At 44.0% G+C, this 72,089-nt stretch overlaps 1 pseudogene; it reads right to left on the bottom strand.

Moving 5' to 3' along the window:
* Positions 1–56,624: 56,624 nt before the first annotated feature.
* Positions 56,625–57,138, bottom strand: LOC118591955 (annotated as a pseudogene).
* Between the last annotated feature and the right edge of the window lie 14,951 nt (positions 57,139–72,089).

The following is a 72,089-nucleotide window of genomic DNA, read 5'->3' as shown; positions in this document are numbered from 1 at the left end:
CAAAACTTTTAATTAGGGGTTGGCTTACAGTTGTAGAGGCTGAGTCCATTATCATGTGGAGAAGCATGGAGGAAGGCATGGCCTGCAAAGAGACAATGGGCCTGGCATGAGATTTTGAAACCTCAAAGGCCACCCCAAGAGATACACTTCCTCCAACAAGGCCACACCTCCTAATCCTTTTGCTCTTTTCAAGTAGGGCCATTTCCTCAAATATGTCATTTTTTATGGGCCATTCTTTCCTCCCCCTCCCCCCAAAGACAGGGTTTCTCTGTGTAAGCCCTAGCAGTCCTGAAATTCCGTTTTGTTCACCAGGGTGACCTTGAACTCAAGAGATCTGCCTGGCTCTGCCTCTCAAGTACTGAGGTAAAGGTGTGCGGCCACCACAGCTGGGCACAGGGGCTATTCTTATTCAAACATTGTACTATTATATAATTTTGGGGTTTTTTTTATTAAATATGTTTATTTATTAAAACTTTTTTCCCATTTTACATATCAACCCCAGTTCCCCCTCCTTTCCCTTCTCCCACCTCCTCACCCCCTCTCACTCTACCCCCATCCACTCCTCAGAGTGGGTAAGGCCTCCCATGGTAGTCAACAAAGTCTGGCATACCAAGTTGAAGGAGAGCCTAGCCCCTTCCCATTGTATCAAGGCTGAGCAAGGTATCCCACCACAGGAATGGGTTCCAAAAAGCCAGTTCATGCACCTGGGATAAGTCCTGGTTCTGCTGCCAGGGACCCCACAAACATCAAGTCACATAGCTGTCACCCACATTCAGCTAGCCTAGTTCGGTCCCATGCAGGTTCCCGAGCTGTCAGTCCAGAGTCAGTGAGCTCCAACTAGTACCAGTCAGCTGTCTCTGTGGGTTTCTTGACCCCTTCTTTTTTTTGGAGGTCTTAAATACAGACTTACAGCATAAAGGGGGAATCCCAGTTGGCAGAAGTTTGCTTCTGATGTTTGGTTTTTTTTTTTTTTTTGAGCTGAGGATCAAACCCCGGACCTAGTGCTCTGCCACTGAGCTAAATGTGCACCCCCACCCACCCCCCCCCCCGATGTTTTACAATCTTGCATCTAAGCAATTAACGCCTAATATGCTGGATTCACAGACAAGGAACTTCCCTTAAGCATTCAGGAGGGTGGAATCTCACAGGGAATTAGTATTGGGAGGATATCAAGGTCAAGGTCAGCAAGCAAGGCAACAGTTACCGAAAACGGGGGCCAGGGCCCTACAGGTCCCCCCCTTTTACTAAAAATGATCTTCTGACTTAGGTTACGTGGGACGCCAGCAGGTCACCTTACCGTCATGGAGACACCTGTCCAGGCTACACTTCTGTCTTAGGTTGGTGAGCACCCCCCAGGCATTACCCATCTCTGAATACTCATTATCATAGAGGCTCAATTGTGTGAGAGCTGCAAAGTTGACTGTTGCCAAAGATCTCTAAGTGGCGCTGGGCTTGTTCAACACAGAAAAGACCAACAGGAGTCTTAATCCACCCATAGCCGGTATGTTAAAGGCAACTGAGCCATTCCCTTCCTTAACGAGTTTTACTGCAAATTGGAGACCTTGTAAGATGGTATGCCGACAGCAAATGGAACTTGAGTTTGTGAATTTATAGCTTTCAAGGCCAATTGGAATGTATATAACTATTGATTTAAATTTGTCATGCCCAATAGAATGAAAGATTAATTAACTGTGGTAACTACTTTTGCTGCCAGGGTCTCCACAGTGCTAGCTGTAGTAACCAGTTATGAAATGGCAATCCCAGAAACAGTAGTAGTGGTGGTCGCCACTGTTATACCAGCAACAATGGCAGCAGCAATGTCAAGTTCTCTTCTGGAGCATGTGGGTATCCTTTGGCATGGACACAACTCCAGGAACCCGAACCGCTAAGGCCCATTATTTTTGATCCCAGCATGACCCAAGCTGGCAACTCTTAATATTGTGATGTTTCATTGAGGGTTGCTCAGTAATTGAGTAAAACCAGATCTTATTATAAGCAACAGTCATCCTAAGGTCCTCCATGTCATATATATATATAGCCTTATGGTTTGTGGGTTACAGTCTGATTGTTCTTTGCTTTCTATCTAGAATCCACTTATGAGTGAGTACATACCATGTTTGTCTTTCTGGGTTTGGGTTACCTCACTCAGGATGTTTTTTTCTAGTTCCATCCATTTTCCTGCAAATTTCATGCTGTCATTGTTTTTCTCTGCTGCGTAGTACTCCATTGTGTATATGTACTACATTTTCTTAATCCATTCTTCAGTTGATGGGCATCTAGGTTGTTCTCAGGTTCTGGCTATTACAAATAATGCTGCTATGAACATAGCTGAGCATGTATCTTTGTGGTATGATTGAGCATTCCTTGGGTATATGCCCAAGAGTGCTACAGCTGGGTCTTGAGGTAGATCGATTCCCAGTTTTCTGAGAAATCGCCATACTAATTTCCACAGTGGTTGTACAAGGTTGCACAGTGGAGGAGTGTTCCCCTTGCTCCACATCCTCTCCAGCATTGACTGTCATTAGTGTTTTTGATCATAGCCATCATATAATTTTGTAAGCATTGAAAAGATAGTAAACTCTGAGATTTGTAACATAATTAAAACAAATTGTAGTATCTTTAGAATGTCTGGTTTTTGGCACAGAATGGGGGCAGGCCTGTTATCCTAGCTGCTCAGGGGCCCAAGGCAGGCGGAACACAAGTTCTAAGGAGATCCTGTCTTGGGGGGTGGGTGGGTGGGAGGTAATCTCCCACTGAAAGTTATTATTTTGTTGCTGCTTCTGTGTTGTTTTTGAAACATTGTCTCATTTATGTAGCCCAGACCAGCCTCCAGTTCTCCATTCTCTTACCTCAGCCTTACATACATACCCCAGGACACCAGCCTGACATTTTTTGTTTGTCTTTTTACATTTTTGTTATTGTTCTTTTGTTTCAAGACAGGGTTTCTCTGTGTAGCTTTGCGCATTTTCTGGAACTCACTGTGTATCCCAGGCTGGCCTCGAACTCACAGAGATCTGCCTGCCTCTTCGTCCAGAGTGCTGGGATGAAAGGCATGCACTACCAGCGCCCGGCTCTTTTTACATATTTTTAAACATTCATTTTATATTATGGGGAGTAGATTTGAGCACACCATAACCATCAGTCCTATGGAGGCCAGAGGACAACTGCAGGAGTCAGGTCTCACTTTCTACCATGTGGGTTCTGGAGAATTAAACTCAGGTTGTCAGGCTTGGCACAAAGTGCCATTTACCTGCTGAGCCATCTTGCCAGCCTCTGACAATTTTGCTTGATTGGTTTGTGTTTGTTTTCTCTTGTATAATATTAGCAGCCTTAATATTATACATCCCAAGGGCTCAGGAGAGAGAACTGTGAACGGCGAGGACTATTTTCGAGAAATAGAATCTCAGCACACAGAGCTCTTAGTCCAGCCATTTATTCTTCCAAATCTCCATCCTCCTGTGCCCTGGGAGTCACGAGATATATATATATATACACTTACAAGCAATATTCCCTTGGCAGTGCAAAGCCAGGCTTCCAGGGTCAAACTGAGAGGTGATAAGAATCACAAAGAGGGGCAGTAATTGTTAATTATCATTTGCAACCCAAAAGGGAAGTGACCAATGGGGAAATGAATTAACTAAATGCTAAATTCGGGTAATATCTAAGAAGAGGGATCTTATGTGCTCCATTATAGTCTTAAACATGATTGGTAGAAAATGTTAAGAATCTATAAGTTGCTAGGGCAATGGGAGAAAATAAAACTGCCTTCTTTTTTCCTGTGGCTCCTATCTGTCCAAGCTATCTGCCGTTTTTTCTGCAGGGTGGGGGAAAGTGTGCTCCTCAACCTGTGTACAGCTAGATGCCTCTGGTGATAGTTAAAGGGAGATCTGGAACTGGAGGGAAGATTTGGGAAAGGAGGAAGTAAAGCTTAATTGGCACATCCGCCAGGCCTTCTCAAACAGGTAGTCTGGACACTTAAGTCTGTTCTTAGTACAGAGGTATCTCTGATAAGGTACTATCCTCTGTCTGCGGATGGACCTGGCCGGATGCTGCCAATGACGATAATTACAGGGAGGCTTGAACTGGGGTTCTGGCTGTGCATAGCTGTCAGCGCACAAGGTTATCTAAATATTCCTTTAATAGAGGGGAAGTGGTGCCCAATCAATGATGGAAAAGCTACAGTAGCACACAAGAAACTCATAGCAGGAAACGGCTGATAATCAAAAGCCCAATATCACCAAGGCTCCTTGAGCCTCCGATTGGCCTCTGGAAGGCCCTAGGCTTCTTCCAGGAATTAGCTTTGTCATAATCAGCTGAAATCCTGCTCTGTATATGTTTGCAGCTTATGGCAATTTTCTGGAGATAGGGTCTCACTCTGTAGCCCTGGCTGACTGGAACTTCTAGGACCAGGTTGTCCTTGAAGTCACAGATCCTCACCTGTCTTTGCCTCATGAATACTGAGATTAAAGGTGTCTGCTGCCATGCCTGGCTTGGTTTGGTTTTGTTTTGAGACAGGATCTCATTCTAGCTCAGGCTGGCCTGAAATTCACTATGTATTCCAAGAGATCAAAGGTGTGAATCACTGTGTTAGTCTCCTCTTCCATTTCCCTAGAGATAGTCTATGTTGTACAGGCTGGTCCAGAACCACTGAGCTCAAATTATCCTGTTTCAGGGAGAGGTGTTTGTTCACAAAGCCCCACTCTTCCCTAAGATCTATATAGGTAGTTAATATTCTCCAGGGAAAAGGGAGACATTTACTACAGTAGTCGAGGCACAAATAAACTGGTATCGCTCCTGTAAACAATACCTCATCTATGCGCCTGGAAGTAACCCTAATTAAACTCATTGGGTACATATAGGTGTACATCCATATACATACACACAAGACCTGTAGGTAGAAGATAAATTAGTGATTTCTTATTCTTTCCTTCCTTCCCTTTTTTGTCTTTTGTTTGGTTTTGAATCAGAGTTTCATGGAGGGTGGCAGTGGCACACACTTTTAATTCCAGCACTAAGGAAGCAGAGCCAGGTGGACCTCTATGAGTTTGAAGCCAGCCTGGTCTACAGAGTGAGATCCAGGACAGGCACCAAAACTACACAGAGAAACCCTGTCTCAGGAAACAAAACAAAACAGAGTCTCATGTAGCCCAGGTTTGCCTTGAATGAGATATGTAGGTGAGGATGACTCTGAGCTTCTGACCCTCCTGCCTCTATCTATTGAGTGATGGGATTGTAGGACTAGGCCACCAGTCTTAATTTTATGTGGTGCTGGGCATGTTAGACAAGTACTGTATCAACTGCCATCCCCCACACTTTATAATAAATGTTTTAAAATAATCAGTAAAGCATTGTAGTTCAGGCTGCTAAAGGAGGTTGAGACAGAGGGATTGTTTGAGTCTAAGAGTTCAGGGTCTGTTTGGGCAAGATAGTGAGATCTTGTCTCTCAAAGATAATTTATATATTGATACAAACACAAAACTATAAGTGTTGTACATGTATTTCTACTCCTGTTTGAAATATTTTGTATATTGATACAAATGTAAAATTGTATTTGTCATACTATATATATGTTTTCTCTGTTTAGAATATTTTGTATATTGATACATATTAAAGATATTGTTGTCATATTGCACTATACATTTCTTTTGTTTGTTTTTTGTTTTTTGTTTTTCGAGACAAGGTTTCTCTTTGTAGCTTTGTGCCTTTCCTGGAACTCACTTGATAGCCCAGGCTGGCCTTGAACTCACAGAGATCCGCCTGCCTCTGCCTCCCAAATGCTGGGATTAAAGTCGAGCACCACCACCGTCCGGCTGCACTATTCATTTCTACCTCTGTTTAAGATATTTTATGTATTGTCACAATTTTGAGGTCATTGTCCCTATACTGCTTACAGACTGTTTACCTTGTTAATGTGAAGCCTTAATCCTTAGGTTATTTAGATAAGACTTAAAGAATTTTAGTCACTTATGCTTGTCATTTCTATAGTTATGTTACTTAGGTTCTCCAGATTTACAGAAACATATGTCAGATTCATAGGTAATCTTCAAACACTTGATAGACCTAGAGAATATGAGATTTAAATGTTTTGATAGCTTAAAATTCTGTTGACATGAGAACTGTTTACTCCTGGAAGCACCAATATGATCCTAAGAGGATGATGGGCATGGAAAAAACTCATTATGGAGTTTGCTTTATTTGTGGCTAAAGTTAGCCACTGGGCAAAAAGGTGCCCTTGCCTCAACTGCTTAACAGGATGCTGTAGAAACTAGACATGCAGGACCCACAGGAAGGTGATCACTGAACTTTGCAAGTCAAGTCCCTCAGGTTCCTGCTTCGTAGAAGAAACCTCCAGACATTCTACAGGACACGGGGAGAAGCAACTGACGAACTTTGCCAGAATGGGTGGAACAGTCCTCAAAATTTCCTGCTTCACTGAAAGCTATGCCAGAGACTCTAAGCCTGTAGGCTGGAGATAGATGCCCCAATGTTATAGAGGAACTTTGGGTGACTGTCCAAGCAGCCAGCTGTCTCTGTCATTTCTAGAATTATGCAAGTTGCTTGGAATGCACTTCCTGTTCATTCAGGTAATATTATATACTGCTGGAGTCTTTGGAGTTGAAGACTATATTTTTTTAAGATCTTTATTGACAGATAATTCACATAGTATACAATTTTCCTGTTTGCACAATTTGATAGACTTTAGTCCAGCATCCTCATAGGCCCATGACTCCATCACCACTTCCTGTTTTAGAACATCGCTGTCTTCAATTTCCTTCTTTCCTTTTTTTTTTTTTTTTTTTTTTTTTTTTTAAATGCCAAATGCTGTTTATTGAAGGAGGGAGGAGGTCTTAAATACAGGCTTACAGCACAATGGGAGAACCCCGGAGGGCAGAAGTTCGCTTCTGATGTTTTACAATCTTGCATCTAAGCTGTTAACACCCAATATGCAGGATAGACAGACAGTCAAGGAGCTTCTTGTAAGCATTCAGGAGTGTGGAATCTCACAGGGAATTAGCATACGGAGGATATCAAGGTCAAGGTCAGCAAGCAAGGTAACAGTTACCCAAAAGTGGGGGCCAGGGCCCTACAGGTCCCCTTTTACTAAAAAATGAGCTTCTGACTTATGTTGTGTGGGATGTCAGCAAGTCACTTTACCTGTCATGGAGACACCTGTCCAGGCCACACAGGCACTCTGGAAGACTACATTTTTTACATAGATTATATGCTTATATGTGTGTATATGGGAGGGAGCTGCTACAGGTGGATCCCTGAAGCTTATTGGCCAGCCAGCCTCCCTGAATCTGCAAGCTCCAGTTCAGAGAGAAACCTTGTCTCAGAAATACAAGTGGAGACATGGGAAGTTGACCTTTGACTTACACATGCATGGACTCCTATGTATATGTACACACTCATACAACCATGTACATATACCACACAGAGAGAGAGAGAGGAAGGAAGATAAAAGGAAAGAAGAATAAGAATTCAAGAACACTTGGGCTACATAAAGAATGAGTTCAAAACCAGCCTGGGCAACTTTGTGAGACTCTGTCTCCAAATAAAAAGTAAAAAGGTAAATTTGGCATAGTATTTGAGAGGCTGAAGCAGGAATATTATTGCAATTGGAAGACCAGCTCCACCTACATAGTGAGTTCAAGACCAACTGGAGCTTATGAGACCCAGTCACAAACAGAACAAAGCAGGAACTGGAGAGATGTCTCAGCAGTTAGCAGTGCTTGTTGCTCTCACAGAAAGCCTGGGTTTGGTTCCCAGTACCCACACAGTGGCTCACAACTGCCTGTAACTCCAGTACCAGGGGATCTAATGCCCACATAGGTCCCTGATAGCACTAGGCATGCACATGGTGCACCTACATACATGCAGGCACTCACACATACACATAAAATAAGAATAAATCAGGGCTGGAGAGATGGCTCAGAGGTTAAGAACACTGACTGGTCTTCCAGAGGTCCTAAGTTCAATTCCCAGCAACCACATGGTGGCTCACAACCTTCTATAATGAGATCTGGCGCCCTCTTCTGGCCTGCAGGGATACATGCAAACAGAACACTGTATACATAATAAATCTTTAAAAAAAAAAAAGAATCAATCTTTAAAAACAACCCCTCCCCCCAAAAAGAAAGAGAGTTCAAGGGCAGAGGAAGAAAGAGGAGAGGAGAATGGGGGAAGGAATAACCAGAGCAATAAAGTCACTACTAGATAAGGAGGACCATGATGAGGATCGAACCCAGGGCCTTGCGCTTGCTAGGCAAGTGCTCTACCACTGAGCTAAATCCCCAACCTCGGTTTTGGGGTTTTGAAGATAGGGTTTCTCTGTATAGCCCTGGCTCTCCTGGAACTTGCTCTACAGATCAGGCTGGCCTTAAACTCACAGAGATCCATGTGCCTCTGCCTCCCGAGTGCTGACATTAAAGGCGTGTGCCACCACTGCCTGACTACATCCAAGGTATTTAGAAGTTAGTTGAACAGCTATGAGCTCCTGAAATGGGCAGGGCATCTACTGGGTACCAGGAGAATTGATTTGTTTTAAGACAAGATCTGTATGTAGCTCTGGCTATCCTGAAACCAGATCGGCCTCAAACTCAAGAGATTTACTGGCCTGTGCCTCCTGAGGGTTGGACTTAAAGGCATGCATCACCACACCCAGTATTTTTGCTTTAGCCTCCCAAGTAATCTGACCTATCTATCTTTTTATTTTTTATTTCCAGACAGGGTTTCACAAAGTTGCCCAGGCTGTTTTTTTTTTTTTTCTTTTTTCTTTTTTTCCGAGACAGGGTTTCTCTGTAGCCTGTCCTGGACTAGCTCTGTAGCCCAGGCTGGCCTCGGACTCACAGAGATCCGCCTGCCTCTCTCTCCCAAGTGCTGGGATTACAGGCGTGTGCCACCACCACCACCCGGCGTAGTTTGGGGTTTTTCAAGACAGGGTTTCTCTATGTAGCTCTGGCTGCCCCGGAATTTTCTTTGTATGTACACCAGGCTGGCCTCAAACTGGCAGAGATCCACCTACCTCTGTCTCCTGAGTGCTGGGATTAAAGGTGTGCACCATTACCTGGAGTTGTGGGGGGGGGGGGGGCGCTAACCACCAGGCTCCAGGGCCTGTATCCGCCACCCAGTGTTGGGTTACAGATGTGCACTGTTATACCTGCTTTTCTGTGGGTTCTTGGACCAACAGAACCATCACTCCAGCCTCTCTCCCCCTCCCCCTCCTCCCCACCACCAGCACTTGGGATAAATCTAGGGCTTTACATATGCTAGGAAAGCCCTATGCCATTGAGCTACATTCCCAGGGACTCCCACTTCCCCTTTGAAAAGTATGGTTGCCATTGGGTAGCTGCCTGTGTCAGGCAGGTCACGTCATCTGTCCTCATATTGGCAAGATGTCAGCTTTTTTTGTTTGTTTGTTTTTCGAGACAGGGTTTCTCTGTGTAGTTTTGTGCCTTTTCTGGAACTCGCTCTGTAGCCCAGGCTGGCCTCGAACTCACAAAGATCCGCCTGCCTCTGCCTCCCTAGTGCTGGGATTAAAGTCGAGCACCACCACTGCCTGGCTGATGTCAGCTTTTATTATAATTTATTTCTGTTTTGTTTGTTTGGGGCACGGGTTCTTACTCTGTGGTACTGACTGACCTAGTATCCCAGTATAGTCCAGGCTGGCTTTGAACTCTTGATGATCCTCTGGCCTCAGATTCTCAAGTGTTGATTATTATAAGGATGAGCCGCCATACCTAGGTGTGTTTGCTTCTCTAAGATAGTATCTTACTATATTACTGGCCTGGAACTCCTGCATGAGCTTTGGAGTTCTGGTATTATAGGATTATAGATGTTCCCATGACAATTGACAGAAAGCCTCTTTGAAATGATTCTCAAATAAATATAGTTAGCCTAGGCTACGGAGTGAATTCCAGGCCAGCCTGTGCTACAGAGTGAGACCCTGTCTCAAACAAAACAAAATAAAAGCCAAGCTCAAATCCCTGCAATTGCTCAATGGAGCTGTAATTTTATTCTATAGATTGGAGCCTGCCCAATCAGTAAGTCAAACTTTCAAGAAATCATGAAGCCATAAGATCTTTAACAAAATTGCTAAAATGTTGTCCTTTGATGATCCAAGTGGCAGTGAAGGATCTGAATAAGACCACTGATGACTTCTTCTACACCCTGAGCCATGCCGGGGCCATGCTGCTGAGTTCTGTTGTCTCTTGTCCTCACAGAGTGCCAAGTAAGTTTCTGTGGGGCCAGATTGCTCTTTTTGCTTCAAACCCTTCTTTTTTTTTTTTTGGCTCTCAAAGCAGAACTGGGTTATGCCCTACGAAAACACTCCAGTTTCGAGTGAGATGCTGAGGCTTCCTTCGTGCTGTGAGGGCTCTGGGTGGCTGACAAGTCACAGGCAAGAATAAAAGGGACTGCGGAAATAGGAACGAGTCTTGTTGGCAGAGTCTGGTGTCTGCAGCGGGGCAGACAGTAAAGAAGCTGGCAGTGACTGGCATTGCTGCAGAGGCAGAAGACCCTCTCTGTTGGATCTTGGCCAAAAGGCTGAGAAGTCATTCTTCCTTGCCCCTTTCACCTCCCCACATCTCCCTATCTTTCCCCAGGCTCTCTGTATCCATCTTCTGCCCCCTTTTCCTTCTGTCTTCTTACATGCTTAGGTCAGGGGGAATTATGGAAGGTGGTCAAGAATATCTCAGAACCAGAGCTACAATTTGACTGGTGGGCACAGTTTGGGCGTTTAAGAGCTGTTAGTCCTGCCACCACAAAAACCAAGACTGTTTCCCAGTACAATGCCCTGTCCGTTGTCCTGCCAGGAGCCCCAGAACTGTAAGGTTAACCTTTGACTATCTCGGATGTCCAACTGGGCTCTAGGCTGAACCCTCCCTACCTCAGTGGTAACTTTGATTTTTTTTATTGCCCTCTTCCCCTTCCTCCCTCTCCCCTCTCTTTTCCTCTCCTCTCTTCTTTGCTTTTGGAGAGGTTGTTTTGTTTTAAGGGTTTATTTTCATGTACATGTATATGTGCATGCCTGCATGTATGGCTGCGCACCACTTGCATGCCTGATGCCTTCAGAGGCCAAGAGCAAGACTACCGTTGAAGCCGGCACCCCAGCATGATGAGGCAGCTGCAGAGCCGCTCAAGGCTGATGCAACAGCAGAGCTGCCTTACAGCAGGGCAGCAGGGAACCGACTCAAACATGAAAAACCAGCTCTGGCCACCACCAGCTGACAACATGGCAGTCAACTACAGACTGTTGTTTGCTTCATTATAATAGTGTTCCACCTTTTATTAACATAACAGTTGTGAATGTGCCCATCGTGTATCTGACTCTATGAAACATCTGAAAACCCCCATATGAAGACCAAAAGGGGAATAGTCCATATCATGGAAATATACCACTTTTTCGCCACCATAACTGATGAATCCTCTCCACCATTAAGTGGACCTATGGTGAATGCTGCCCCAAGCCAAGTATGGTGGCACATGCCTGCAATTCCAGCACTGCTTGGGAGGCAGAAGGAACAATGTAAGTTTGAGGCTAACCTGGTCTACATAACAATTTCTTGGTCTGCCAAAGCTACAAAGTGAGATATCATTTAAAAAAAAAAAAAAGGCTTGGTGTGGTGGCACAGGTCTTTAATGCCAGCACTTGTGAGACAGAGGTGGGTGGATCTCTCTGGTCTACATAATGAGTTCCAGGCCAGCCAGAGCTATACAGTAAGACCAAAAGGCAAAAACAAACAAAATTTCCTCCAACTCTGTTGAGTGTGACTTACACAGAATGCCTACACTCACCTCTTGAGTATGCATCTTTGCTTTGTGATAAATTTTCCCAATTCCTTATTTTGGATTGTATCTGAATTCTTTCTCTGACAAATTACAAAAACCTGGAAGTACTGGTTGGAGGTCTCTCCATTATCCCCTCACACTTTGCTACCCATCATCACCAGGAGAGGATAAGTTGGACACAGAATGGGACAGTGCTGGCCAGCCTCAAGAAAATGTCTGAAAACAAAAACAAAAATGTCAGGCATTGGTGGTGCACACCTTTAATCCCTCTGTGAGTTTGAGGCCAGCCCTGTCTGCAGAGCAAGTTCTTTTCTTTCTTTCTTTCTTTTTTCTTTTCTTTCTTTTTTTTTTAAATTTTTTGACATGGTTTCTCTATATAGTTTTGGTGCCTGTCCTGGATCTTGTTCTGTTGACTAGGCTGGCCTCGAACTCACAGAGATCTGCCTGGCTCTGCCTCCTGAGTGCTGGGACTAAAGGCGTGTACCACCACCAACCTGCGAGCACTGTCTGCTCTTACAGAAGACCTGAGTTCAATACCTAGTGCCCATACAAAGGCTCACAGCTGTAACTCCCGTTCCATGAGCTCCGATGCCCTCTTCTGGCCTCTGTAGGTACCACTTGGAGCACAGAGACATACATGCAGGCAAAACACCCAAACGCATAAAAGAAGTGCATTTAAGGGCCAGGAATGCATGCAGCTCAGTTGGTAGGGTGAGTGCTCACCTAGCATGCAGGAAACCCTGAGTTTGAACCTAGCACCATGTAAACCCAACATAGTGATATAAGTTTGTAATCCTAGCACTCTGGAGGTAGAAGGAGTAGGATCAGAAGTTCAAGATTAAGAGTACTTTAAAAAAAAGGGGGGGAGGGGTTGGGGATTTAGCTCAGTGGTTGAGCTCTTGCTTAGCAATCGCAAGGCCCTGGGTTCGGTCCTCAGCTCCAGTTAAAAAAAAGAGTACTTACTGTTCTTCCAGAGGACTTGAATTCAGTGCCTAGCACACACTTTGGTCAATTAACAACTACCTCTAACTCCAGCCCCAGATGATCCAACTTCTTCTGGTCCTGGAAGGCACCCTCACATGTATCACACATGCACGCATAACATTCGCAAGCATGTTAGGCCCTCTGGTCATGCAGATTTTTCAGAGATTTCCATGCTATGTGCAGGCATTGAAAATACTTTGTGTGCCCTATTCCTTAATGGATTCCATCCACCTTGAACTCAGTAATAATCCTGTTAAGAAACAGAAGCCGGGCGGTGGTGGCGCAAGCCTTTAATCCCAGCACTCTAGAGGCAGAGCCAGGTGGATCTCTGTAAATTCGAGGCCAGCCTGGGATACCAAGCGAGTTCCAGGAAAAGGCGCAAAGCTACACAAAGAAACCCTGTCTCGAAAAACCAAAAAAAAAAAAAGAAAAAAAAGAAACAGAAGCCGCCTTGTAGTGGTGGCGCACACCTTTAGTCCCAGCACTCAGGAAACAGGCAGATCTCTGAGTTCAAGGCCAGCCTGGTCTACAAAGCGAGTTCCAGGACAGCCAGGGCTACACAGAGAAACCCTGTCTTTTTTTTTTTTTTTTTTTTTTTTTTTTTTGGTTTTGTTTTGTTTTGTTTTTGTTTTTTCGAGACAGGGTTTCTCTGTAGCTTTGGAGGCTGTCCTGGAACTCATTTTGTAAACCAGGCTGGCCTTGAACTCACAGAGACCCACCTGCCTCTACCTCCCGAGTGCTGGGATTACAGGCGTATGCCACCACCACCCGACTGAGAAACCCTGTCTTGAAAAAAAAATTTAAAAAAAGAAAAGGGGCTGGAGACATGGCTCAGCAGTTAATCTCAGCGGCTAAGAGCACTGGCTGCTCTTCCTGAGGTCCTGAGTTCAATTCCCAGCAACCACATGGTGGCTCACAACCATCTGTAATGAGATCTGGTGCTCTCTTCTGGCCTGCAGACAGAACACTGTATACATAATAAATAAATCTTAAAAAAAAAAAAGAAGAGAGAGAGAGAGAGAGAGAGAGAGAGAGAGAGAGAGAGAAAGAAAGAAAGAAAGAAAGAAAGAAAGAAAAAGAAACAAGCCAAACTGGAAAGTCACATATCTAACTAAATTGGTCTCCAAAATATGGCTTCACAGCTGGTTTCTTTGAATGGGCTTTTGAATTTTCTCTGAAGCCCATCCGTTTTTACTTCCTTTGTAAATTTGTAGTGAAGTTGATTTCTGTTGTCTCTGTATCCGTTTTGAATTCTCTCTTGCGGCTAGACTGACTGACACACAAACTGACCTTTCTTCCTCCTGGAAACTCTCCTAGAGTATATCTGTATAGCTATCCTGATAGGAACAGTCAGACACAGGCTACCCAACAAAGGCATCCACCAGTATAAACTCACGTCCTGTGAGAGGGCACTGGTTATGGGATTAGACATTAGGTTGGCCACATAATGGTCATACATGACCACCAGGATGAAGAAGTGTTCTTCAAAAGACCTCTATAAACATGTACCAGACTGTTGGATTCACTTCAAGGCAGGGCTCCAGTTCAAAGCCCCTCCTCAGAGAGAAACCTCAAAGAAATCAGGAAAAATCCCCTGATCCAGTTAGAGTGGAAATGGATATTTTGTCCACCCAATGACCTTTAGGCAACTTAGGCCTAAGAGTTAGTGCCAAAGCCTATGTAAAACTGACCTCTGGTAGCTGGCAAGGTGCCCTATGTGCTTTGTTAGAAACGATGAATTCTCTCTCTGTGCCTCTGAATTGTAGATGCTCCTCTACCTCAGAGTCATCCATTTAAGTACAAATTTAGACATGCCTTGCTAAGAATTCCTTAGGGAAATGAATGGGTGATTGGAAGGTTGATACTCTGAAAGGTGAAGAAAAACTACTTGGAAAGCAGTAAATGAAAAAAAAATCTTTAATTAATTAATTTATTTTTCTGTTATCAGCTTGATATAGTATAAATTCTTATCCTAATAGTGAAATGTTTCATTGAGGCTTGCCCAGTAATTAAGTAAAACCAAAACTTACTATAAGCCACAGTCATCCTAGGGTCCCTCCTGCTGTGTAGCCTCCCTGGATCTGTGGGTTGCAGTCTGATTGTTCTTTGCTTTATATCTAGTATCCACTTATGAGTGAGTACATACCATATTTGTCCTTCTAGGTTTGGGTTACCTCACTCAGGATGATTTTTTTCTAGTTTCATCCATTTGCCTGCAAATTTTATGCTGTCATTGTTTTTCTCTGCTGAGTAGTACTCCATTGTGTATATGTAACACATTTTCTTAATCCATTCTTCAGTTGACAGGCATCTAGGTTGTTTCCAGGTTCTGGCTATTACAAATAGTGCTACTATGAACATAGTTGAGCATGTATCTTTGTGGTAAGATTGAGCATTCCTTGGGTATATGCCCAAGAGTGATATGGCTGGGTCTTGAGGTAGATCGATTCCCAATATTCTGAGAAACAGCCATACTGACTTCCACAGTGGTTGTACAAGTTTACATTCCCACCAACAGTGGAGGAGTGTTCCCCTTGCTCCACATCCTCTCCAACATTGACTGTTATTAGTGTTTTTGATCATAGCCATTCTGACAGGTGTAAGGTGGTATCTCAGAGTTGTTTTGATTTGCATTTTTCTGATGATTAAGGATGTTGAGCATTTCTTTAAATGTCTTTCAGCCATTTGTGATTATTTTGAGAATTCTCTGTTTACCTCTTTAGCCCATTTTTAAATTGGTTGTTCAGTATTTTGATGACTAGTTTCTTGAGTTCTTTATATAATTTGGAGATCAGTCCTCTGTCAGATGTGGGGCTGGTGAAGATCTTTTCCCATTCTGTAGGCTGTCTTTTTGTCTTATTGAAAGCAGTAATGAAAAAATCTTAATGACTGCTGTAAGAGCTGTTGGTTTTGATATGCCTATATATTTATTACATAGATGGTATTTTTCTACCTTAATGATGAAAAACTTACAAAAAAACTATTTTATTGGATCTAAATGAAATTTAAGCAGGTTCAGTAAGTAGCTCACCGGAGGCCCTGGGTTTGATGGGTAATGACAAAGAAAACATCAGTGTAAAGAAGAAACAAGGGATGGAGATCCATGTCCATGATCCAGCACTGAGGAAGTAGTCTAGGCTACTACTTTGTAATAAGAAGTACTTCCACTCCCACTACAAAACAATTAAATGGGGGCAATAAAGGTAAAGAAAAACAGTGATGTAATTATCCCAGAAAAGTAGAAATGGACTGAATTATATTTTACTTCCTGTGACTTGCGTAAAACTTTGGTAAATAAACTATAACCACATGTCACTTATTAATGAGGAAAGCTTCTGAAAATACATTGATAAATGTTTATTCAAACATTGTATATTTGCACAAACTCAGATGATATAGGTCGGTTATTTGACACAGACTTTTCTTTTTTTATTGTGTGTAATACGGGCATGTATGTGCATGGGACATGTGGAAGCCAGAGGACAACTTTTGGGAGTAAGTTCTTCCCTTCCAGGTTGTAGATTCCATGGATTAAACTCAGGTCTTCAGGCTTGGCAGCGAGTACTTTACCTGCTAAGCCAAGTCCACAGCGCTGATGTGGCCTCTTGATTTAGTTATGACTCTTGGTAAATGTGAGGTCTATGAGATTGCAGCCAGTGTGACATGATGTACACTGCAAACTTTTGTTCACCAGGAGGTGAGTGTAGATATGGGGGCACACTCCTATAATCCTGGCACTTTGAGGTGGAGTCCAAGAGCAGCCTAGGCAAAATGAGACTATAATCAAAAAAAAAAAAAAGAAAGTAAAATAAAATGGAATAAGTTAGAATACACTCTAAGATAATGATAAAAAGTATAGTTTAATAAGTAAATAAAAACCATAGCATAGTAAATATGTAAACCAAATAACAAGTATTATACTGAACATAATTGTGTGTTCAAAAATGTGCCGTGACTTAGTGCAGTAACTTTATAGGAGCATCACTGCAAATGTAAGAATGTGTTAGGCTGCAGGGTTACGTGTGATGGCTTTGCTGTCACCGGGTGATAGAACATTTTCAGCTTCACTGTTAACCTTCTTTGTCTTTTTGTTAGATTTTATTTATTTTTAGTTTATGTGTATGAGTGTTTTGTGTGCATGAATATCTTACACCATATATGTGCAGAGTCCAAAGAGGCCAGAAGTGGGTTTTGGACCCTCTGGAACTGGAGTAACAGATGTTGTGAGCTGCTATGTGGGTGCTAGGGGCTGAACCCAAGTCCTCTGGAAGAGCAACAAGTGCTCTTAACTGCTGAGCCATCTCCCAGCAACCCCGTTTTGGTTGTTGTTGTTGTTGTTTGTTTGTTTTTGTGACAAGATTTCTCTAAGTAGCCCTGGCTGTCCTGGCACTCACTATGTTAGCTTAAAAGTCCCAGAGATCCTCCTGCCTCTGCCTCTGAGTATTGGGTCTAAAGGTGTGCTCCAATGTCCAGCTCTGTTGTTTGCTTTTTATTTTAAGACAAGGTCTCACTAAGTTGAAATCATTTTGAATTTTAAAGGTTCTTGCCTCAGCTTCCCTACTAGTTGTGATTACAAGAGTGTTCCATTGGGCTCAGCTTTCTAAGTTAAATAACTGTAAGGAAACTAAATAAGTTTGGTGTAGTGGGCTTTTGTACTCTTTAGGGACCTGTCACCCAGCTCCCAAATAAAAACACAGAGACTTATTTTTATTTATGAATACCTGGCCTTAGCTTAGCTTGTTTCTAGCCAGCTTTTCTAACTTAAATTATCCCATTTCTCACCAGGCAGTGGTGGTGCTCGCCTTTAATCCCAGCACTCGGGAGGCAGAGGCAGGTGTCTCTCTGTGAGTTCAAGGCCAGCCTGGGCTACAGAGTGAGTTCTAGGACAGGCTCCAAAGCTACACAGAGAAACCCTGTCTCGAAAAACAAAAAACAAAACAAAAAAATTATCCCATTTCTCTTTGCTAAGACCACCTTATCTTACCATTTGCTGCTGTCCTTTCCCTGAGAGAGAGCTACTTCCTGTGTCCTGTCTTTTTAATGGCCTTTCTGTTCTGCCTTCTCATTGGTTCTAAACCCAACCACATGACCTCCTCATCACTGCCTGTCTATATAGATCTCCAGGTCTCTATGGTTGATACTGGGATTAAAGGCATGTGTCTCCATGCTAGCTGTGTCCTTAAACACACAGAGACTCTGCCTGCCATGTGATTGGATTAAGGGTGTGTGCTGCCACTACCAGACTTCTGCTTAATGGCTTGCTCTTAGCTCTGATCCCCAGGCAACTTTATTAACATACAAATAAAGTCACATTTCAGCACAAATAAAATATCACCATACCTTGGGCTTTTTTATCTTTCTTTATTCTATATATCTTTTATTCCTTCTTACTCCATGGCTGGCTGTGTGGCTGGGTAGCTGGTGGACCCTGGCACCCTCCTCTTCTCTTTTTCTTGCTCCTCCATCTCTTCCCTAGATTTCTCCTATTTATTCTCTGTCTGGCCCTGCCTATTTCTCTCTCCAGCCTAGCTATTGGCCAGTCAGAGACAAAGCAACACAGCTTTACAGAGTTAAACAATGCAATATAAAAGATGCAACACATCTTTGCATCATTAAATACTCCACAGCATAAACACATGTAACACATCCTAAAAAAATATTCCCCATTTGGGTCTATTAGTGAACATGGATAGAATAGAATTGTTCTACAAGGAAATATGTGTGTCTAGAAATCATGAATGTGTTGAGCAAGGGCAGGCAGATCTCATGAGTTCTAGACCAACTAGGTCTACACAGTGAGACCTTGTCTCAAAACAAACACAAAACAAAAAGCCAAACCAACCAAAGAAACAAAAGCAAACAAAACACCAGTCACTTTATAGACAACTATAACATGAAAATATTGTGTATTTAAGGCAATTCTTAGGAACAACTCTGAAAAACGCAGGTTTCTGATACTTTTAAGATCATCATGAGCCAGGCAGGGGTGGTGCACGCCTTTAATCCCAGCACTCGGGAGGCAGAGCCAGGTGAATCTCTGAGTTTGAGGCCAACCTGGGCTACCAAGTGAGTTCCAGGAAAGGTGCAAAGCTACACAGGGAAACCCTGTCTGCAAAAACCAAAAAGAAGAAGATCATCATGAAAGCCAGGCAGTGGTGGCACACGCCTTTAATCCCAGCACTTGGGAGGCAAAGATGGATCTCTGAATTCCAGGCCAGCCTGGTCTACAAAGTGAGTTCCAGGACAGCCAGGATTGTTGCACAGAGAAACCCTGTTTCAAAAGACAAGCAAGCAAACAAACAAATGCCCATTATGGTGGCTAATGTCTATAATCCCGGGGATTGCTGGGCCACAGTAGGTCCCAGACTTCTGAAGCTGAGTTTGTGAGCTGAGTAGTACTGAGACACCCAAAGCCACATCCGAGGAACGAAGGCCAGATGAGACTGCCCTGCTGCTCATCTCCCGGGCAGCATTCCTCTGCTCCTAGGTGCTGGGCAGAGGGGAGGAACGGACAGGGCAAGGAGAGAGGAGGGATGGATAAAAGGCTCAGCGGCGTACCTGAGAGAGCAGCAATGTTGTCCCTGACAGTGGTGGGTATTGATTGGGTCTAGGTCCTGTGCCTCTAATTCCCTGCATAGGTGTGCTGTGGATATCGCGCTGTATAAATAAAATGCTGTTTGGCCAGTGGCCAGGCAGGAAGTATAGGTGGGACAAGAGAGAAGAGAATTCTGGGAGGTGGAAGGCTGGGGCAGCGAGACACCGCCATGACAAGAAAGAGATAAGGTACTGGTAAGCCACAAGCCACGTGGCAAAGTATAGATTAATAGAAATGGGCTAAATATAAGAGTAAGAGCTAGATAATGATAGGCCTGAACTAATGGCCAAGCAGTTTAAATAATATGAATGTCTGTGTGTTTATTTTATAAGTGGGTTGTTGGACTATCAGGGCTTGGTGGGGTGGGGTGGGGTGGAGGGGTGGGGGGGATGGAGAGAAGCTCTCCAACTACATAGGTGGGAATTGTAAGAGTGGAAGCATACCTCTAAACCGATCATTCAGGAGGCTGAGGCAGGAGGTTTGCGAGTTCATGATCACCCCGGGTAAGCAAGGTGCTATCCTATAATAAATAAAATAAAATTTAAAACAAATAGAAATAAAAGTAAACAAAAGATCCAGGCTTGGCTGTGCATAAGTGTATTCCCAGAATTTGGGAGGTGGAGGCAGGAGAATCAGGAGTTTACAGTCATCTCCAGCTACATAGTGATTTCCTGTCCAGCCTGAGCTACATGAGACCCATCTCAGAAATCAAACCTCTGGGCATGGTGTCTCACACCTTTAATCCCAATACTCAGGAGGCAGAGGCAGAAACAGGTGGATCTCTGTGAGTTTGAGGCCCGTCTCATCTTTAGAGAAAATTCTAGGTCAGCCAGGGCTATACAGAGAGAACCTGGAGTGGGGGGGTGGAGGTGGAGTGGGGAGGAGGAGAGGCAGAAAGAGGAGGGGAGAGAGAGAGAGAGAGATGAAGGAAGGAAGAAAAGAAAGAAAAAGAAAACAAATTGGTAAACTGACAAGCCTTAAGACCCAAATTCAATCTTGGGCCCCACGTGGAGGAAGGAGAGAACAGACTTCTGGAAATTAGCAATTGATGCTGCAGAAGGAGAGTCACTCTTTGTGGGAACACGGCCCAGTGGGCAGCCTCATGCTCATGCACATACAGGCAACACTAATTAGATTGGGGGGGGGTGTATTAATACCACACTAAAAAAGAGACATTTGGGGCCTTTAGAGGAAGTTAAAGGGAAGCAGTGGGTGGATATGGTCAAAATACATTGTGTAAATGTGAAGGCTGGAGGGATGGTTCAGCTGTTAAAAGCACTTGTTGCTTTTGCAGAGGACCTGGGTTCAATTCCCCGCACCCATGTGGTGGTTCACAACCATATGTAACTGCAGTTCCCTGGGATCCAGTGTCCTTCTCTGGACTCCAAGGGCACTAGGCACACACGTAGTGCACACAGGCAAAACACATAAAATGAATAAATCTAATAAAATGATACATTGTATAATACAATGTACATACTTTCAATGTATATATATATGTATATATATATATATATGTTTTCAAAGAAATAATAAAATATGTTTCTAAAAAAAAATAACCAAGCACACACACACATAGAGTAAACGATAACCTAACTAAAATCTTCTTTGCTTACACTTTCCCCTTCTTTTTGGTTTTCTTATTTTGTGTGTGTGCGTGGGGGCGGGGGTGTGCATGGTACAGCACATGTGTGTGTGCTTGGTTATTTTTTTTTTTTAGAAATATATTTTATTTATTCTTTGAAAACATATATATATATATACATATATACATATATATATATATACATTGAAAGTATGTACATTGTATTATGCAATGTATCATTTTATTAGATTTATTCATTTTATGTGTTTTGCCTGTGTGCACTAGTGTGTGCCTAGTGCCCTTGGAGTCCAGAGAAGGACACTGGATCCCGGGGAACTGCAGTTACATATGGTTGTGAACCACCACATGGGTGCGGGGAATTGAACCCAGGTCCTTTGCAAAAGCAACAAGCGCTTTTAACAGCTGAACCATCCCTCCAGCCTTCACATTTACACAATGTATTTTGACCATATCCATCCACTGCTTCCCTTTAACTTCCTCTAAAGGCCCCAAATGTCTCTTTTTTGGTGTGGTATTAATACCCCCCCCCAACCTAATTAGTGTTGCCTACATATGCATGAGCATGAGGCTGCCCACTGGGCCATGTTCCCACAAAGAGTGACTCTCCTGCAGCATCAATTGCCAATCGCTCTCCTTCCAAGAGTGGGCCTCTCAGCCCCTCCCTCATTCACGATGGAATGTTGACCACTTGATATTGTGTAGATGACCCTGGCTTCTGAGTTGATGTATGCACTAGCCATGAAGTCAGCATCTCACACAGCTCTCCTCCCTATCTGCCAGCTCTTACATTCTTTCTGCTCCCACCTCCTCCTCAATGGTCTCTGGGCCTTAAATGGGAACTGCTTAAAGTTTTAATAAATGTTGAATTTAGCTGGGCATGATGGCACATACCTGCAATCCTAGCACTTGGGAGGTAGAGGCAGGAGAATCAGGAGTTTAGAGCTATCCTTGGCTACACAGGGACTTATTTTACTTATTTATTTATTTTGGTTTGGTTTTTCAAGACAGTGTTTCTCTGTGTAACAGATTCCTGGCTGTCCTGCAACTTACTCTGTAGACCAAGCTACCCCGAACTCAAAGAGATCCACCTGCCTCTGCCTCCCAAACGTTGGGAACAAAGGCATCGGTCGCCAGGCCTGGCTACACAGTGACCAGCCTGGGTTACACAAGACCCTGTTTCAAAAGAAAGCAAATAAATAAATACATAAATAAGCAAATAAGTATATAATTAAAAGATATATGCCCGGTGGTGGTGGTGGTGGTGGTGGTGGCGAGGCGGCGGCGGCAGCGGTGGCGGCGCACACCTTCAATCCCAGCACTCAGGAGGCAGAGCCAGGCGGATCTCTGTGAATTCAAGGCCAGCCTGGTCTCCAAAGAGAGTTCTAAGAAAGATGCAAAACTACACAGAGAAATCCTGTCTCAAAAAACAAAAACAAACAAACAAACAAAAAGGGCTGGAGAGATGGCTCAGAGGTTAAGAGCACTGACTGCTCTTCCAGAGGTCCTGAGTTCAATTCCCAACAACCACATGGTAGCTCACAACCATCTGTAATGAGTTCTGTTGCCTTCTGGATTGTGGGTGCACATGCCAGGCAGAACATTGTATACATAATAAGTAAATAATAGATATATGCCAAAAAATTAATTTTTAAACTTTTTCATGAAATATTGCAAGTAAATGTTTAATTTGGATACTTATTTTATATAGCTAGATACTTGGGTCATTTAAAAATTTCTTAAGCAAACCAGGTGTGGTGGCACAAACCTTTAATCTTAGTATTCAGGAGGCAGAGGCAGGAGGATCTCTGGGAGTTCAAGGCTATCTGGTCTACCTAGCAAGTTCTGGGACAGTCAGGGCTACCTCAAGAGACCCTGTCTCAAAATTAATTAATTTCTTGGATGAAAAGATGTCACAAGTGGGAAAAGTTTAAGAAGTCCTACCCCACACCTTCAAATCACTGTGTAGCCCAGGCTAGCGTCGAACTGTGATCTTCCTTATGCCTCCTGAATGCTAAGGTTACACATGTGTGCTACCACCCCTGGTTTGCATGCCTGGGCTACACTCCAAGGCCCTGTCTCAAAAATGGGGGCATTAGTTCATATGTCATTGGTATAAACAGGTGTCACAGAATGACTGTGCTGTGGATATCACTCTGTGTAAATAAAGTTCTGATTGGCCAGTGGCCAGGCAGGAAGTATAGGCGGGACAAGAGAGAAGAGAATTCTGGGAAGTAGAAGGCTGGAGAAAGAGACTGCCGGCCGCTGCCATGACAAGCAACATGTAAAGACACCGGTAAGCCACAAGCCACGTGGCAAAGTATAGACTAATAGAAATGGGTTTATTTAAGATAGAAGAAGTAGATAACAAGAAACCTGCCATGGCCATACAGTTTGTAAGCAATATAAGTTTCTGTGTGTTTACTTGGTTGGTTCTGAGCATCTATGGGCCTGGTGGGTGAGAGAGATTTGTTCTGACTGTGGGCCAGGCAGGAAAACTCCAACAATATGACTGATTTCTAAAGAGAAAAAGGCGCTGGGTATGATGGCCTATGCTTGTAATCAGGAAGAGGATCAAAATGAGTTAAGGGCTGGCCTAGACTACATAGAGATGCCCTGTTTCAAAAAACGGAAACAAAGGAGAAAGAGAAGAAAAGTGTATTTGGCCCAGGGTTCTGAAGCCTAGTTAAAACTTGGAAGCTACATCTGGTGGTTGCTTCTTTCTGGTGGAACCTCTCTTCAGAGGCCAAAAGCTGTACAAGGCATCACGTGGTGATCCACAGTGTCCTGTATCAGGTCTTGTAAAGGCCTTACTTAACTTTAATTGCTTCTCAGAGGTTTCCCAAGTAGCGAGTGCTTAGGACTCCACCCCCTTTTTGTTTTTTTCTGCATGGTTCTGTGTGTGTGTGTGTGTGTGTGTGTGTGTGTGTGTGTGTTGAACATGTTTGTATGCCTGTTCTCATCTTGGGGTGCACTGTGGGAGTGCACATACATATTTGTGTGGTTAACACTAGGTGCCTTCCTTCCCCGTGCTCCTCTTTATTTACTGAGCCAGGGTCTCTCAATAAACCTGAAAAGTCTCTGATTCGGCTAGTGTAGGGTTAGTTTGCCTCAGTACCTCCCAAGCACTGGGGTTGTAGGTGGTTCTACCTCCTGACTTTTATATGGGTGCTGGAGATCTGATTTCTAGGGTGAACATTCAAACCATAGCAAACAGGTATTATCTTCATGTTTTGGTTTACTCAGATTTAGTCTGTTTGCTTCGTGGAGACCCTGGTTACAGAGACTTCAAATTCTCGGTATTTGATGGGTGTGGTGGTACACAACTGTAGTCCTGGCTACTCTGAAGTCTGAGAAAGAGGATCACTTAGCTTGAGGCCAGTCTCTAGAAACAAAATACAGTGCAAACCAGCAAGGTGGTTCAGGCCTGTAATCTAGCAGCTAGGGAGGTAGAGGCAGGAAGATCTGGTTTGAAAATAGCCTAGAGCTACACAGGGAGACCCTATCTCAAAAACCAGCTGGGAATGTTGGTGCATGCCTGTTATTCCAATGCTTGGAGAGGTGGAGACAGAAAAGTTGTTCAAGGTCAGCCTCAGCAACTTCAAGTTTAGAGGTCAGCCTAGGCTGTTCAAGAGTCTCAAAACTAACAAAACAAAACGAGCAACTTCTGGTTAGTCTATTGTTTAGTGGAAGCTCTCCTTTTATTTTGTAGGATGAATTCTGCCTCAGTTCCTAAAACTATCAAAACAGCCATTAGTCTGAACAAAAAATTGTTGTGATTTTGTCTTTTGACGAAGATAGACTGTTCTTACCAGGATGCCCAGGAAGATACTGAGCACGTTTAAAGGGATGAATTAAGGTAACAGGAGATAAGAGCTGTTACAATGGAAGTGAACGGAGACGAAATACAACCAAATAAATAAAAACACAAAACGTTTAAGATGCCCAGAGCAAAACTGTATTGATTCTGTTTATTTGAAGTTGCTTTTTAATTTGAAATATAACTAATTAAATCTATGCTGTGTACTTTCACAAATATGAATAGGAATCACCCTTCTATCTCTAGTTATATGGAACCACAGCTTCTACCTGATGATTCATTTCTTCAGCCCTGTTATTTTGAAACAGGGTTTCACTGTGTAGCCTATGCTGGAACTCACTATGTGGACCAGACTATTGAACACAGCTTTGGTTTATTCAGTTTTAGTCTGTTTGGTTCATGGAGACCCTAGTTATCCTTATATCTCTAGTTATATAGAACTTTTAATAATATGTAACAAACACCATCAAACTAAAATAAAAGTGAGACTTCAATTGTGTCTTTTCAGATATCTCTAAAGTCGTGGCTTAGATTTTAAAAACATGGGAGCTGGAGATACAGCTCAGTTGTCAGGGTACTTGCCTGGCATCTGTGGGCTCCAGATCTGTGGGTATCCCTGGTACCACTAAAGCAAATCTAAACAAATAGGGAACCTGGGAGATTGATCATTGCAGAGGTAACATGTCAGACCTTTATATAAAATGCTATGATGTTTGTATACACTCTCTGCACATTACGTAAAAGCGTGTAACATTTACATCCATGCATGTTCTCTTGTATACTGTATTGTTGCTGTAGTTTACTTTGTGTGTGTGTGAGTGCGGACATGCCTGCGCTACAGCATGATACTGACGGAAGAGAACAACTCTGCTGGAGTTAGTTCTCCCTTTCCACCTTGTTTTGCAGCAGTCTGTGACTCCAGAGGACCCAATGCTCTCTTCTAGCCTCCTTGGGTACTGCATGCACAGGGTGTATAGCCATACATGCAGGCAATACATCCATCCACATAAAATAAAAATAAATAAATGTAAAAAAAATTAGACGTGTTATTCATCTACAATCCCATCACTCACTCCTACACAAGGTGGGAGATGGAGACAGAACCATAGTGAAATTCTTCGAGTAGATATCCTGGAATATAGTTATAAACTGTTGTGGGCCACCATGTGGGTGCTGGGAATTGAACTCAGGCCTCTAGAAGAGCTGCTGCTGCTGCTGCTATGGCTGTTTTTCTCTTTTGGTTTTTGAAGACAGAGTGTCTCTGTGCCTCACCCTCCCCAGGGTAGGGACTGCAGGCCTGGGGCAACATGGCATCCTTTTTCTTCTCTTCCTTTTCCTCTTCCTTCAGTACAGCCTCCTGGAGCTCAGGTGGGCCTTGAACTCAATACGTTCCTGCAATTGGCCTTGAACTGAGTATTTCAATCTACATTGTTGAACATGAGTACAAAAGGCTGCAGGTATAGAGAGCTGACTACATATTAAAATATAGCCTTGTAGTGTACCTGTGTTTTGCTGGTGACTGATAAAGACAAAGAGAAGGAGTCTGAATCATTTAGGCTTCCTATGACTACATTCCTTTTTGGTTTTGTTTGTTTGAATATTGTTTGACTTATTATTTGTGCATGCTACAGAACCCCTGTGGAGGTCGGAGGCTAACTTTTGGGAGTCAATTCTATCTTTCTACCATTAGGTGGATCCAGGGGTCCAATTCAGATCACCAGGCTTGCATGGCCTTACCCTCTGAGCCGTCTCGGATCTCTATTTGTTTGAAGTTTTAGGCATGTAGCATAGAACAACCTTGAATTTCTGATCCTTCCGATTTTACAGCTTAAATTCTAGGATTAATGGTAATTAGTGGGATGGGCCACAATGCCAGGTGTACATACTGCTGGGGATCCAGCTCAAATGTATTTTTGTTGCTTTTTGAGACAAAGGCTCATCACTACTAGTGTTAGCTGGCATAGAACTGGCTATGCAGACCAGGCTGCACCAAACACTCCTCGGGAGTGCTGGGATTACAAGCATGTGTCTCTGTGCCTGGCGTGATCAAGTTTTTCATAATTAATTTTCTTTTTGCCATAGTTGGCACAGCCGTAGCTGATGGGAACAGCAGAAGTCATAAATCAAGCACAGGTGCTTGACAAGGACCCAGCAAAGCTGAGCCACATGATGGCCGCCATGTCACCTTTGGTTTTCATCTCTACCTGTTGCATACTTGGGAGACTTTTAATATTTGTACAATTTGGGGATATTGGATTGATGGAAAATTCTTTTCTTTTCTTTTTGTTTTTCGAGACAGGGTTTCTCTGTGGAGTTTTGGTGCCTGTCCTGGAACTCACTCTGTAGTCCAGGCTGGCCTCGAACTCACGGAGATCTGCCTGCCTCTGCCTCTGGAGTGCTGGGATTAAAGGTGTGTGCCACCACCGCCCGGCTGAAAATTTCTTATGCATTCTTCCAGGAGTATTGCTTCTAAGACTCCCAAAGAAAGTCTTCACACATTACCCCTCCCACTTTTATGGGAATACCCTTATCTACTTGAAGGTCTTCCGCACGCCCTGGAGGTTGTGACACACACAAAGAAATCAGAGGTCTCTTTATGAGGCTGTGAGAAGTTCTTGAAATATCTGTCCCCGTACTTACTCAGGAACAAGATAATCAAAAAGGTACACTCAAAAAGGTCAACAAGAGTCGGTGTGCTAGAGGAGCTGGCCACAGTTCAGACTGCAAGCCTCTCCCCACTGTACACTCCGACAATTATGTGGCACATACAGAACAAAGTTGGATTAGCTGAAGTTACCATGTCAGAATTTGAATAATAACTGCAGCAGCTTTGGCCTCGTGATTTTTCTTGGGCACTCTGATCTTTAAAAGTTAATAATACACTGCTTGGGACATGGCAATATATGTGGGCTGGCTTGAAGATTTTGTCCTTGAAGCAACCAAAGCAACCAGCCTGAGAACAGTCTGTCGTATGCCTCTAGATTCTTAAAAATTGGGTTATGGGTTAATGAGTAAAAATGATAACTCTGTTTATCAATGATGTCAAAACTTAAGGGAAAATGATTGAAAATGATGTCTGTTCTGTCATAATTTACCAATGATGACTAAAAAATGAACAAGAAAAAGTGAAACACATGTCCAAAACCAAAAATGATAGGATCTATGTTTTGGAATAACATGAATCTATCCCTACTTACTAAATTTTGTATAAATAAAAAAGAACCCTTGGCTGCTAGTCCATCAGGCTGCAAGATTCTCCCGACCATCATGCCTGGCTACCTCCCACCCCAACTCCATACATCCGCTCCTGGGACCTGTCCTCATCAAGGGATGGTTCCCAGAGCATAGTTATTTAAAGACTATGTAATTGTACCCAATAGTGTTTTATCTGTGTGCACCTTCCATAAAATGGAAAGCAGAGTAAGACATGGTGCTTTACCTCTGTAACTCCAGCATTGAGGGGGCTTACAGGATTGTGGATTTGAGGGGGTTAGTCTCAAAAACATTTTTGAAGTCTGACTGTAACAGTGTGGATGTGGTGTGTCCTCCAACCATCGTATGTAAAGACTTAGTTCTTAATGAGACCTTCAAGAGGTGGCATCCAGTTCTTCAGCACTGCTCAGAGGATTGAGTAGTTCTTGTGGTATCCTCAGCTAGTGTTTTTTGTTTTTTTTGTTTTTTTGTTTTTGTTAGAACTTTCAGTAAAGTTCAGAAAAAGATTAGAGAATAGTAGGTCATGCCTGTAACCTCAGCACTTGAGAGGTAGATCAGAAGTTCAAGGTCATACTCAGCTGCATATTAAGTTCAAGGCTAGCCTCGGCTATTTTGAGATCTTATCTCAAAACCTAAAACAAGGGCAGGGGAGATGAATCCGTAAGCAAGAATGCTCTCTGTAAAAGTGTGAAGACCTCAGTTCCAATTCTCAGCACCACGTAAAAATGGACCAGGCCTCGAGTGTCTGTAACTGCAGTGTTGGGATGAGGGCTGGAGGAGAGCACATCCCATACTCCCAAAAGAGTTATAAAACTCTTAGTATAATTTAATATTTAAAAAAAATCATATCCGTATAAAAATTAAAGGAAATTTTCATTTAAAAAATTCTGCCGGGTGGTGGTGGCGGCGCGCAGGCCTGTAATCCCAGCACTCGGGAGGCAGAGCCAGGCGGATCTCTGTGATTTCGAGACCAGCCTGGGCTACCAAGTGAGTTCCAGGAAAGGCGCAAAGCTACACAGAGAAACCCTGTCTCTAAAAACCAAAAAAAAAAAAAAAATTAAAATTCTATCTCCCTCAAGCCAAAGACATTTTGCCATTATACCATTTCTTTTTCTCAACAATGCTAGTTGCCACGAGGAATTCTTTGGAGCTGTATTTTGGTTTCTTTTCTTTGTTTTTCTTGAGCTTGAGGACAGTTTTACTAACAGTTTGGGAGAAAGCAACAGGGAAGATGAGCTGTGAATCTTGACAGTCCAGGTCAGCAAGCAGAGGCTGGCGGAAAGAGAATTTCAGAGGAAGCCCAGAGTGACCGTGAAAGCATGCCGAACGTTGGCCAGCACTGGAAAGAAAACGGGAAAGAGAAAATGCAGGCTTAGCTGAGAAACAGCATATTAGTGAGAGGAGCTTTGAATTAAGACTCCTCAACAACGGAACTTTTAGCCAGGCCTGTTGGTGCCAAATGGAACTGGCAGCTACTGAGAATCTGAGACATAAGGATCATAAGTTCAAGCCCTGGCTGAGCTACAAAATGAGTTCAAAGCCAGCTTGGGCAACTCAGTGAAACTCTGTCTCAACATGAACAGTGGAAAGAGGAAACCAGACCTGGTGTGGCACATGCCTACAATCCCAGAACCTGGGAGGTAGAGGCAGGAAGATCGGAGTTCAAGTTCAGCCTTGGATACATGGTAAGTTGGAGGCCAGTCTGGGCTAAATGAGACGGTGTCTCAAAAACTTGGTCACACTTGGAGTGAGGTAACCCAGACTCAGAAGGACAAACAGGGTATGTATTCACTCATAGGAGGATACTAGATGTAAAACAAAGATGACTAGACTGCTACACAACTCCAGGGAGGCTACCTAGAAAACGGGACCCTAGGAAAGACATAGGGATCACCCAATGACAGAGAAATGGATGAGATCTACATGAACAACCTGGACGACAGTGGGAGTAATGAAGGGCAAGGTTTGAGGGAAAGAAAGCTTAGGGGAGCAGGAGATCCCAGCTGGACCAAGAACAGGAAGGGAGAACAAGGAATAACAGACCATGATAAATGAAGACCACATGAGAACAGGCATAGGCAGAGTGCTGGAGAGGTCCCCTGAAATCCACAATGATACATCCTCTGTAGACTGCTGGCAATGGTCGAGAGAAAGCCTGATCTGACCTAGTCTGGTGATCAGATGGCCAAACACCCTACCAGTCGAGCTGGAACTCTCATCCAATAACTGGTGGAAGTGGACGCAGAGATCCTCAGCCAGGCCCCAGGTGGAGCTCCAGGAGTCCAATTGTCGAGAAAGAGGAGGGACTGTAAGAGTGTGAATTGTTGAATCCAAGATTGGAAAAGCACAGGGACAAATAGCCAAATGAATGGAAGCACATGAATTATGACCCAAAGGCTGTGGAGCCCCCAGCTGGATCAGGCCCTCTGGATAAGTGAGACAATTGAATAGCTTGAACTGTTTGGGAGGCATCCAGGCTGTGGGACCGGGACCTGTCCTTAGTGCATGAGCTGACTGTTTGGAACCTTGGGCTTACACAGGGACACTGCTCAGCCTGGAAGGAGGGGACTGGACCTGCCTGTACTGAATCCACCAGGTTTAAATGAGTCCCCAGGGGTGTCTTGGCCCTGGAGGAGATGGGAATGGAGGGGAGGGGATGGGGGGGGGAAGGTGGGGGGATGACAGGGAGGGGGAGGACAGGGGAACCCATGGCTGATGTGTAAAATTAAAATACAAATATAATAATAATAATAATTTAAAAAAAACAAGCAAAACTTGGTCACACTAACAAGGAGCGTACCTTGTGCCTACTTTCCAGGTGCCTTTCTGTTGCAGCTTTTTATCAGTACTAGCATGCATCTGGCATCTAACGACAACATTTAAAATGTAAGTTGAAATAAATAATTTTACATGACTAAAAACAATAGGAAAAAAACCAAAAACCAAAAAGGATCCCAGTGATGTAGCTCAGTAAAAGTTTTTGGCTTGCCTGGAAGGCACAAGGCCCTAGATTGAACCCCCATACAATAAGAAGCTAACAAAGGCAGGGGGGAATTAAAGGCAGGGGAATTACAGCCAGGCTCTCTAGCTCGATTTGTATCTACAGGCCCAGGAAACCCGAGTTCCTTCATTTGTGTTTGTTCAGACAGATTCAGTCCTTAGATTCAGTAGGGGTTGTTTCCCTCTTTTTTTCTTATTTTTTTGGGGGGTAGTGGGGGAGCTGAGGACCGAACCCAGGGCCTTGTGCTTGCTAGGCAAGCGCTCTACCACTGAGCTAAATCCCCAGCCCTGTTTCCCTCTTATTTGTAATTTAATTATTTAGATAAGGGTGCAACGTGTTGCCTTAGTGGGCCGCAAACTCCTAATCTCAAGGTTCTGGTTCTTTTTTCCTTTCAGATCCTGAGTAGCTGGGACTGCTGTGAGGAACCCCACGCCCAACCTGAGCTAACTGAGGTAGATTCTGATTTTTTTCTTTCTCTTTTTTTTTTTTTTTGATAAGTCATGCATCCCTCTTTCTCTCCTTCCTTCCTTTTTTTTTTTTTTTTAAGATTATTTTGTTTACTTAAGGTTTGTTTATTTTTATGTGTATAAGTGTTTGGTCCCCATGTGCACCACTTTTGTATCTGGTGCCCGCGGAAGCCGGAAGAGCACTCCCTGGAACAGAGTCAGAGTCAGTTGTGAGTCACACTCACTGACGGGAGACACTGACAGGAGACCAGAACTCTGATCTTCCTTGGCAAGAGCAGGAAGTGTTCCTAACCACCAAGCCATCTCTCTAGCCTCCTGTGGTTTTGCTGTTCTGTTCTGTTTTCGTTTTTGAAGAGTTTATTTTGACTTGTGAAGTTTCTGAACAGTACTTTTTTTTTTTTAAGTTTTTCTAATTTATTCTTTCTTTTCTTTTCTTTATTTGTTTTTTGTTTTTTCGAGACAGTGTTTCTCTGTAGCTTTGGAGCCTGTCCTGGACTAGCTCTGTAGACCAGGCTGGCCTCGAACTCACAGAGAACCACCTACCTCTGCCTCCCGAGTGTTGGGATTACAGACGTGCGCCACCACTGCCCGGCTCTTTTTTTTTTTTTTTTTTTTTTTTTATTTACATGCATTGGTGTTTTGCCGAGATAAAAGAGGCAGAGGACAACTTTGTGGTGTTTGTTCTCGCCACTGTCCTGTGGGTTGTGGGGATCAAACTCACATCTCTCTGCTTTCACAGCAAGCACCTTTACCCGTGGAGCCATCTCTCTGGCCTTTATGGTTCGTTTTCTGAGGGGGGGCCTCCTGTAGCTCAGACTGGACTCCAGCTCACAACGGTGTTTTGTCTTCACCGGGAAGTCCCACGTGAGCACTGGTGTCACAGGTACAACCCCGCTTTTGCAGGAGGGTTATAGAACATTAAATCTCTGTCTCTGGGCTGTTGGTGGTGCACGCCTTTAATCTCAATACTCCAGAGGCACAGGCAGGGCCGATCTGTGTGAGTTTGAGCCAGCCTGGTCTACAAATCAAGTTCCAGGATAGCCAGGACTGTAACATAGAGAAACCCTGTCTGGAAAACCAAAAACCAAACCAACAAACAAATCACTGTCTCAGGAAACAGAGCAAAACAAAACAAAAAATCCAATGCTACAAAAGCAGTTGAAATATATAGTATGCTAGCGGAGGTTAGACAACATCGGGAAACATTTTAATAAAGTAATCATTTACAAACATTTATGTATTCATTGATTTGAGACAGGGCCAGCCTGGAATCTGCTGTGAGGCTTGGGCAGCCTCCAACCCCCAGTGATTTTCCTGCCTTAAGTTCCCAAATGCTAGTGATAGGGCATGTGCCACCATGTCCAGGCACACAAAACATATCCGTGCTACAGAGAAGTATTTTATATTCTTCTTGTGAACTAAGATTTTAAAATTTTTATGTATTATTAGTAGTAGAATGGGCATACTTCACAGCACACATGTGGAGGGCAGAGGATGGCTCTGCGGAGTTGGTTCTGTCCTTCCGCCTTTCCATGGTTCCAAAATGGAACTCCAGTCATTGTGGCTTGTGGTCAAGCCCTCTTTACTTGCTGAGTCACCTTGCCAACTAAGAATTGTTATGAGTACTATTCTCTGTTAGTTAAAGTCAGCCAAATATCATTAAAATAATTACTGGCAGGTTTTAAGTACCTGAACTTTACATTTCCAGTTTACCTGGAGGCTTTGCCTTTTTTCCCCCCATGTTCTGGAACTAGCCCTGTGGGTCAGGCTGACCTCGAACTCAGAGATCCGCCCGCCTCTGCCTCTTAGTCCTGGCATTAAAGGCGTGTGCCGCTGCCGCCGCCCACCACCACCCAGCATGACCTAGCCATTTTAGAAGTGGTAGTCAACACCATACGGTTTATCCAAGGATTATTCCAGAGTTTTGCACAGGCTTTGCTTCCTGGGCATTTTCAGGTAATCCCAGAAACGAAGTAGTTTTTGAAATATGGGCTGCCTAGAAAACCATGGTTTTGAAAAGACTTCTGAGTTCATTTGTTGCGGATTTGTCTAGAGGCTAAAGAATCAAACAGAGCAGGAAAGCTAACAAGGACTATTGGGTCTTCCAGGAGTAGGTAGGGTTTATAACGCTCTTCTTCCCCCTTTTTATTCTGATGTCTTGGGTGCACTGCTCTGTAAATATTACTTAGAGCATGTTGGCTGATGATATGGTTGGATTTTTGTTTGTTTGTTTAAGACAGGATTTCCTTCTCTGTGTAGCCCTGGTTGTCCAGGAACTTGCTCTGTAGCCCAGGCTGGCTTCGAACTCACAGAGTCCGCCTGGCTCTGCCTCCCAGTGCTGGGATTAAAGGCGTGCGCCACCGCCGCCGCCACTTTTGGGAGCCTGTTCTCATTCCATAGCACGGGTCCCAGAGACAGAACTCAGGGGTGGGTCAGCCTAACAGTAATCCCTTTAGAATACATAAACTCTCTCTCTCTCTCTCTCTCTCTCTCTCTCTCTCTCTCTCTCTCTCTCTCTCTCTCTGTCTCTCTCTCTGTCTCTCTCTCTCTCTCTCTCTCTCTCTCTCTCTCTCTCTCTCTCTGTCTCGTATCCCCTCTGGCCTTGAATTCATTATATAGTGGAGGATGGTCTTGAACTTCTGATCTACATACCTCTACCTCTCATGTGCTAGATTTTATGCTATACTGGAGATCAGACCCAGGGCATCATCATCATCATTATTATTATTTTGTTTTTGTTTTTTGAAACAGGGTTTCTGTGTGTTAACAATCCTGGAACTCACTTTGTAGACCAGGATGGCCACAAACTCACAGAGATTCACCTGTCTCTGCCTCCCAAATGTTGGGATTAAAAGTGTGTGCCACCGCAGCCCAGCCTTAGACCCAGGGCTTTATGCATACTAGTCAAGCATTAGCACTCTGCTAGCTGAGCTACATCCCAGCTCTTGCTGTTGTTTCTGGTAAAAAGGTTTTGTTATGTAGCTATGGCTACCCTGGAACTATGTTGATCTGGCTACTTCCAGTTTAGGCCAGTCCTGCATCTACCCCAGCAGCCAGGAGATTACAGATGTGTGTGTGCACACCACCAGGCCCAAGAATGACAGATACACTGAGCACACGACTTTGATCCCAGAACTCAGGAGGCAGAACCAGGCAGCCTGGTCTGGAGTTCTAGGACACCCAGAGGTATATATAGAGACAGCCTGTCTCAAAAAAGAAAGAAAAGGAAAAAATGACAGACAAGCTGGGTGTGGTTGATCAGGCCTGTCATTCCAGTAAGAGGAAGTCACAGACAGAAGGACTCCTGCAAGTTCATGGACTCCTGCAAGTTCATGGTGACCCTAGTCTTCACCGGGTATTTTCAGGCCTGCCTGAAAAAAACAACAAGAACAAATAAATAAACAAAAATAAGATAAAAATAAATAGGGCCTGAGGAAATAGTTCATCAGTTAAGAGCACCGGCTGCTCTTCCAAAGGACCCATGTTCAGTTCCCAGCACCCACATGAGAATTCACAGCTGTCTGTAACTCCAGTTCCAGGGATCCGACATCTCATACAGACATACTTACAGGCAAACACCAATGCACATAAAATAAAAATAAGTAAGTTATAAAAAAATAAAAATAAGGGGCAGTTAAGAGAACTTACTGGCTGCTCTTCAGAGGACCCAAGTTCAATTCCCAGCACTCTCATGGCAGCTCATAACTGTCTATACCTCCTGTTTCAGAGAATTGGACACCCTCACACAGACATACATGCAAGCAAAACACCAATGCATATAAAATTTAAAAAGTAAATAAATTATTTAAAAAATAAAAGTAAGTAAAACGTGACAGCTAGGTGTCCTAGATCATGTCTATGGTGGTAAGAGGACTGTAAATTTGAAGCCATCCTGGATTACATAGTGAAATCAAGGCTAGCCTGAGCTAAATAACAAAACCCCTCTTTAAAAAAGTAGCCTTGGGGTTGGGGATTTAGCTTAGCGCAAGGCCCTGGGTTTGATCCTCAGCTCCAAAAAAAAAAGTAGCCAGGTGGTGGTGGCGGCCTTTAATCCCAATGCTTTGGGAGGCAGAGGCAGATGGATCTCTGAGTCTGAGGCCAGCCTGGTCTACAGAGCAAGTCCCAGGACAGTCAGGGCTACACAGAGTCTATGGGGTTGGGGGAGGGGTGGGCACAAGGGGACAGGGACAGATGGACAAATAAAAAGTGTCAGACAGTGGGCTGAGGATGTAGCTCTGTGGCAGACCATTTACTCAGCATCTTTGAGGTCCTGAGTTAAATCCCAACACCACTAAAAAGAAACCAAAGAAAACTGCTAGACAAAAATCTGTGCCTAGGGCGGGGCGGTGGTGGCCCACGCCTTTAATCCCAGCACTCGGGAGGCAGAGCCAGGCAGATATCTGTGAGTTTGAGGCCAGCCTGGTATCCAAAACGAGTTTCAGGACAGGCGCAAAGCTACACGCAAAGAGAAACCCTTTCTTGAAAAACAAAACAAAACAAAACAAAACAAAATCTATGTCTAATAAGATAAAGCCCTAACATACTTAGACACAGTGCTGCACCCACTGTGTGTTTAGTGTATGTTGACCCACTGAGAGTATTAACACCATCATTGCTGTTGGTTCATTTTGTAAGGAACAAAGGAAAAGTAACTAGTGTGAGTAAGCTACTGAGACAAACAGGCAGACAGCAAAAGAGGAGATAGTGATAGACAGACAGACACCCTGGTGCCTCCGAGACACCCCGCCACCACCACCAGGGTAAAATTACAGCTCAACAAGGAACTGAGAAAGAACTGAAAGACTATCTGGAAGGCAGTCTGGTTCCTCTCCTACAGCTTGCTTTTTCAAGAGACCTCCAGAAAGTCTGTTCTTCCTTCAAGAAAACAGGGACAAGACGGCCCCTGGCACATCAGGGCTTTGGGTTTCTTGATTCTGCCGAATCTTCTTTGCTGGTGAGAGATCTCCCCATCCCTAGTGGAACTGCCCACACCCCCCAAACACAGCCACCCTCCTGGTTTTGGCTTTGAATGAACCCTGTGTTGCCTGAGGAAACGATATACGTGACCAGAAGCAACAGTCAGGCAAGATCTCAAGGCCCACCTCGACCACCACTCTTTGTTTCTAGAGCTGTAGGCCAGATTCAAGTCCCCGCAGGCCCCTAAAGTGAGGTACCGAGTGAGGCCCATGAGGAGGTGTCCTGGGCTTGGACGGAAGCATTTGAATAAACACGTTCATGTGAGTGGAGATCCAGGGAACACGTGAGAGATAGTAAAGGTGTTGGGTGATGGTGAGAAGCCACAAAACTGAATCTGGCTGGTTCGTCGATGCAGACCCATTAAGAGAGTCTACATTTAATGTAGTCACCACGGGAGTCCCCAAAGCCCCTGCCGATGGGCACAGTCTTCGGGAGAATTCTCCGTGGCAGGGAAAACCTAAGAATTCTAGGCCAGCCTGGGTCCTGCGAATTTGCTATGTCAGAAACGTAGATGGACTTGTTTGTGTCTTTCCACAACGTCAGAGTTCATTAACAATAAATTTACAAGACGCAGTGGTTTTGTTGGCTGAAAACTGCCAGTTGTCCCAATTTTCCTGATGATTGTGACAAACACAAGTGCTTCCATCCCAATCTATATTTATTTTTAATTCTGTGTGTGGTATTGCATGTGTCTGTGGTACACACACATGTGCACGTGTGTGGAGGTCTGAAGTTGGTTGTTTTTCTGTATCACTCTCCACCTTTTTTTTGAGCTGAAGATCTGAACCCAGGGCCTTGCGTTTGCTAGGCAAGCGCTCTACCACTGAGCTAAACCCTCAACCCTCACTCTCCACCTTTTAAAAACAAATTCATTGGGGGCTGGAGAGATGGCTCAGTGATTAAGAGCACTCCTAGTTCTTACAGAAGACCTGGGTTCACGTGGTGACTCACAACCATCTGTAACTCCAATTTCAGGGGGTCCAATGGGTCCCCTGGCACCAGACACACACACACTGCACAGACATGAGTGCAAGCCAAACATTTTATTATTTTTCCTTTTTTTTTTTTTTTTTTAGTGGCACATGCTTTTAATGCCAGCACTAAGAGGAAGAGGAAGGCAGATGTCCATGTGTTTGAGGCCAGCCTGGGTTACAGAGCTAGTTCTAGGACAGCCAGGGCTACACAAAGAAATCCTGTTTCAAAAAGTTCTCTTGCCTGGCGGTGGTGGCGCACACCTGTAATCCCAGCATTTGGGAGGCAGAGGCAGGTGGATCTCTGTGAGTTCGAGGCCAGCCTGGTCTACAGAACGAGATCCAGCACAGACAGAACTACACAGAGAAACCCTGCCTCGATAAAACAAACAAACAAACACCTCAAGAACAAAAAACAAACAAACAACACACCCCCAAAACCCAAAACAAACAAACAAAAACTAGCCAACAAATGGTCTCTTTAAATCTGAAGCTTATTCATTCAACTAGGTGGGCTGGCCCGTGTGGTTCAGGGATTTGTCTCCACACTGTGGGGTTGAAGTTACAGAGACACTGTCACACCTGGCTTTTTGTGTGTGTTCTGGAGGTCCAAGCTCAGGTCCTTGTGCTATGTGGCAGGCACTTTCCCACTGAGCCATTTCCCTATCCCTTTTATTTCAATCTTAACTACTAATGTTAACTCTCATATCACACAGTAATTATATTTGTGTGTGTGTGTGTGTGTGTGTGTGTGTATACATGTATATATGTTGGTTACAGAATGGCTATAAAAGAATTAAGGACAGACAGATGTGGTGGTGCATGCCTTTATTCTCAGCAGATCTCTGTGAGTTTGAGGCCAGCCTGGTCTACAAAGGGAGTTCCAGGACAGCCAGGGCTGTTACACAGAGAAACACAAAAACAAGCAAGCAAACAAATAAGGCTACAGTAAAGTTCAAGTTCACAGAGGCAAAGTCAGTGGGCTGACAGATACAGAGAGCATCTCAGGAATAGGAGGCTGTTAGATAACAAAGTCTGTTGGCCAGCTGCTGAAGGATTCTCCACGGAGTCAAGCCAGAGTCACAGGGTGGATCCAAGACTCCATTTTGAGCTGGGCAGGGTGATGTACTCTAATCCTAGCACTTAGGAGGCAGAGGCAGGTGGATCTCTGAGCGCCATACCAGCCTGGTCTACAGAGTAAGTTCCAGGCCAACCAAGGCAGCATTATGAGACCCTGTCTCAAAACAAACAAAGAAACAAACAAGACTCATTGTTGAGTGCATCTGCTCCTCTGAGGTTCAGGACAAACAGGCAGATAGATGCATGGCAGTTTGAACAGGCCATATCAGCAGTGGAGACCAAGCTGAGCTGAAGATTCTGGAGTCAGATCTTGCCGGTCAGTCCTCTGCCTGTTGGTCCTATGACGGGACACATATGATCAGATGACAGCTAAATAGGGGCAGTCACCATCACGGTGTTAGGTGTCTTCCCTTGTGTGTGTATGTCTGTGTTCAGGCATGTGTGTGTGTGTCCAAGCAGAGCCGGAAACTGACGTCAGATGTTTCCCTCAGTTGTTCTCATTATTATTATTGTTGTTGTCGTTATCATCTTGAAGCAGGGTCTCACTGAGCCTGGAGCTGCCAGTTCAGCTAGCTGGCCGCAAAGCTCCTGTCTCGGCTTCTCCAGCACTGGGCTTACAGGTGTGACCCACCATGCCCGGATTTTTTATATGGGTGCTAGGAAATGAGATCATGCTTGCATGGCAAACATTTTACCTGCTAAGCCATCTCCCCTGCTCTCTGGTGCCTCCTTTGTATGGAGTTTAGGTGGCCGTTCTGTGTCTTTTTTCTCTGGCCTGGTCGTCCTGATATTTTAATATGCCCCTAGGATTATATAGGCTCAATGTATTTTGATGACATTATGGTATTGGTACCGGTTCAGAAGGGTGAGGTGGTGCACGCCTTTAATTTCAGCACTCAGGAGAAAAAGGCAGGTGGCTGGATCTCTGTGAGTTCAAGGCCAGCCTGGTCTACAATTTCTCTCTTTCTCTCTCTTTCTATATTCATTTTGAGACAGGGTCTCACTATGAAGCTCTGGTTGTCCTGGATCTCACTATGTAGACGAGTATTTAATTTTATTTAGGTGAGTGTTTTGTCTGCATGTATGTATGGGTAACACATGTGTACCTGGTACCCAGGGAGGCTAGAAGAGAGTGTCATATCCTCCGTAACTGGAGTTACAGACAGTTAACTCCAGTAACATTGTTCCTTTTTACTAGGAGAGCCAAGAAGATGGGCTGAAAGAGCCAAACTTCATAAGGCTGTGAGTTCAAAACTGCCCCCCATGCCCAGCCTTTAAGCTGCTTTTTCTTTGAGTCTTAGCTGAGTGGAAAAGCACTGTGTTCACCCTGAGACATGTCTGCTAGCCAGATAAGGGACAAAGGAGGGAAATCCTGCCACCCTGCAGGCAGCTTCTTGGAAGCAGCCCAGCGACTGCACTGTGGACAACTTCTGGGAAGCAGATACTAACTTTGTCAACCTTAGACAGACTCTAGCCTCTAGCAACGGAGGGCCAATATCCTTAATGCCTTGGCCCCTCTCTGTCTAGGAGAGTGAACACATGTCTTTGCTTATGATATCTTGGTGCAAATCTTTGTTCCATGTGATCTCAGCCTAAGTTTCCACCAAATCATACTTTTTTTGAGAACTTAAATTCTTGGAAAATTACGTTTGTGTGGGAGGAGCCCTAGCATCTCTGAAGAGCTCTGTGATTACTCTTCTTGCAGGGAACTGCAATTACACAATTTAATTAGAAAAACAAAATGCAATGGGAGTGACTGGATGCCAGGGTGGCAGTGGCCAAGCAGTGGCACTGGATCACCAAAGGGGAGGTAGGTTGAGCCACTATATATAAATAGCAGAGCCAAATCAACAATCAAAATAGTCTGTTGCCAGCAAGAATGGCTATTATGAAAAAGACAGAAGACATAAAACACTGGTGAGGATGTGGATGTATGTGTAAAAGCATCATTGGTGGGAATGGAAACTAAATAAGTACAGCCATATGGAAAACAGTATGGGAGTTCTTCAGAAAATTAAAAATAGAACTCCCATTTAATCCAACAATCCCACTACTGGATGTCTATCCAAAGGAAATGAAATCACTGTGCAGTGTTCAATGCAGCACTACTCAGGATAGCTGAGATCTGCAAACAACAGACGTGCTCACCAGCTAGCTGATGAATGAGAGAGAAAAACGCAGTACACAGAATAGATTGCTGTGTACCTGTAGAAAGGATACAGTCCGGTTATTTGCAACAACTTAGGTATACGGTGCTTCATCTTTTTAATATGTATGTATTTTTATTTCATGTGTATGCATGCTTGCCTGTATGTGTACCATGTGCTTGCCTGTTGCCTGAGAAGGTCAGAAGAGGGTACCAGATTCCCTGGAACTGGAGTTACAGACAGTTGTAAACTGCCCTGTGAAAGCTGGCAATTGAACCCTGGTCTTCTGGAAGAGTAGCCAGTGCTCTTAACCACTGAGCTATCTCTCTGGGCCCCATTTTATTTATTTATTTATTTATAATGTATAAGGATTTTGAAATTTTTCATTTATTTTGTTTCTTGAGTCAGGGTCTCCTTGTATAACTCGGGCTACTCCCAAGCTCTGATCCTCCTGCCTCAGCCTCCCAAGGGCTGGAATTCTTGGCATGTACCACCACTACTGTTAATTTCATGTTTTTACTAGAAATAAATGACAACTGGGTCCATTTACTAAGTGATTTAAACAGCTATAAACTTGGAACAACCCGTCCCCCGCCCCCCACACACCCATATCCACACTAAAGACCCTGCTTCGGGCCCCTATTTAGCATGACCCTTATGATGGGCAACATTACAAAGCCCTTAGACATTTGGGGATTTAGCTGTGGAGAAGTGGAATTTCAGATACATTTATTTGGGATTCAATGGAGTTTACATTCATTTTTCTGCTTCCTTATGACATTATAATCCCAGCATGGGAGTGGCTTCCAGGAACTATACCACGGCAACTCACTAATGAATGTTAATAGGACAGCGCTAGCTTAGTCTACACAGGACCTTGGGTTTGGTTTCTGCAGATACAAAATAAAGCAACACATAGTATTTGAGCTTTATTACTACCCAAGATATTTTGAAACATACACATTTTCCTGTAGGTATTATTATTATTATTTATCTTGAGACAGGGTCTCTTGTAGCCCTGCCTGTCCTGGAACTCTATGTAGACCAGGCTAGCCTTGAACTCACAGAGATCCACCTGCCTCTACCTCCTAAAGGCTGGGATTGAAGGTGTGTACCACTATGCCTGGCTGGCTCCCCCACCCCCCCAGGGTCTCTCTGTGTAGCTTTGTGCCTTTCCTGGAACTCACTTGGTAGCCCAGGCTAGCCTTGAACTCACAGAGATCTGCCTGCCTCTGCCTCCTGAGTGCTGGGATTAAAGGCATGCACCACCATCGCCCGGCTTTTTTTTTATTTTAAAAGATATTTTATCTTATTATTTGTTTGTGTGTGTGTGTGTGTGTGTGTGTGTGTGTGTGTACAGATACCCACAGTGGCCCACAGATATCAGAATCGGGCATCAGATCACTTGGAGCTGGAGTTACTGGCATTTATGAGCTGCCCAGTGTGGGTGTGTGGATCCACACTCTGGCCCTCTGATAAAGCTCAGTAAATGCTTGTAACTGCTGAGCCTCCTCTCTAGTCCCTGTATAGGGCTTCTTTTTCTCAGTGTAACATTTTCACATTTGTGCTGTCGTCAAGGCTGAGCATTGAAAATTGCGTCTTATCCGCGAAGAAGGAAACTTGATTTGGGGTGGGGGGTGGTTCCCAACCTTGTCAACTATCAAAAAGTTTATCTGATGTTACTAAAACAAATTGAAGTGTCATTTAACGTGGACCAGGGGACACCAGCTCAGCTCAGGGTAATAAAAGGAATGCCGCAGAGCACCGATGGATAGGAAACTTTTATCTGGGGGTAATTAGGAATAAGTTTCAATCTATGACTGGTGAAATAAGGAAACACACAAGCTTTCTGGTGTTAACTTTCTCTTTTACTTCAGCTTAAAGATGGTCTCTGACTCTGTCTATCTCCACACAGCTACATATCTCCACACTGCTGCACACAGCTACACATCTTTCTTTACATATTTATGGCATGGGCTGGAGAGATGGCTCAGAGGTTAGGAGCACTGACTGCTCTTCCAGAGGTCCATGAGTTCAATTCCCAGCAACCACATGGTGGCTCACAACCACCTGTAATGAGATCTGGCGCCCTCTTCTATGTATATATTTATGGCCACACATCTCTATACAGTTACATCTGTTTTCACATGGCTACATATCCATCTTTTACATACATGTCTCTTCTACATCTCTTTCCTACACAGCTTCATCTTCCTTGCTTCCACACAGTTACAAATCTCCACACGGCCACAGCTAAACATCTCATTGACACAGCTCTCTCACCGTACACTTTACACAGTTCCTAGTCACGGCTCCTCTACACAGCAGGAGCTCTCTCTCACACTCTCTCACACACACATCTTTCTTTTGCATTATTCACTCACTCTTTCACCCACTCCCTCCTTCACACTTCTCTCATGCCTCTTCATCTCTCATTCAACACACACACACGCGCGCACACACACACACACACACACACACACACACACACACACACACTTCCCTCACATTCTGCAGCAGCTCTCACAGAGCTCTACACAGACATCTCTCTCCGTACGGCTGCTGCTGCTCACAGCCAAACTCTGGACAATTATAGGTTACATTTCCAGGGCCCTACCCATTCTCCAAACACAGGATAAGTCACATAGTTTCGCTTAGGCTAGTCATGTCACAGTGACCCATTCACGGAGCTCTAAGTTGGTGAGGGGTCCCAGACATTAAACAACTGGCTGAACCTTGAGCAGCCAGGGTACGTGCAGAAAGGGAGCTGCTGCAAGGAGCCAATCTTAATGTAAACAACCTGGCCTTGATTTAGCAATAAACAACACCTGGGAATTAGTCTGGGTGTATATTCTGTAGGGGCAGCTTAGTCTGTTTTGGATTATTTCTAAGGTCTTTGCAAAATGTGTAAAAGTCTGTCTTTGAGACTGAGAATGCTGTTACTTTCCTGTCTCAGGAAAGAATATTCTGGAAATATTTCTGTTCATCAGAATTATACAGCTTAAACAGAAATCCAGAGCTAAATGTGTGCCCAGAAATGTAGAATACACTACCAAGGGGCTGTGGAAAGCACCCCACAGCTGTCCTTATTAGGGAGGCGTAACAGTGACACCCGAGGAAGTCACAGACAGAAACCACCGGTTTCCACAGCCAGTGACCCCCACGGCTTGGTCTGGTGGGCCGACTTCTCAAACACTGGCTGTCACCTGCTGTATACTCCCATGGCCCTCGGCAGTCGTTATAAATTTTGAGAAGCTAGCAATAAGGGGAGAAAACTCACCAAAAACATAAAGATTAAAGACTGGGTTGTCCTTAGTATATCCAAGAGAAATATTATTGTGAAATCGTTGTCATCTAAAAGGGTGGTTAAAGATCACCAGATTTTTGAAAAAATGTAGAAATATACAGTGGCCCATTTCAATTATTCATTTATTCCACAGATATGTGTATTACTTGCCGACTATACTTGGAACTGAGGGTGGCTAACAGGACAGTAAATAGGTGTAAGTAATCTGTGACAACATGGTGTTCTCAAAACAAGATGGAGTAGGCCCCTAACACACACTATCTGTACTAACAGCTACTTTTCCTAATGCGGTTACAGAATATCTGCCAAAAGCAATTTAAATAAGAAAGTGGGGCTGGAGAGATAGATCAGGGTTTAAGAACACCGACCAGACGTGGTGGCGCGCGCCTTTAATCCCAGCGTTTGGGAGGCGGAGGCAGGCAGATCTCTGTGAACTCAAGTCTAGCCTGGTCTACAAAGTGAGTTCCAGGACAGCTAGGGCTGTTTCACAGAGAAACCCTGTCTCGGGGGTGGAAAAAGGGCACCTACTGCTCTCCCAGAGGACTTGAGTTCAGTTCCCAGCATCCATGTCAGGTGGCTCACAATCACCTGGAACTCCAAATCCAGGAGGATCTGACACCACTGGCCTCTGTGAGCATCCGCACTCACATATTCATACTACACAATACGCATAATTTTAAAAGATGATAATTACAAAAAGGAATGATGAAAAGAAGAAGTCGGAGGAGGAAAAGGAAGAGGAGGAGAAGACGTTTCATTTGGCTCATGGGCCAAAGATACAATCCACCATGCTGGAGAGAACGCAGTGATGGGAGCGTGAGGCAGCAGGTCACATTTCCTCTAGAGTCCGGAATCAGAGATGAATACTGACGCTCAGCTCGCTTTCACCTTATTTTAAATCATCATTCAGTACAGGACCCTGGCCTGTGGACTGGTACTGCCCACATGCAAAGTGGGTCTTCCTCAGTTAAACCTCTCTAGAAATGTGCTCACGGACACACCAAGAGCTGCATCTCCTAGGTGACTCTAAATAGTATCAAGCTGGTAATTAAGACTAAGCATCATCTAGTCAATAATGACTGACATATAAGTAGGATCATTATGTCAAAGCTTTGGTTAAAGATGTGCTCGGAGCTAGCCAACATACGGGTCCAGAGAAGCTGTCCTTGAAAAGAGGGCGTCTCCCCTGGAGGAGTTGGCCAGGCTCAGAGGGAACAGAAGAGCTGGACTAAAGCTCTGAAGTGGAAGGTAGCCAAGGTCGAATTCTCCGCCCTCCCCACCAAGTACATTCTCACTATGTAGCCCTTAGCTGGCCTGGAAGTTGTCATGGAGACCAGGCTGGCTTTATACTCACAGAGATCCTGCCTGCCTCTGCCTCGGGAGTGTTGGAATTAAAGGCATATGCTATTTACTTATTATCTGTTTATTTATTTATAGGGTGGGGTCTTCCCACACTGCTCAGCCCTAGCCTTCAACTCCTAAGGCTCAAACAAAAATGGCCATGGGCTCCAGGTACTTAATACCGACTGTCACCTTGAATGGACTGAGAGATGCTTAGGATCAAGAAAGCACACTTCCGGGTGTGCCTGTGAAGAGAGACTCACTCCCCAGTCTTTGAATCTAGCTGGCAGTACCAAGCCAGGGGCCTGGCTGGAACACAAGTGGAGGAAGAGGAAGCCAGCCAGAGTATAATGAAAGCTCCGTCTCCCTAAGCCAGTGCATCTACTGCCATTGCTGCTGTCTGCGACTTCTTCCATCTTTCAGTGGGCCTTGAGCTAGTGACTATCAGGAAACTTCCAGGCCTCCAGCATCAGCAGTACTTCCTCCTTGTCTTGAGGTTTTCAGCTTCTCAGATTGAGCAGATACCATAGAAACCCTGTTTCAAACAAAACAGAAAACAAAATAAAACACACATATAGCGGTTGGAGAGATGGTTCCTTCATCAGTTAAGAGCACTTGGAGTTCAGTCTAAAAAAAACAAAAGCATCTACAGGCAGGCATCCCAGGGCTGGCAAAGGAGGGACTGTTTCATAGATTCTGCCTTCTTGCCACTTACCATGCTTTCTCCTCATGAGCCAAGATGGTTTCTTGGCCTCCATCATCCATACCCCCTTTCCATCCAACAGAAAGGACAAAAATGAAGATTTAGCGGCCCAGGATGTAGCTTAGTTGGTAGAATGTTTACCTATCACACGTAAAATCCTGGGGTGGATTCTAGCACCATTATCAACCAAGCATGACGGCATAAACCTATAATCCCAGCACTCAGGAGGTGGAGGCAGGAGGAGCAGTTCAAGGTCACTGTCTTCTACACAACCACTCTAAGACCAGCTTGTACTACGTAAGACCCCCGTCTCATTAAAAAAAAAAAAAAAGGCAAATAAACAAAGCAAGACTTACAAGATGGACATAGAAGAAAGCATTATGAAGTAGGTTCTGACATGATTTTGTGAGGTTGTTGGCCAAGGAATGGGACACAGGAGGCAGCCTAGGTTTGTAAGTCTTATCAGAAGTATACGTTTGATAATATTAAGTTTTGAGATGTCCAAGTGTGTGGCCTTGGAGTGGAGGTGTTGAGATTGAAGTTAGAGACAAAGATCTGGAAAGGAGAAGATCAATCTTGTGCATAGAGATAACATTTGACATCTGGAGCTGTGCAAGTGGATGCAATTACCTGGTAGGAGTACAAAGCTGGGCATGTTAGCATACGCCTGCAATCCAAGCTTGGCACTTGGGAGGCAGAAACAAGAGAGTCAGGAGCTAAAGACCATCTTCAGTTCTATAGCAAGTACAAGGCCAACCTGGGATGTGTGGGACCCTGTCACAACCGCCTGAAATAAATAAACTGTTGTCGAGTTCATAGCCAACCACTCTAGGACTGGTTTGATGGTTTCTTTTCTTAAAATCCAAGCACTTAGCCGGGCATGGTGGCACACACCTCCCAATCAACACTTGGGAGGCAGAAACAGGCAGATCCCTAAGTTGGAGGCCAGCCTAGTCTACAAAGTGAGTTCCAGGAAAGGTGGGCCTACGAAGAGAAATCCTGTCTCAAACAAACAAACAAACAAAACAAACAAAATCCAAGCATTTACAAGGTTGCAGTCATCCTTGGCTCCATAGAGAATTTGAAGCTAGTATGGGCACAGGAGACTGTCAAAAACAAAACAAAACAAAACAAGACAAAAAACAAATGGGATAAAGAAAATTTATGTTTACATACTAGCTAGATATAAATGTTTATAATTATTTTATTTGAAATAGTTCTAATCTGGAAACCATCAAAGATATGCCTAATAGGTGACATGGAAGATCAAGGAAACTCCCTATTAAAAAGAGCTCTTAGTCGGGCGGTGGTGGCACACGCCTTTAATCCCAGAACTCGGGAGGCAGAGGCAGGCAGATCTCTGTGAGTTCGAGTCCAGCCTGGTCTACAAAGTGAGATCAAGGATAGGCACCAAAACTACACAGAGAAACCCTGTCTCAAAAAAAACAAACAAACAAAGGGCTGGAGAGATGGCTCAGAGGTTAAGGGCACTGGTTATTTTTCTAGAGGTCCTGAGTTCAATTCCCAGCAATCACCTGGTGGCTCACAACCATCTGTGATAAGATCTGGTGTCCCCTTCTGGCCTGCAGGCATACATACAAGCAGAACACTATACATAATAAACCTTTTAAAAACAAACAAACAAAAAAGAACTCATTTTTTTTCCCAAGGCTAAGGTAGGCTGTGAACTAACTGTGTAACCTAGGCTAGCCTCACACTCACAGCAATCTTCCTGCTCCTGGATACAACTATTATTACTTACTATTAGTAGTATATATAGTGTATATTAAGGTATGTATGTGTGTAGACACATATGCCACAGTGCATACGTGGCTGTAGGAAGACAACTCTGTGGAGTGGGTTCTCCACCTTTATGTAACTTTCAGGGTTCGAGCTCAGGTTGCCAGGCTTGCTCCACAAGTGCATTTGATCTGCAGAGCTTTTTACCTGCCCTGGAACAATTAAAGATACATTAAGGGGGGGGGGGGTCTCAAGACATTGTGTGGCATGAAAGCCAAGTTCAAAAGATATCCACTGAGTTCTTTGATTTATAAAACCTTCTCAAAAACGACAGGTTTTTAATTATATTTTATTTATTTTGTGTGCTGAGGGAATGTGTGTGGGTCAGAGAGCAGCATACAGAATTGTCTCTCTCCTTTCACAGTGTGGGTCTTGGGGATTGACCCCTTTCACTCAGGATTGTTGGCAAGCACTTTTATCTGCTGAGTCACCTCTATGTCTTCTCAAATGACAAACTTTAGAGATGGAAAATGGATCTATTATTTAATGTCTATTATATTTACATTAAGTTGAATGAAATGAGCTTGTTTTTAATTCCAGATAACTAAATATTCAAACTAAATATTTACCAGTTAAATCTACTGGTAAAGCTGAAATCCATTTGAGGATGGGGTAGAATGTAGGCAGAGTTTTCCGCCTAGACCACAGATCAGCTTTGTCCCTCCAGCCACTCTCCAAATAACCACACAGAGACTTAATATTAATTATAAATGTTTGGCTGATAGCTCAGGCTTTGTTTTTAGCTAGTTCTTATATCCTTTAACCCATTTCTATTGATCTATGTGCTGCCCTGAGGCCTTTACCTCATCTTTGTACTTCCCATCCTGCTGGTTCTGTGTCCCATTGTCTCCCCAGATTTGACCCTTCTTCTCCCCAGCATTCTCTCTGCTCCCAAATCCTGCCTAGCCATCGGCCAATCAGCTTTTTATTAACAATGAGAGCAGCACATCTTCACAGTGTCCAGAGACTATTCCACAGCAGTAGTGGTTCCTTTTCCCTTTGCTGTGCTCTAATACCTGACCAAAAGCAACTTTAGGGAGACAGGATTTGTTGCGACTCACACTTTAAGAGGGAATAACTGTCACAAATAAAGAATAATGAATAAATGTTGTAAATAAATAAATGAATGAATAGATGTCATGTCTACCTTGACAGGAAGGCATGGTGGCAGGAACATGAGGTGGCTGCTCACATTGTGTTCACAAACGAAAACAGAAATGAATGCTGGTACTCAGTTTGCTTGCTTTTCGTATACTCAGTGTAGAGCCTCAGCCCATGAGATGGAGCCATCCACACGGAAAAAGACACACATCAATGTTTAGAATAGTGACTACCCCAAAAGAGAGAGAAGGTAATTAGATTTCTAGTAGATTCACAACTGGAAACATGTATAGACAAATTAAGATTTATGAGAAAGACTACATCTTATTTGCACACTGAGGAGGAGATCTAATAAAGAAAAGATGAGGCCAGGTATAGAAGATCTAATAAAGAGAAGGTAAGGCTTAGAGAAGTAGGAAAATCATTAAAAGAGATAGGAATTAGTCCAAAGGCAAGGAATCATCCAGTGTGAATAACTGCACAAGCTAACGTAAAAAAGCTCACAGTCACAGCCCAATAAATAGTAAAGCACTGAATATGCAAATAGCATTGGCCACACCAAGTACAACAGTAGAACACAATATAACGATAGAACGCTGAATTACCTCTGCAGGACCTCTAGTCTTCCCCTCTTTCCATTCAAATTCAAGTTAAGACCAAACTAAATAAGCACTCTATGCCAACCCTGTAAGATGTCTCACTTCTAGTCACCCCAGCTCCAGCTTCCTCATGGTCTCTGAATCTGGTGTTTAATCCCATTAAACCTGATGCCTTCTCTGCTCTCACTAGATAACTTCCTGCTCACCTTCCAGCCTCTGCCAAAAGCAAGTGGGGACAGCCAACTCTTGGCAGGCACTGTGTGCAGTAAATGGCTTCTGTTCTCATTCAAACAAGCTTCGTTTACTTTCATATGAGAATGGTTGAATCCTTGGTTTTGAAGGTAGACCCAGGGATGACCCTCTGAGGAGATGCAGAGGTGGAATGAGGGCTGTCTGTTTGAAGATGGACAGGTCAAGAACCTGGAATCAGAAGTGGTGGGGTAGGGAGTAAATAGAATCAGAAGATTATAAAGAAAAGTTTTTTTTTTTTTTTTTTTTTTTGAGACAGGGTTTCTCTGTGTCGTTTTGGTGCCTGTCCTGGATCTCACTCTGTAGACAGGCTGGCCTAGAACTCACAGAGATCCGCCTGGCTCTGGCTCCTGAGTGCTGGCATTAAAGGCGTGCACCACCACTGCCAGGCCAAAGGAAAGTATCTTAAAAAAGATTTTTGGGTAGTAATTTTGACAAGAGACTGTTGTGGGATATTTGTACATTGTGTGAAAGTGTATTGCTGTGATTGGTGTAATATAAAGCTGAATGGCTAATAGCTAGGCAGGAGTGATAGGCAGATTTCCAGGGAAAGAAAGGAGGAGGAATCTAGGCTTGAAGGAAACACGGAAAGGAAACAGGAGGTGCAAGATAGGAGGGAGGTAGATTTACATGATAGAATGTAGATTAATAGAAATGGGTTAATTTAAGTGTCAAAAGCTAGTTAGGGACAAGCCTAAGCTATAGGCCAAGCTTTCATAATGAATAAGAAGTCTCTGTGTCATTATTTGGGAGCTGGCTGGCTGGACAGAAAAAGACTCATTACAAGAGACTCTCCTAAAATCCCAGCGTGTATAAAGGTTGGCCACTCCAACCTTACACAGAAGGTACACTTCTACAGGGTCATCCACCTAGCAACTGTTTGTTCCACCTGGGACTACTACCACTCCCAAGAATCATTGTGAAGCTGAGTTTTTGTGGCACACACCTGTAATCCCAGCGCTCAGGAGGCTGAAGGGAAGGATCCCAAATGTGAAGACAGCCTGGAATACATAATGAGTTCCAGGTCAGCATGGATATATATGGGCCCCGTTTAAAAACAAAAATAAGGGGGTGAAGAGATGGTTTAGCAGTTAAGCACACACATTTATTTTTGCAGAAGACCCTGGTTTGGCTCACAAGAGCCCCAAAACTCCCGTTCCAGAGGATCCCACACCCTCTTCTGACCTCAGTGGCATGCAGATGGTGCACATAGAAAACATCCATACACATAAAATAAAAATAATAAAATAAATATTAAAAAACCAAATAAGGCAGCTGGAGAGATGGCTCAGTGTTTAAGAGCACTGAGTACTCTTCCAGAGGACCTGGGTTCAATTCCCAGCACCCATATGGGCAGCCCACAACTGTCTGTAATTCCAGTTCCAGGGGACCTGACACCCATGGCAAAACAATGTACATTAAAAAAAAAGCCCAAAAAACCACCACCAACAACAAAAAAACAAATAAGATGACCTCACTCAAATGAGGATTACATCAGGTATTTAAAAAAAATAATAGTTGGCTATTATAATTATTTGATTTATAATTTTTTTTCTTAGAGCTGAGGATCAAACCCAGGGCCTTGCGCTTGCTAGGCAAGTGCTCTACCACTGAGCTAAATCCCCAACCCTGGATTTATAATTTGTTTTTCATATACTTTATTTATTTCTGAGACAGGAGAGCTCAGGCAAGGATGAACTTGACTTTTTGGTCCTTCTACGTCTACCTCTCATGTGCAGGCAGGGTCTCCTACATCTGGTTTTATATGATGCTGGGGACGGAGCCCAAGGCTCCGTGTATGTTAGGCAAGCACTTTCCCAACTGAACCACATCACCAGCCCTTATTTATTTCTTTTAGACTGTATGACATTTAGCCCACTCCGGCCTCAAACTTCAACTTCTGATCCTCCTTTCTTTACCTCTTAAATGCTGGGATTACAGGTATGCACCACCATACCTGATTTATGTGGTTCTGGAGATGAAACCCAGGGCTTTGTACATGTCTGGCCACCATTTTATTGATTAAGTTAGATCAACAGCTTCCTTAAAAACATTTTTTTTTTTTTGGTAGCTTCTTCTTTTTTTTTTTTTTTTTTGGTTTTTCGAGACAGGGTTTCTCTGTGTAGCTTTGTTCCTTTCCTGGAACTCGCTTTGTAGACCAGGCTGGCCTTGAACTCACAGAGATCCACCTGGCTCTGCCTCCCGAGTGCTGGGATTACAGGTGTGTGCCACCACCGCCCAGCTTAGCTTCTTTATATATAGCCCTTTCTGGTCTATGATTTCCTAAGCACTACCAGGATGGCCTCACATTTCTGGTGATCCTCTTGCCTCTGCCTCTTAAATGTTGGGACAGTAGGTATGTGCCACCATGCTTGACTTTCCTACCCAATTTTGCCTTTAAAATCTTCCCCTTGGTGGGTGAGAAGGCTCACCAAGTAAAGGCACTCACTGCCAATTCCAACGATCTGAGTCTGATTCCCCAGGACTCACATGGTGGAAGGAGAAAACTGATTTCTAAAAGGCGTCCTCTGACCTCAGCACATGTACAAGTTAACCAACCAAATAAATGCAAGCTGGACATTGTGGCACACACCTTTAATCCCAGCACTAGGCAGAGGCAGGTGGATCTCTGCGAGTTTGAGGCCAGTCTGGCTTATATAGTGAGTTCCAGGACAGCCAGGGCTACATAGTGAATCTCTGTCTCAAAACAAGCAAACAAAACCAAAAATCAGTGTAAACAGATTAGAACAACTACAACAAAAAATGGCCCCTGCCTTGATCAATATGAAAATGCCTACAGTTGACTGTGATCCGCATAGCCATAGACTTTGAAATGCGCTCTCTACTGTACTTTATCTTTGGACACCCTTTCTTTTCTTTCTCTCTTGGTTGACAGTTCTTTTTTTTTTTTTCAAGATTATTTATTTATTGTGTATACAGAAGAAGGTGCCAGATCTCATTATGGTTGTGAGCCACCATGTGGGTGCTGGGAATTGAACTCAGGACCTCTGAAAGAACAGTCAGTGTTCTTAACCTTTAAGCCATCTCTCCAGCCCCAAATAAGTTTTGTTGTTGTTTTTTTTTTGTTTTTTGAGACAGGGTTTCCCTGTGTAGCTTTGCGCCTTTCCTGGAACTCACTTGGTAGCCCAGGCTGGCCTCAAACTTACAAGTCCGCCTGCCTCTGCCTCTCGAGTGCTGGGATTACAGGCATGCGCCACCACTGCTGGGCAACAGTTCTTTTAGTTATTTTACTTTATGTGTGGGGGTGTTTTGCCTCCATGTATGTATGTGTACTACATTATGCAGTGCCCTCAGTTCTAAAACTGGAGTAACAGAAGGTTGTGAGCCACCATGGAGATGCTGGGAATGCAACCCAGGTGCTCTTAACCCTAAGCTGTCTCTCCAGCCCCTGGCTGACTTTGCTGTATGGGGAAGACAGGGAGTGTATAGAAGCCCTGCAGGAGGAAACTGAGCAAGATCCTGAGGAACTAGGTGGTAGTGTCCTGAGGCAGTAATACCCACCTCGTGTCCTGTGTGATGAATAGGAAGAAAGTTTCCCACTGTTTTAAATTGACTTCTGTACCCAAGATCATACTGGCTTGTGTCTGTTGGAGAGACAGGGGAGGAGGGGTTGGGATGCATTTATTTTGGTTCATGGTCTGGCAGCTGCAAGACTGAAGGTGTGCATCTGGTGATGGTCTTCTTGCTGGCCTAGGACGTTGCACGACCAGAGACAGGAAGTAAACATGTCTGTGTGTTATGAGCATACATCTAGTGCTGGGGTGTAACTCGGTGGTAGAATGTGTGCCCATGATGCAGGAAGTCTGGGTTTAATTCTCAACACCAATGTTTTTACTATAGTTTTATAATAGGTCTCTCTTGTTAAAGTCCTTTCTCCTCCTCCTCCTCCTCCTTCCTCCTCCTCCTCCTCCTCCTCCTCCTCCTCCTCCTCCTCCTCTCCCTTCCCCTCCCCGCCTCTCTGAAAGACATGGTCTCACTATGTAGTCTAGCTGGCCTGGACCTCACAGAAATCCAATTGCCTTTGTTTCATGCGTGTAATATCAGCACTTAGGAGACTGAGTTAGGAATTTGAGGTCAACCTGGGCTACATAGTGAGTTCCAGGTCAGCCTGGGCTACAGAGAGACCTTGTCTCAATGTACTTTCTCCAAAATAGTGTTAGTCAAAAGGGGCGAATAGGGGAACCACAGATAATTTTGCTTAGCAGAATTAGAGAAGGGGTTTACTTTGAAAGAAAAGTCAACTGGGCCGGGCGGCAGTGGCTTTTAATCCCAGCACTCCTGAGGCAGAGGCAGGCGGATCTCTGTGAGTTCGAGGCCAACCTGGTCTACAGAGTGAGTTCCAGGACAGGCACCAAAACTACACAGAGAAACCCTGTGGGGGGGGGGAGGGGAGAAAAGGTCAACTGAGTAGGAAACAGATTTATTCTTAGGGCTTACTAATAGCTAACAGAGAAAAATGGCCGGTTGTGGTGGTACACCGGTGGGATTTGCTGAATGAGGCAGAGGTGGAGGATCACGATTTCGAGGCCAGCCTGGGCCACACACTTTAAAAAGGGGTTGGGGATTTAGCTCAGTGGCAGAGTGCAAGGCCCAGGGTTCGAGCCTCAGCTCCAAAAAAAAAAGGGTAGAAAAAAGGTGGGGGAGGGGCTGAGGACATGGCAGAGGCTTACCTAGCATCAGCAATAATGAAAACAATAATGCAGACCCAAGGAGGCATAGAAAGGGGGATCTGTGAGGGACAAGGCAGGGAAAGGAAGGAGAAGGAAGAGGCAGAGTATGAGTGACTAAGAGGGTGCCACCCTGGAGAACTCCCCCCTTTCCTTAAAGTGGTTCCCTACTGAGGCCGGTGAGAACGGGAGCTGTTTGTGTTTCCAACAGCTGTAGCCAAGAAAAGAAAATTCGGGGCTGGAGAGATGGCCCAGAGGTTAAGAGCGCTGACTGCTCTTCCAGAGGACCTGGGTTCAATTCCCAGCAACCACATGGTGGCTCCCAACCATCTGTAATGAGATCTGGTGCCCTCTTCTGGTATGGAGGCAGAACACTGTATACATAATAAATAAAAATTTTAAAAAATTTAAAAAAAAAAGAAAATTTGATGTAGGAGTCTAGGACTATAGATTGGTTCATAGAGCCCTTGACTAGCCTACACAAAGCTTGGGTTCGACTCCCAACATAGCATAAACCAGGTGAGGTGATGCCCCCTGGAACCTCAGCATTCAGGAGGTGCAGGCAGCGGGAGCAGAAGTTCAGGGCTGTTCTCGACAGAGAAAATCTGAGGCTAGCCTGGGCTACAAGAGACTCTGTCTCTGTTTGTTTGTTGTTTTTGAGACAGCATTTCTCTGTGTAGTTGCCCTGGCTACTCTAGAACTCCCTCTGTAGACCAGTCTGTCTGTCTCAGTATTAAAAAAAAATATATATATATGTACATATATGTATATATACACATATACATACACACACACACACACACACACACACACACACACACACACACACACACATATAGGGATGGGACCACATACCTTCAATTCCAGCACTTGGAGGCAAAGGCAGGCAACTCTGTGAGTTTGAGGCCTGTCTGGTCTACAGAGTGAGTGAGTTCCAGGACAGCCAGGGCTACATAGTGAGACCCTGTCACTACAATTAATAAAAAAAAAAAAAAAAAAAAAAAAAAGGAAGGAAAGAAATGTTGGTACCTATGTTTGCCTTCTGTTTGGTCTGCCTTGTTTGGGATGGGGTAAGATAGACCCAAAGTTGACCAGTTATGGAAACATCTGACAGCCCTGTTGCATCAGAATTAAAGTTCTGATGATTTACGGCATTTAGAGCCTCTGGGGCGCGGGGTTGCGAACAGTTACCCGCTGAGTTCCTCCCTCTTAGCTTGCGGACCTTACAGAAGCCTTCAGGATGTCACGCTTGTAGCTGCTGGGAACAGCAAGGCTGTCTCTGATGGGCTGATGTGCTGGTGCTGCCTCAGTGACAGGGGAATGTTTGTTTACCCTACCCTACTCTTATCTTTGAGGGCAGGGTGCCTGTAGGCCAGAAGTTGCTCTTCTGGTGGACTAGCCAAAGATGGCAGGAGCTAAGATGGCTGCCAGAGTATCTCCAAGACAATCTCGAGCTTCTCAATTCCCCCTAAATGACACATTAAATTCCAGCTAAATGACACACCTTCTAGTGCTAGTCCAGTTGCCATGGTTACCACCAGACTCATAAAGACAGTGGAAGGATACAAAGTCCAAATTCCTTGAGAAATCTTCGTGCATTCCTGGAGCAGGCATAACTATTCCTTCCAGTTATTGGCATATTCCTCCAAAAATATTTTACTCTGCATTTCTTACCATGAAGCACTAAGAGCTGGATTTTTTTTTTCCTGTCCACCTCTCACCTCCCCACCCCACCTCGCAGTTAAGAGCGTGTTGTGTTGTTTTAAAGGACGAGAGAGTTCAGATCTGAGCACCCACTTCAGGAGGCTCACATCCGCCTGTGAGCTCCAGCTCTGGGAGATGCTACATCCTCTGCTGGCTCTGGTAATCACCTGCACACACGTGCAAACACATACATAGATCAAAGTAAAGTGAACGTTTTGTTGTTTAATAAGAAAGGGACATCAACTCTACTTTAAAGAAAAACCACCAGAAAGTAACTGCAAGAACAATGGGCAAACCAGCTCCCGAACAGAGCAAGGTGGCCACCCTGGCAGGAGGCTGGAGAAGGAGAACATGACATCTAGCTGGAGGGACCCTTGGGTCATTTCTGACCATCAGAATAGAATGCACGTGAGCTTCCTTCTCTCTGAGTGCTCTGGACATCCAAGAGGCAGTCTCCACTTCTCACACAGGACCACCCTCCATCTCAGCCCACTCTCAGTGGAGGGGTGATTAGGACAACACCATTTCCTCGGACGAAGAGCATGGGGATGTTCCGCTTTGTTGATTTATGTCTCTCTTCTTAGGTCTCTTCACAATCTCTATCGTCGTCGTCACAGTTTCTTCTACATCTCCCAGGATCATATATATATATATTTTAAAGATTTATTTATTTATTATGTATACAGTGTTCTGTCTGCAGGCCAGAAGAGGGCACCAGATCTCATTACAGATGGTTGTGAGCCACCATGTGGTTGCTGGGAATTGAACTCAGGACCTCAGGAAGAACAGCCAGTGCTCTTAACCTCTGAGCCATCTCTCCAGCCCCCCCCCCCCCCCAGGATCATATTTAAACGCTGATCATAAGCATATAACCTGCCTCAACGCTCTCGGTCGTTTCTCATCTTCACATAAATTCGCTCATCCAAACTGAGCCTGATGAGATCCAGGGGCTCCTGTACGGTATTGGTAGTCTGTTGCTGATCTACGTCGTCCGCCATGTTTCTAAAGTAAATGTTTTAAAAACTATCTCACAGAAGTGGAGAGAATGGAGTGACTATTGACCTGCCAATTCCTCTTCTAAGAATTTGTCCTAAATAAATGCATACACTAAATCCCACATGTATTCAAATAATTAAGCAAGAGAGAGGAAGCTGGGCATGGTAACCCTAGCACTTAGAAAGTAGAGACATGGGGTTGGGGATTTAGCTCAGTGGTAGAGCGCTTGCTCACCAAGTGCAAAGCCCTGGGTTCCAGCCTCAGCTCAAAAAAAAAAAAAAAAAAAAAAAAAAAAAAGAAAGAAAGAAAGAAAAAAGGACGTAGAGACATGGCCGGGCGGTGGTGGCGCACGCCTGTAATCCCAGCACTTGGGAGGCAGAGGCAGGTGGATCTCTGTGAGTTTGAGGCCAGCCTGGGCTACAGAGCTAGTCCAGGACAGGCTCCAAAGCTACAGAGAAACCATCTCAAAAAACAAAACAAGAAAGAAAGTAGAGACAGGAGGATCAGGAGTTCAAAGGCATCCTCTGGTACACAATGAGTTCTAGGACAACCTGGGCTACATGAGACCCTGATTTTATAATTAATTACTATATAACATATTTTTAATTTATTTTATGTGCATTGATGTTTTGTGTGAGGGTGTTGGATCCTCTAGAACAGGCGTTACAGACAGTTGTGAGCTGCCATGTGGGTGCTGGGAATTGAACCCTGGTCCTCTGGAAAAGCAGCCAGTGCCCTTAACCACTGAGCCATCTCTCCAGCCCCATATATAGGTTTTTCGAGACAGAGTTTTTCTTGTAGCCTCACTTGGTAGCCCAGGCTGGCCTCGAACTCACAGAGATCCGCCTGCCTCTGCCTCCCGAGTGCTGGGATTAAAGGCGTGTGCCACCACCGCCAGGCTAGGGCTTTACAGAGTCTTTTTGTTTGTTTGTTTGTTCTTTTTCAAGACAGGATTTCTCTGTGTAGTTTTGGTACCTGTTCTGGATCTCGCTCTGTAGCCCAGGCTGGTCTTGAACTCACAGAGATCTACCTACCTCTGCCTCCCAAGCATTGGGATTAAAGGCGTGCGCCACCACGGCCCGGATATTTTTATCTGTGGATTTTTTTTCTGAATTTGGAAAATGGGCTACCTCCTTGAATTTCAGGATTATGGAAGAATACCAGCAGCTTTCTCGCCGTGTTTGCATTGTCTCCCCTGTCTTCCCGTGCCTGAACTCCATTTTCTCACCGCGCTGTACGCCTTCACACAGGCCCACCTCTTGGAGGTCCCTGTCCCGTTCAGATCTTTCCCGCTGGTTGAAAATCTTGTATTACATGTATGTATCTTATTTGGTGTGTGAGCATGGAGGCCAGAGCAGGTAGGAGTTGGAGCCTGCAGGAGGAGCTCTCTCGTTTTAGCCTCCTGAGCTGGCTGACCCTCTCTGGTTGGCTGGACTCCTGTGCAGCGTTCATGGCTACCCCACTTCCTGTCCTGGTTTGATGGCTTACGCCTTCCTTTTGCTCTCTCACTTTACTTCAGCATCGTCCCGAAAGGAGGGCAAAGAAGTGAAACCTTAGGCTACCATGCATGTCATATTCTAAGTTAAAATTATTACTAATTCTGCAGGTGATGAGCAACGAACCATTGTCTTCTGTCATGGAGAAGTTTAATTTATCCAAACTCACAAGCAGGCTTAGCCTCCCTTCCCTCCTTAAAGAGCTGCTGCCCCTCTCCTTTTACCCAGTGCTTAGAAAGTTTGAACTGAGTGATGCCAGGAAGGCAGAATCAGGACTGCCAAGAGTTCAAGACCAGCTTGGGCACATAGTGAGTTTTAGGTCAGCCTGGCCTGTAGAATGAGATCCGGCTTAAAAAAAAAACAAACCAACAACAAAAGTAACACTAACCCCTCCCACTCTCCAAATAAAACTTTAAGATAATATCTTTTTTCCCCTAAGACAAATTTGTCCCTGAAATAGGGTTTCATGTAGCCCAGGCTGGCCTCTACTTCTTTGTGTCCCCAAAGGGTTTCATGTAGCCCAGGCTGGCCTCTACTTCTTTGTGTCCCCAAAGGGTTTCATGTAGCCCAGGCTGGCCCCACTTCTTTGTGTCCCTGAGCATGACTCAAGTACTGCTGATCTTCCTGCCTTGCCTCCACTTCCTGAGTGCTGACATAGTGTGTGCCTCCACACCCAATTTATGTGGTGGGGGGAACTCTACTCAGTGCTTAGTGAAGGCTAGACCTGCACTCTACCAATTGAGGTAGGAGCCCAGCCCATTTCCTCCTTTCTTCCTTCTTCATTAGCTCTCTCCTCATCCCTCCACCCTCCTTTTCTTTTCCTCCTTACAGGATGTGAGTCCTCTGGTGTAAAATCACACTAACTTACTTTTCAAATTTTTCCTCTGCTCCCTGGATTATCTTCCTGATCTTCCTCCTCCAGCTTGTTTGTCTTGGTGTCCATCTTTATTGTTGGAAGCTTTCCTCTAAGCCTTCCAGGTCTGTTGATCCATGGATGTTTGTTTTGGCTTTCAGTGGACTTGTGGCAAATCTAATTGGAAGCTGGGTGTGAGGAGGCAGGTCGTGTTGCTGGTGAGGTTATTTTTAGATCGATGAGATAGCTAACCAGCTTGGGTGGGGGTGTTCCGGCACGCGCCTGTTTATCTAGGTATTTTCTCTGTAGCAATTTAATCAGGCGACAGAGTCTCTAACCTCCTGCCAGGAAGAATAACCCTGACTTCTGGGGCTGTAGTCCAGGGAGAGGAAGGGAGGGAGGGAGGATGTAGGGATCCGCCCACCTGCCTCAGGCCACACATTTGGTTCTTCTTAGATAATGGGTTTGTGGGGAGGGAAGGTTGTCTAACTGATGCCGGGCCCTCCCCTCTTCTCTTCTCTCCCTCCCCCCTTCCTCTTTCCCTCTCTCCCAGGCTTCTTTTGTTCACTCCTTCCCTTCCTTAGTGCTCAGTGCTCGAACTTACTAAGTAGCCCAGGCTATCCTCAAACTCTCAATTCCTTGTGTCTCAGCCTCCCCAGTGTTGGGTCACAGGGGTACCCACCATTCCCAGCATACCCCTTGCTGTTTGCAGTGTCTCGTTCCTAATACACCTTCCAGCATTCAGTTGCTGTGTCTTCCTGGGGTGTGTGGCATTCATTTGCTCTCCTAGTAGTTCCCCTTCCTCTGTGTTTGGGTACAGATGGCTCCTCGTTTCACGGAAAGGAGGTTTGTTTCCGTTTGTTTGGGTTGTGTTTCAGGGAAGTTTTTGAAAGAAAAGGTTGGAGCCAATGAGATGGCTCAATGGATCATGGTACTTGCCGCCAAGCTTGTGACTCAAGTTTGACCCTGGGATCTCATGCTCGGAAGAAGAGAACCACCTCCCTCAAGCTGTCCTGTGACCTCCACGTGTGCGCCGTCCAAGGTGCAGCACATGCCGTGACTTTTTAAACGGCCAAAGAATATGCACAGACATTTCTAAAAGGAGACACGCAAACTGCAAAGAGCTAGATGAAAAATTCTCAGCATCACTAATCATCAGAGAAGTGCAAGCCCAGCCCCAATGAGATGTCTCCCGGCTTCTATCAAAGGATGAAAGATGATGTTGGATTAGACGGAGAAAAGGGAATTCTAACACACTGCTGGATGAACAGCTGTTAGAAACAACACTGATAGCCGCTGGGCGGTGGCGGCGCACACCTTTAATTCCAGCACTCGGGAGGCAGAGGCAGATGGATCTCTGTGAGTTCGATGCCAGCCTGGTCTACAAAACAAGTTCCAGAGGAGCCAGGGATCCATAGAGAAACCCTGTCTCAAAAACAAACAAACAAAAAAGTAGCCTAAAATGACCTTGAACTAACTCCTGATCTTGCTTCTACATGCCAAGGGCTAGAATTACAGGTATGTCAATGTTGCCCAATGCCTTTGTGATTCAAATTTTGTGTCTGTTCACCAGTGAAATTATTAAATAGTTTTCCTATTTTATTGGTGGTGTGTTATTATCTGGTTTTAGTAGTGTGATAATACTGGCTTGATAGTCTTATTTCCCTTTCTATTTTGTGGAATAGTTTGAGAAATATTGACGTTAATTCTTTAAAGTCTGGTAGGCTGTACTGGAACTCACTGTGTAGGTCAAGCTGGCCTTCAGCCTGAGGCATTGTTCTTGTCTCAGCCTACTCAGTGTGAGCCACAATATCCAACAAGACTGAAGTATAAATGTGAGTCTGTGTGTATGTTAACATGCATACATATAATTCACTATTTCTGTTCATTAAGAGGGACCAGGAATAGTGAGAACTTACAGCAATGAGCACAGCTCATGCCCAGATCTTGGTTCCTCAATACTGCTCTTTAATTCAAAGGACTTGATTTGAGGGACATATTGAACCCGAAACATCTTGAGGTACCAGGAAATAAAGAAGTGCTTGAAAAGAGAAGTGGAATATCAAAAGGACCCATGAACTAATGAACTTAACCACTGAGCCATCTCTCCAACCCTGTTAATGTAATTCTTGGCTGTATATATGGTATATACTTATTATATATAGTTTTTCTTTTTTGTGTATTTATTTATTTATTTTTAAATTAATTTAATGATATTCATTAATTACATTCATATTAATTACAATATAGTTACATTACATTAATTCATTGATTACATTTGCAGTATTCATTCAATAATTATATTTATGATATTCATTAATTACATTAATTGTATTGATTTATTACATTCATGATATCATGTCCTGATACTACTGACCATTTGTGGGGCTTTTCCATCACACAAAACAGAGATTCTGTAATTAGGAAATCATTTCTCTATATTCCTTTCTTCTCCATCTGAGATAACGTCTAATCTTTATGTCATTATGAATTTGTATATTCTATATATTTCATGTAATAAAATTCTATAGTATTTGTCTTTTTTTTAATGTAAAAACATTTTATGTACAACTGCTGGAGAAATAATACACGGACAGCTTGAACATAAAAACAGGTTATAATTTTCCCAATTAGTCCTTTTAAGCCAAATGATAGCTGAATTACACATATAAATATTGATTAGATTCTAGGATACAGAAGAAACCTATTTATATTAGTTATAAACTTCTTCTATTATTTTAGACAAAAAAGGGGAAATGTGGTGATATATTGTGTATCAAACAAAGCTTGCCTGAGGGTCAGAGGACAGAGCCAGCCACTAGATTAAACACAGAGGCCAGGCAGCGATGGCACACACCTTTAATCTTAGCTCTTGAGAGGTAGAGATCTGTTTGGATCTCTGTGAGTTCAAAGCCACTCTGGACTACATGAGATTGATTCAGTCTAGGAGAGAAACAGAGCCAGGCAGTGGTGGCACACATCTTTAGTCCCAGTACTTGGGAGTCACGTGCCTTTAATCCCAGCACTTGAGATCTCATGCCTTTGCTACCAGTATTTGGGAAGCACAAATGTCATTAATCAAAGTACTAGGAAGGAAGTGGAATGGCTGGGTGGAGAAAGGCACATAAGGCCTGAGGAGACGGAACTAAGAAGGCCTTTTTGGCTGAGGACTCAGAGGCTTTCAGTCAGAGATTTGTGGAGATAGGATCTCACCTCCCATTCGGCCTGAGGATTCGGTAGTGGTGAGAAGTTTCTCTAGTGGCTTGTTCCTTTGTTTGTTGGACCTTCCAGCATTTACCCCAATATCTGGCTCTGAGGTTTTTTATTTGTAAGACCACTAAACATTCAAGCAATAGGGGACTGTTCAAGTCCTGATCAAATGTGCCCAGATCATGAGACCAAAGGAACTGCCATCCATATATGGAAGGAGACTAAGCCCATTGACTATGTGCAGTGTAGGATTCTAGACTGGATTCTAGAACAGGGAAAAAAGAACACCGGGAGAAAAGGTGGTTAAATACGGTAAAGTGTAGCTGTTATGCTAAAAATGAAATGTCTCCCTTAAGCGCATGTGCCAAGGACATGGTCACCAGCTGGTAACACGATTTAGAGAGAGCTTCAGGAGGTAGGCCTACCTGGGGGAAGTAAGGCACCTGGGACATGTTCTTGGAGGCTGTTTCTCCTCCCAGACCCTTCTCTGTGGTGCCTCTTCTCAGTGTCTTGGCTGCCATGAGGTAAGTAGCTCTTCCACACACTCCCCATGCCGCGATGTTTTATCTCAGACACTAAGTAAAGGAGCCAATGTACCTGGAACCGAAACTCATGAAAGAAGGCTGGAGAGACGGCTCAGATGTTAAGAACACTGGTGGCGGCTCTCCCAGGGGACCTGGGTTTGCTCCTCAGCATCCACACAGTGGCTCACAACTGTCTATAGCTCTAGTCTTGTGGGAGCGGATCTGCTCTTCTGATGTGCAGACACGCGTGCAGACAAAACACCCATATGCAGAAAATAAATAATTAAGGAAAAGGGACTTGTGAAAGAGAAAGCGAGGCAAAATAAACCTTCAGGTCTTCAAACTTCTCTCCTAGGCTTCTGTCACGGTGCTGAGACGAGACGTCTAGAGCATAGTTTCTCCGGTAGCATTCTTACCCCATTAACAAGCTGGCCCTGAGGACTGTGCTTATGCAACTTGAAACTACAGGAAGCTGAGTGGAGAGTGTACATGAACAATGACATATTTTTGTAACTTTTCTATCTGTGCCCAATTACCTCAAAAAGTGCAGGCTGTCGATGTGGCTCAGGTTCTGGAGTGCTTGCTTAGCATGAGCAAAACCCTGGGTTTCCCCCCCAATACTGTATAAAGTGAGTGTGGTGGTATGTCAGAACATGGCCCAGGAATGAAGTCATGTAAGGAGACTTCGGAGTGATTGCGAGAAAATTTCAAGAAACCCAAGACAAGAGTCTTGTGACCCTCGTTTCTTCACAAATACAGAATCGTTCTTGGATTATGCTTTCATACCCCTCCCAAGTGTATCGGATATGAATGGGTTTACTTCAGATTATTCTCTACAATTGGCTATTGTTATTTGTTTATATGTCTCTATGGAAAAACACCTTTTTACCATGTGTGGCTTTCAGCCACATATGGCTTGCCGTTATGACTGTACATTTTACTCATGTGACCCCTATTAACTCTATGAGTATAAACTGTCTGATGCTCTGAATAAAGTTGGCTATTGCATGAGACTTTAGCCCACTTTCCAGTCACACTGCCTCTAGATGGGTAAACATTGGTACACACATGTGATCCCAGGACTCAGAAGAGGGAGGTAAGAGGATCAGAAGTTTAAGGATATCCTCAGTTCTGAACTAGGTTTGAGGCCAGCCTGAGCAATATGAGATCATCTCAGAGGAAAAAGGGGGCAGGTAGAGAAGAGGGGTGATCCAGATGAAGATCTGGATACTAAGGAAAGGAGCCCTTGGAGGAATGATGCCCCTCTCTCCAAGGGTTTGCACAAAGCATGAGTGTCGTGTGGGGCAGGCTTACTGACTTAGTGGTGGGAGCTGATAGAGTTCAAGGACAGACTGCAGCTGTACCCTCAATGCCAACTCAAAGGGCCTACCATATAGTCCAGACTCAAGTGATGTTTACTGACATGTTTGCATGCGAGTCATTACTCCGATATGATTCAATCATTAGTTCTAGCCTTGTGTGGCCTTAGGGAAATTACTTACTCTGTCTGAACTTCAATTTACTCTGAAAATGGAGATAATTATGGTCCTAATGGTCAAGGGAGGCATTACCATGTATTTGATAAAATCTGTTTCTATTTCTTATTTCTTCTAAGGAGAGCTGTCACACAAATGTCCAGGCCTCAAGTTGCTGGTCATCTATGCTTGCTGAGTTGGTGAAAGAATAGAACCATTGACATGCATGCACCTGAAACATTGATCTAATTCATCTTTATCAATAAAACATTGGGAGTCAGATATTGGGGTACAAACCGAAAAGATCAGAGAAACAGAGGAACAGCCACAGTTACTTCCTCCCTCTCTGGTTCCTCCATCCCTCTGCCCTGTCTCCTCTCTCTACAGTCCTCCAAACCTCTATGGTTAATTTTGGTCAACTAGTGGCTGGTCTCACCCTCCAACTCCAAGCAAGCTTTGTTTGTCAGAACACAATCAAAATATCACACAACATGCACCAAAACAAACTTTGACTGGTGATTAATCTGTTTTGCACAGATTTCTAACACTGTAGCCCGAGGCTGTCCTGGAACACACTATGTAGCCCAGGTTGACTTCAAACCCTCCGTGGTCTGCCTGTCTTAGTCTTCCAAGTGCTGGACTGTCCAGGCTGGCTTTGAACTCACTCTGTAGCTCAGGCATGCCTGAACTTGTGTTCCTTCTGTCTTGGCCTCCCAAGTAGCTTGGAATACATGCCTTTGCCACTAGGCTTGACTCCTCCCTCCCTCTCTGCATTCCTGCCTTCCTTCTTTTTTTCCTGGAAAGAATCTCTAAATTAGCCCAGGTTGGCCTTTAAGTTGCAATCCTGCGTCGGCCTCCCAAGTGCTGGCACTGCAAGTGTGTACCAACATCCTCAGCATTAGGCTTTTTTCCCCCTCGAAGCTGAATTCTTTTTGAGCCTAACAGATGGTTACAACCCAGTTTAAAAGTCCCGTCAGCCAGCTTGACAGGAAGGATGAGTTGAGGAGCTGATCTGTGAGGCTTGCCCTGTTCTTTGGCCAATAATAAAGGACATGACTTGTTTTACATAGAACTAACCGCTAATGACTAATCCTTTCCCAGTTAGGAGCCATGAGGAATAAAATCATGTATTCTTAAGTCCCTCTCATTGGATAGAACTGTAGGAAAGTAATAGCTGTGGGGAAAAAAAATTGCTGGAATGTTTCTTTCTCCACCCCCTTGACTGGCCTTAAGATAGGAAACTATGAGAAGCAGCGTAAGGATAGTGGGGTTGTGCTTAGAAAATGGGAAAATTGAGCCTCAGCTAAATAAAAACTTGCTACAAGATAGAGTCTTGTAGGGTTGCAGGCACTTGGATCAAGCCATCATGGCCAAGACTCTAAACCTGAACTTCTCTGTAGGCACAAGTTTCTCTCCCGTCTGCCTGTTCCCAAATACCTGGCAGCCACTTCTTAAGTAATTGACTCTGAGGCTTAATATTACTTATAAATGCTCAGCCGGTAGCTCAGGCTTATTACTAACTAGCTCTTACACTTAAATTAACCCATAATTCTTATCTATGTTTAGCCCCCTGGCTTGGTACCTTTTCTCAGTGTGACATTCTTTTTTTTTTCAGAGCTGAGAACCAAACTCAGGGCCTTGTGCTTGCTAGACAAGCACTCTACCACTGAGCTAAATCCCCAACCCTTGGGACATTCTTAAATCTTGCTTCCTTTGCACCTGGCTGGTGACTCTTGACTCCGCCCTTCCTCTTCCCAGCATTCTTAGTTTGGTCACCTCATCTACACTTCCTGCCTGGCTACTGTTCAGTCAGCATTATATTAAATCAATTCCAGTGACAAATCTTTACAGTGTACAAGAGAATTATTCCACGGTACTTCTCTGACTCAATAATGTAAAAATTCAGTTCAACAAATATGTTGCATGCATCTGTGGGTTTTCATATTGTCTCTTAGAATGACTTGTAAACCAGACTGCTGATTTATTATAAGAATATAAAGCAGATTGCTTATTTTGTCACCTACTTGAGACACTTTTCTTTTGTAGGAAAATCTTCAAAGGAAGCCTAATCATAGACTATTTTCTGATTAATGGGAAGTTGGAGCAAAATGGCAAGACTAGAGAGAGCTAATTAGCCCCTACAACTGGCACACCAAATGTCTTAGTCAAAATGACAGGAAACCATATAGCCAAACTCTCCCAAGATGCCCTCAGCGTTATTCATTCATTCATTCATTTATTTATTTACTTATTTAGGTTCTTTTGAGACAGGTTTTCTCTGTGTAGTTTTGGTGCCTGTCTTGGATCTTGCTCTGTAGCCCAGGCTGGCCTCGAACTCACAGAGATCTGCTTGCCTCTGCCTTGAGTGCTGGGATTTAAGGCGTGCGCCACCACCGCCCTTAGTTCTTAAGTGTCATTTGGGACCACACAAAACTCAATACAACTGTCTTTGTAATAAGGATAGAATTTCTAAGAAATGCTTTTCTTTTCTTTTCTTTCTCTCTCTTTTTTTGAGGCATAGTCTCTTATAGCTGGCTGATTTCAAATTTGATGTGTAACCAAGGTTACAAGGCTAGCCTTGAACTCTTGATCCTCCTGCATCTACTTCTCAAGTGCTGGGATTATACATGGTGAACTGATGCTTCTCTGCTGATATTATCTTTTCTGGGAGTTGAGCTGAAGTGGTGTAAATTTTTTTTTTTTTTTCCTGAGACAGGGTTTCTCTGTGTAGCTTTGCGCCTTTCCTGGAACTCGCTTTGTAGACCAGGCTGGCCTTGAACTCACAGAGATCCACCTGGCTCTGCCTCCCCAGTGCTGGGATTAAAGGCGTGAGCCACCAACGCCCGGCATAAATTCTAGTTTTTTTTTTTTTTTTTAAAGATTTATTTATTTACTATGTATACAGCATGTATGACTGCAGGCCAGAAGAGGGCACCAGATCTCAATACAGATGGTTGTGAGCCACCATGTGGTTGCTGGGAATTGAACTCAGGACCTCTGGAAGAGCAGTCAGTGCTCTTAACCTCTGAGCCATCTCTCCAGCCCCAAATTCTAGTTTTTTGCTACCTCTTCACTGATTCCAATTGAGGGGGGAAGAGGCTTACCAAATTGACAGATTCTGGAAGAACAGCCTAGACCTGCTGGTCTCAGCTCCTTTCTCTTGAGTAAATCTCTCAGAGAGTACACAATTCCTCCAGGGTACAGAGGTTACCAAGGTCAAACTCTCCATCACCCAAAGAGAGCACAATATTTAGGGTCTATGGTACTTACAGAGATCCATGATAATTTTTGTATTTCCTTTAAAGCCAGAAGAAAAAAACCATTTGTGCTGGCACAACCCTGTAATCCCAATATTTGAGGTTTGCTGAGACTCCCCAGGCAGCCTGGGTTGCACATTGAGTATCTTCTGGCCAGGACTACATAGCAAGACCTTGTCTTGAAAAGACAAAAAGCAAAAAACTAATGGGCTGGGAAAGTGGCTCAGCAGTTAAGAGCACTTAATGTTCTTGAAGAGGATGTGGATTTGATTACCTGCACTGGTGCCTCACCATCATCTGCATGTAACTCCAGTTCCAGGGGATCCAATACCCTTTTCTGACATCCTCAGGTACGAGATACACATGTGGTATATATACAGATATTCAAACAAAACACTCATACATGTAAAATAAAATAAATAAATGCTTGAAAATTAAAAGAAGCCAGGTGTGGTGGCACATGCCTTTCATCTCAGCACTCAAGAGGTAGAGGCAGGCGAATCTCTGAGTTTAAAGACAGTCTGGTCCACATAGAGAATTCCAGATAGCCAGAGCAATGTAAAGAGACCCTGTCTCTAAACAAACAAGCAAACAAAATAATGCAAAAAGAAAAAAATAGCCGGGCGGTGGTGGTGGTGGTGGTGGCGGCGGCGGCGGCAGCGGGGATGCACGCCTTTAATCCCAGCACTTGAGAGGCAGAGCCAGGCGGATCTCTGTGAGTTCGAGGCCAGCCTGGTCTACAGATCGAGTTCCAGGACAGGCATCAAAACTACACAGAGAAACCCTGTCTCGAAAAACAAAAACAAAAACAAACAAAAAAATAGAGCAAGGAGATAGACTGCTTCCCTAGTATGCATAAAGCCTTGTGTTACATTCTTAGCAGGACGTATGACAGGCTTGGCGATGCATGCCTGTAATCCCAGAATTGGAGGCAGAGACTGGAAGACCAGAAACTCAAGGATAGCCTCAGCTAGAGAATTAGTATACAGGAGACACTATCTAAAACATGAAGAACAAACCAAGCACAAATGTGATGGATCAGTGGGCAAAGGGGTTGCTGCTGAAACTTCGGGACCTAAATTCAGTCCCTAGATCCTACATAGTGGGAGAAGAGAACTGACTCCCACAGTTCTCCTTTGACCGCCATACATTCACCACAGCACACGCGCGTCCACACTCACACACGTATCACATACTCATGTGGTGGTATTGTGTTCCCCGAAATACTGTGTGTGTTCCCCGAAATAAACTTATCTGGGGTCAGAGAACAGGACGGCCACAATATTAAACATGAGGATAGGCAGTGGTAGCACACGCCTTTAATTCCAGCACTCGGGAGGCAGAACCCGGTGGATCTCTGTGAGTTCAAGGCCACATTGGAAACAGCTAGGCATGGTGACACATGCCTTTAATCCCAGGGAGTGGGGGCAGAAAGAGAAAGATTATATAAGTTGTGAAGACCAGAAACCAGAAGCTTTTGGCTGGTTAAGCTTTTAGGCTTTGAAGCTACACAGTTCAGCTGAGATTCATACTGGACGAAGCCTCAGAAGCTTGCAGTTTGAGCAAACAAGACCAGCTGAGGAACTGGTGAGGTGAGGTAGCTGTGTCTCTCTGATCTTCCAGCAGTCACCCCAATAACTGGTCTCAGGTTTGAGTTAATAAGACCTCTTAAGATTCCTGCTACATACTCATCACACACAAATACACACACCAACACAGGGGTAGCTGGCATGTTGGTATATGCCAGTTTTCCTAGCACGTGGAGGCTGGGAGTGGCTGCAAGGTTGAGGTTTGCCAGGGTTACATAGTGAGACCCTGTCTTACCACCTTCCAAACTGTCTTTTTAAACACATAATTTAAAAAAATTGATGTGTATGTGTGTTTTGCCTGCAGAGGTGAGAAGGGGGTGTCAGAACCAGAGAACCCGTGTCCTCTGGGTTAAGAGTAGTAAGTGCTCCTAATCTCTGAGCCATCTCTCCAGCCACACCTCCCAAAGTTAACATGTAATAATCAATATATTAAATCATCATAGCCTTACACTTTTTATTATATTTATTTATTTATATGTGGATGTGTGTGGGTATATGCCAGCCACATGTAAGTAGAGGCCAGAGGACTTGTAGGAATAGGTTCTTCCCTTCCCTTCCACTGCATGAGTCTTGGGTTTAAACTCAGGTCATTAAGCTTGGCTTCACTGGATCCTATCCCAAATATGTTTTTTTTTTTTTCCCAGTACAAATTTTCTTTGTGTAGCCTTGGCTGTCCTGAAACTCACTCTGTAGACCAAGCTTATTACTGGTAATGGTCAGGAACAAAACTAAATAAAGAGATTAGATTCAGGGATCTTGTTCTGAAAAGAAAAATAGGGGATATAGAATGATAGAATAAAAGAGTAGATTACTGAATCTACTTTAATCCAAAAAAAAATCATAAATCTTACATACTTTACATTGTATGGATTTTGGTTTACTGATACAAATTTAAAGTTAATTTTGTTATACTGTATGTATATTTCTACTCTTGTTTAGGGTGTTATTTTTATGCAGCTCATTTAAAAATGTAATATATAATTAAGAAATACATATTAATAGTAATCTATAATAGCAAACTTATACTCATGTTAGTTAGGTTTCCAAAGATATATTTAAGACAGATATGTAATCTTCAAATTCTTCAAAGACCTACAGAATATGGCATTTAAATGTTTTAAGAACTTAGGCTTTTCTTGACAATGAGACACGTCTGCTCCTGGCAACACCAATTACTTCAAAGAGCATGATGGTTATCAAAGAAACTCCATATGGAGTTTACTTTCTTTGTGAACAAAAGTTAGCCACTAGGCAAGAAACTGACCTTGCCTTGACTGCTGACAGTGTGCTGTCCAATTGGACAAGATGGACACAAAAGAGAATGACTGCCGAACTTTGCCATGACCATGTGGGACAGCCCTTCAAAAATCCTCCTTCACAGGAAAGTCTGTCAGACATGCTAGGTCTGTAGGCTAGAGCTGGATGCCCCAATATTGCAGAGGAACTTTGGGTGACTGTCCAGGCAGTTTGAGATACCTGTCATTAGGTAACATTTCACCCTTCTGGGGTCTTTGATTTTGGAAGACTCAGTAGTTATAATTATAGTTTTCCTTAGTTTTAATAGAAAAGAAAATAGATACAGAACTTTAGACTCACCAAGATAAGATAGATAATTAAGCATTTTCTCTAATTTTGCCAAATACAAATGGATTAGTGTTACTGTAATTCTTAATAACTGTTTTTGTTGTATATAATCTTACGATGTTAAAGTTAAAACCTTCCTTTTTAATTAGACAAAAAATGGGGGCGTGCTGTGGAATAATACTCTTGTATACTGTAAAGATTTGTCACTCAAATTGTTTTAATAAAATGCTGATGGGGGGGTGGAGACATGGCTCAGTGGTTAAGAGCACTGGCTGCTCTTCCAGAGGACCCAGGTTCAATTCCCAGCACCCACATGGCAGCTCACAACTGTCTATAACTCCAGTTCCAGGGGATCCATTGTCCTCTTCTGACCTCTGCTAGCACCAGACACACATGTGGTACACAAACATACTGGCAAAATACTGATATAAATAAAAAAAAAATGCCGATTGGCCAGTAGCCAGGCAGGGAGACCAAACTATGAATACTGGGAAGGGCAGAGTCCAGAGTCACCAGCCAGATGCTGAGGAAGCAAGATGAGAATGCCACACTAAGAAAAGGTACCAAGCCACGTGGCTAAACATTGGTAAAAATAATGGGTTAATTTAAGTGTAAGAGCTAGTTAGTAATAAGCCTGAGCTACTGGGCGATCACTTATAATTAATGTAAGCCTCTGTGTGGTAATTTGGGAAGCAGCTTCTGGGTATTTGGGACAGAAATTTCTGTCTACACTGGCTGGCCTCAAACTCACAGAGATCCGCCAGCCTCTGCCTCTGGAGTGCTAGGATTAAAGGTGTGTGCCACCACTACACAGGAGGAAGAAATATCTTTTAGTTACTGTGGGTATATGTCTTTATCTAGAGGAAAATAACTTGCAGTTACACACACACACACACACACACACACACACACACACACACACACACACATCTCCCCATCTAATGAAAAGCTCCCATTGCAATGGA

This window comes from Onychomys torridus, chromosome 10, assembly GCF_903995425.1.
Source record: "Onychomys torridus chromosome 10, mOncTor1.1, whole genome shotgun sequence".
Taxonomy (NCBI): domain Eukaryota; kingdom Metazoa; phylum Chordata; class Mammalia; order Rodentia; family Cricetidae; genus Onychomys; species Onychomys torridus.
Note: the sequence above shows the minus strand (reverse complement) of the source record. Positions and strands in the feature narration are given on the sequence as shown.